Source organism: Haliotis cracherodii, unplaced genomic scaffold (assembly GCF_022045235.1).
Source record: "Haliotis cracherodii isolate W230 unplaced genomic scaffold, xgHalCrac1.p SCAF_11, whole genome shotgun sequence".
NCBI classification, from domain to species: Eukaryota; Metazoa; Mollusca; class Gastropoda; order Lepetellida; family Haliotidae; genus Haliotis; species Haliotis cracherodii.
In genome coordinates this window covers 18203412-18275500 of record NW_027266266.1, presented here as the reverse complement: position 1 = coordinate 18275500, position 72089 = coordinate 18203412, and the positions used below count along the sequence as shown (strand labels likewise).

The window sequence follows — 72089 nt, the reverse complement described above, 5'->3', positions numbered from 1 at the left end:
CATTGAATATATTCTTAGAAATCAATGCCTCGAAATGTCCACTTAAAACTCTTCTGCATCCAAGGAGTCGTCGTGACAGAGAAGTGCCACCGTGACAGTGAAGTGTCATTGAATATATTCTTAGCAATCTTTGCCTCGAAATGTCCTATTAGATCTCTTCTGCAGTGTCTTCGTGACAGAGAAATGTCACTTGGTATATTCTTGGCAATCAATGCCTCGAAATATGCACTTTGATCTCTTCTGCCCCCAGGGTGTCTTCGTGACAGTGAAGTATCATTGAATATATTCTTAGCAATCATTGCCTCGAAGTGTCCTATTAGATCTCTTCTACAGTATCTTCGTGACAGAGAAATGTCACTTGGTATATTCTTGTCGATCAATGCCTTGAGATGTCTTCCTGGATCTTGTGTGCCTCCAGAGTGACTTCGTGGCAGTGTTATATCACTGACTATCTTCGAAATGTCTTCTCAGAAACCTACTGCCTGTAGGGTGTCTTCGTGACAGTAAAGTATCATTGAATATATTTTAGCAATCATTGCCTCGCAATGTCCTCTTAGAAATCGTATGCTCCCAGAGTGTATTCGTGTCAGAAAAGTACCACTTAATACATTCTTTGCAATCAATGCCTCGAGATGTCCTATTAGATCTCTTCTGCAGTGTCTTCGTGACAGAGAAATGTCACTTGGTATATTCTTGGCAATCAATGCCTCGAAATATGCACTTTGATCTCTTCTGCCCCCAGGGTGTCTTCGTGACAGTGAAGTATCATTGAATATATTCGTAGCAATCATTGCCTCGAAATGTCCTATTAGATCTCCTCTACGGTGCTTATTGGAACACCTCAACCCCCAGGGTGTCTTCGTGACAGAGAGGTACTTAATACATTCTTTGCAATTATTGCTTCGAAATGTCCTCTTAGATCTCTTCTGGGCATTCTTCCTCCCAGTGACGTGTCACTGAATATCTTCACAGCAGTCAATGCCTCGAAATGTTCTCTTAGAAATCTTCTGCCTTCAGGATGTCTTCGTGACAGTGAAGTGTCATTGAACATATTCTTAGCAATCATTGCCTCGAAATGCCTCTTGTACGGTGTCTTCGTGGCAGAGAAGTGTCATTTGGTATACTCTTGGCGATCAATGCTTCTAAATGTCCTCTTAGAATTCTTCTGCCTCCAAGGTGCCAGAGAAGTGCCACTAAATATATTCTTGGCAATCAATGCCTCGAGTTGTCCTCTTGAAACTTGTATGCCTGTAGCTTTCTAAGTATCAAAACTTTTATAAGTTTATTTATAATCTGAACTTATTGACTCCTTGCTGAAAACGGATGCACATACAGCATCGTCCATATCGAAATCTAAATTTTGAAGCCGAATTCGGAAATAGTGATTTTCGAATTATTTTCTGATATAGGGAGGCGGGGAGAGATATATAGTATATTGATGTGACATAATTGTAGCCAAATAATGGTGTTATTGGTCTATCATTGCAAGAAGGACAATTAAGAATGCCTTTACAAACCTTTTCTGAGAATCTCCCGTTCTCAGAACGGATGGGTGTGTGAGTATATTTTTACGCCGCTTTATTCAATATTAAAGCAATATCACGGTGAACACCCGAAATTTGCTTCATACATTGTACCCATGTCGGGAATCTACCCCGGGTCTTCGGCGTGACGAGCGAACGCTTTCACTACTATGCTATTCGATAGCCTCTCTCAGAACGGATGAAACAAGATACACGTGATGTTTGTGATGTTCCGTAAAATATTAGTAAAAATGAGCAGAACATGTAAATGTAAAAAAACAAATTATCAATTTCATGACATGACTATGATTATGACTGACTGTGATCCTTGAGTGAGGGCAATCAAATTGGCAAAACTCAAACTGAGTGTTTGGTTCTGATAGGACAGTGAAATTGATTATACCTTAGTTGATTGTAATGTTTTGATAGGAAATGATTGTAAATTAACAAGTATAATACTAATATTGACGTTTATCTTTGAAACTAATTCTGGGTATACAATCAACAGAAATTATGGGTACAAAATCATTACATTTCAACTGGATTTCGTGGAGTGATGGGATATATCTCCTGTAGGTTTCCTTTTCACATTTCAAAACAAGAATTTTTTTTTTAAGTCCATGTTTGTGCTACCTTTTAATTGAGAGCTGCAACATGGATTCTTTCGAAATGTAAGAAACACATTCTATTCTCATAAAAAAGGTGCAGTCCAAATGTTGATTTTGATATGTGTATTTTATGAAACAATATTATTTTTTTTATAAGTTTTGAATGGGTTTTTTTAATCCACATTGTGCGACCTTAACTGCTACATGGATTCTCTTCAAATTTAAGGAACTCTTTTTTATATTTATTGGAGAGATGCAGTGCAAAGGTTGATTTTGATATATGTTTGAAATGAAACAATATGAAATTTTCCATGATTTGAACTTAGAATGTTTTCTTTAATTTTATGTTTGAGCTACCTTTTACTTGAGAACTTCTGCATGGATTCCTTCCAAATGGGAGAAACACTTTCTATTCAAATAGAAGACGTGCAGTGCAAATGTTGCTTTTGACATGTGTATTTTATGAAACAATATGATTTTTTACATGTTTTAACTGAGAATGTTTTTGTTTTTTTAATTCAACATTGTGCGACCTTTCACTTAAGAACTACTTCGTGGATTCTTTCTATACAAATAGAGTGGTGTAGTGCAAAAGTTGTTTTTGATATGTGTATTTTATGAAACAATATGATTTTGTACATGTTTTGAACAAAGAATTTATTGAACTTCAATGAGTCGAAGTTACCCTTGTTAATTTTAGTGTTAAAGGTTTTCTGCCAATATATGATCCAAGAGCATTATGGTATTACGGTCATGGCACCTTCCCAGTTTTAGCCGTTTTGAACAGTTTAATGACTAGGACGGGTGGAGGTAGCACTGCTGAGACTTTTTTGAGATATCAAATTATAATTTTGGGGAAGGCAACTGTTTTTATATGAAAAATATGTCCCTTACCTTATTATTTTATTATATTTGTGTCATTGTTTTACTCAGTTACCACGGCAAAAGGAGTGACCATGGATAAGGTTGAAGATCATCCCTGTGATCAGTTCGTCTGATGCTTCATTTGAGGACTGAAAAGGCTCCTCAACCACTCAGTCCAAGTTCTGATTTGTCATTTAACAAATAAATAAAGGTCACCTAAATCAGAATTCAATTGCCATTTTGTTGCTGTCATCATATTTTTTAATGGATCAAGGCAACGGATTATAGGACAACCGATGCATGGACTATTTTGCCTGTTTCAGTGTTGCTCTCAATGCTGAATGTATTGGGTAAGGCAAAGGAATATTAAATGTTTCAATATGTGCTGGGCTTATTGTCAAATAGTTTTTAATTTACAAACTCGTGGGAAAATCATATATCTTTTAATAGCGTTGAAACATTTGTGAACAATTTGCACATAGTCTTGAAAACTGTTTTGGAAAGTAAATATTATATCACGAAATTGAGCAAAGGTTGATTTTGATATGTGTATTGTATGTAACAATATGATTTTTTACATGTTTTGAACTTAGAATGTGTTTTTAATTCAACATTGTGCGACCTTTAACTTGAGATAGTAACTGGAGAGATGTAGTGCAATGGTTGATTTTGATCTGTTTATTCTATGAAACAATATGAAATTTGTCAATGTTTTGAACATAGAAGGTTTTGGGGGTTTTATTCTATGTTTGTGATACCTTTTACTTGAGAGCTGCTACATGCAATCTTTCCAAATGTGAGATAAACTTTCTAAACTAATAGCAGTGGTGCAGTGCAAATGTTGATTTTGATCTGTACATTTTATGAAACAATATGATTTTTACATGTTTTGAACTGAGAATGTTTTTGTTCAATTCAACATTGTTCGACCTCTAACTTAAGAACTACTCCATGGATTCTTTCCAAATTGAAGGAACACTTTTTATGCAAATAGGAGTAGTGCAGTGCAAAGTTTGATTTTGATGTGCAATTTATGAAACAATATGATTTTGTACATGTTTTTAACTTTGACTGTTTTTTTGTTTTATTTAATTGACATTGCGCGACCTTTAATTTGAGATATTGATTGGAGAGATGTAGTGCAAAGGTTGATTTTGATATGTTTATTTATGAAACAATATGATTTTTTGCATATTTTGAACATAGAAGGTTTTCGAGTTTTATATTCTATGTTTGTGCTACATTTCACTTGAGAGTTGCTTCATGAATTCTTTCCAAATGTGAGAAACACTTTCTATACTAATAGAAGAGGTGCAGTGCAAATGTGGATTTTGATTAAATAAAAATCGAAACAATTAATATTTGTTTCATGTTTTGAACTTTGAAATACATGGATAATTTTCCAATTCAGAGTAGTTTCTATGCAGATAGGTGAAGTGCAGTGCAAAGTTTGATTTTGATATGTGTACTTTCTGAGAAAATTATGCTTTTTATGTTTTGAACTTTGAAATATGAATGAGTCGAGGTTACCCTTGTTCATTTCGGTGCTTAAAGTTTTTTTCTGCCTACGTATGATCCAAGAGCATCGTGATATTTCTGTCCATGCCACCTTCCAAGTTTTAGCAGTTTTGAACAGTTTAATGACTTGGGCGGGTGGGTGGGGTAGCACTGCTGAGACATTTCAGACATCAAATTATTATTTGAGGGAAGGCAACTATTTTTATGTCAAAAATATGTCCCTTACCTTGTAATTTTATTGTATTTGTGTCATTGTTTTACTCAGTTACCAAGGCAAAATATGTGTCATGTATCCTGTGATCTGTGTCGTGTAATGTTTTGGTGATATGTGATGTGATTATTTGTATATGCGTGATTTGCCATGTGACATATGTGTCATGTATGCTGTGATATGTGTCATGGAATATTTTTGGTATCTTTTATTTTTGATATGCAATGTAATTTCTTTTTATATGTGTGATGTGTTATGTACCATATGTGTCATGTATCCAGTGATCTGTGTCATGGAATGTTTTTGTTTGTGATATTTGATGTGATTATTTGTATATGCGTCATTTGCAATGTGACATATGTGTCATGTATCCTGTGATATGTGTCATGGAAAACTGTTTGTTGTTTTTTTATATGCAATGCGATTAATTTTATATGTGTGATGCGTGGTGTGCCATGAACCATGTGTGTCATGTATCCTGTGATCTGTATCATGTAATGTTTTTGTTTGTGATATGCGGTGTGATTGATTTTAAATGTGTGATGTGCAATGTACCATATGTGTCATGTGTCCAGTGATCTGTGTCATGTTATGTATTTTCGTGATATGTGATTAATTGTACATTTATGATGTGCCATGTGCCGTATGTGTCATGTATCCCGTGATCTGTGTCTGTATTTCTTTTTGTGATATGTGATTAATTGTATATTTGTGATGTGCCCTGTGACATATGTGTCATGTATCCTGTGATATGTGTCATGGAATGTTGTTGTGTTTTTTTATGCGATGTGATTAATTTTACATGTGTGATGTGTCATGTACCATGTACCATATGTATCATGTATCCAGTGATCTGTGTGTCATGTAAGGTTTTTGTTGGGTGATATATGATGTGATTATCTGTATATGCATGATGTGCCATGTGACATATGCGATTAATCCGTTATGTTCCCTGCAGTAATATGAACAAAAATCTTCAAAAATAGAAAATTAGATGTTTCTTATTCAATTATACCCCCAATTTAAAAGGGCGGGTTTATAAAATCATACCAAGGATATCCGTCTGTCCTTCCTTCCAAAGTAATTTTTTTCTGTGAGTGCAGTGCAAAGTTTTATTAAGGATGTGTATATTTTCAGACAAAAATATTATACTTTACATGTTTTTAACTTCGAATATTTCTTTTTATTTCAACTCTTTCATGGTTTGAGTTCAAAGTGAATTCAACTTGCAGAATGAAGTGCTTATTACCTGATGTCTTGACTTGATTGGTACAAACATTTCAGGTTGACTGGGCGGTAATGAGGAATAAAACATGCGTAATCTTACGGTGGGCCAACGTTGGCTATCAATATTGGCCCAACGTTATTTTGATCGGCGATCGTACGTTGGGCCAATGTTGGTGCAATGTTTGATTTTGATATGTATATTTTCTGACAAAAATATGACTCTTTACTTGTTTTCAACTTCGAATATTTCTTTATATATCAATTCTTTTCACGACAAGAGTTCAAAGTGAATACAGCTTGCAGAAAGTAGTGCTTGTTACCTGATATTTTAACCAGATTGGTACAAACATTTCTGGCTGCCAGGGAAATATTGAGGAATAAAACAGGCGTTATCTAACGTTGGCTATCAACATTGGGCCAACGTTATTTTGATCGACGGTCCTACGTTGGGCCAACGTTGGTGCCAAGTTTGATTTTGATGTGTATATTTTCGGAATAAATATGATTCTTTACATGTTTTTAACCTCGAATATTTCTTTTTATTTCAACTCTTTTGATGGTCAGAGTTCAAAGTGAATTCACCTTGCAGAATGAAGTGCTTGTTACCTGATGTGTTAACTAGATTGGTACAAACATTTCAGGCTGCCTGTGAGGTATTGAGGAATAAAACAGGCGTCATCTTACGGTGGGCCAACGTTATTTTGATCGACGATCCTACGTTGGGCCAACGTTGGTGCCAAGTTTATTTTGATGTGTATATTTTCGGAATAAATATGATTTTTTACATGTTTTTAACCTCGAATATTTCCTTTTATTTCAACTCTTTTGATGGTCAGAGTTCAAAATGAATTCATCTTGCAGAATAAAGTGCTTGTTATCTGATGAGTTAACTAGATTGGTACAAATATTTCAGGCTGGGAGGTATTGAGGAATAATACAGGCGTCATCTTACGGTGGGCCAACGTTTGCTTTCAACATTGGGCCAACGTTATTTTGATCGACGATCCTACGTTGGGCCAATGTTAGTTCCAAGTTTGACTTTGATATGCATATTTTCTGAAAAAATATGACTCTTTACATGTTTTTAACATCGAATATTTCTTTTTTTTTCAACTCCTTCATGGCCAGAGTTCAAAGTGAATTCAGCTTGCAGAATGAAGTGCTTGTTACCTGATGTCTTAATTAGATTGGTACAAACATTTCAGGCTGCCTGGGAGGTATTGAGGAATAAAATAGGCGTAATCTAACGTTGGGCCAACGTTGGCTATCAACATTGGGCCAACGTTGGTGCCAAGTTTGATTATGATGTGTCTATTTTCTGACAAACATATGATTCTTAACATGTTTTTAACTTCGAATATTTCTTTTTATTTCCACTCTTTCATGGCCAGAGTTCAAAGTGAATTCATCTTGCAGAATGAAGTGCTTGTTACCCGATGTCTTAATTAAATTGGTACAAACATTTCAGGCTGCCTGGGAGGTATTGAGGAATAAAACAGGCGTCATCTTACGGTTGACCAACGTTGGCTATCAACATTGGGCCAACGTTATTTTGATCACGATCCTATGTTGGGCCAGCGTTGGTGCCAAGTTTGATTTTGATGTGTATATTTTCGGAATAAATATGATTCTTTACATGTTTTTAACCTCGAATATTTCTTTTTATTTCAACTCTTTTGATGGTCAGAGTTCAAAGTGAATTCACCTTGCAGAATGAAGTGCTTGTTACCTGATGTGTTAACTAGATTGGTACAAACATTTCAGGCTGCCTGTGAGGTATTGAGGAATAAAACAGGCGTCATCTTACGGTGGGCCAACGTTATTTTGATCGACGATCCTACGTTGGGCCAACGTTGGTGCCAAGTTTATTTTGATGTGTATATTTTCGGAATAAATATGATTTTTTACATGTTTTTAACCTCGAATATTTCCTTTTATTTCAACTCTTTTGATGGTCAGAGTTCAAAATGAATTCATCTTGCAGAATAAAGTGCTTGTTATCTGATGAGTTAACTAGATTGGTACAAATATTTCAGGCTGGGAGGTATTGAGGAATAATACAGGCGTCATCTTACGGTGGGCCAACGTTTGCTTTCAACATTGGGCCAACGTTATTTTGATCGACGATCCTACGTTGGGCCAATGTTAGTTCCAAGTTTGACTTTGATATGCATATTTTCTGAAAAAATATGACTCTTTACATGTTTTTAACATCGAATATTTCTTTTTTTTTCAACTCCTTCATGGCCAGAGTTCAAAGTGAATTCAGCTTGCAGAATGAAGTGCTTGTTACCTGATGTCTTAATTAGATTGGTACAAACATTTCAGGCTGCCTGGGAGGTATTGAGGAATAAAACATGCGTAATCTAACGTTGGCCAACGTTGGCTATCAACATTGGGCCAACGTTGGTGCCAAGTTTGATTATGATGTGTCTATTTTCTGACAAACATATGATTCTTAACATGTTTTTAACTTCGAATATTTCTGTTTATTTCCACTCTTTCATGGCCAGAGTTCAAAGTGAATTCATCTTGCAGAATGAAGTGCTTGTTACCCGATGTCTTAATTAAATTGGTACAAACATTTCAGGCTGCCTGGGAGGTATTGAGGAATAAAACAGGCGTCATCTTACGGTTGGCCAACGTTGGCTATCAACATTGGGCCAACGTTATTTTGATCACGATCCTATGTTGGGCCAGCGTTGGTGCTAAGTTTGATTTTGATGTGTATATTTTCGGAATAAATATGATTCTTTACATGTTTTTAACTTCGAATATTTCTTTTTATTTCATCTCTTTTGAATTCATCTTGCAGAATGAAGTGCTTGTTACCTGATGTGTTAACTAGATTGGTACAAACATTTCAGGCTGCCTGGGAGGTATTGAGGAATAAAACAGGCGTCATCTTACGGTGGGCCAACGTTATATTGATCGACGATCCTACGTTGGGCCAACGTTGGTGCCAAGTTTATTTTGATGTGTATATTTTCGGAATAAATATGATTCTTTACATGTTTTTAACCTCGAATATTTCCTTTTATTTCAACTCTTTTGATGGTCAAAGTTCAAAATGAATTCATCTTGCAGAATGAAGTGCTTGTTATCTGATGAGTTAACTAGATTGGTACAAATATTTCAGGCTGGGAGGTATTGAGGAATAATACAGGCGTCATCTTACGGTGGGCCAACGTTTGCTTTCAACGTTGGGCCAACGTTATTTTGATCGACGATCCTACGTTGGGCCAATGTTAGTGCCAAGTTTGACTTTGATATGCATATTTTCTGAAAAATTATGACTCTTTACATGTTTTTAACTTCGAATATTTCTTTTATTTTCAACTCCTTCATGGCCAGAGTTCAAAGTGAATTCATCTTGCAGAATGAAGTGCTTGTTACCTGATGTCTTAATTAGATTGGTACAAACATTTCAGGCTGCCTGTAAGGTATTAAGGAATAAAATAGGCGTAATCTAACGTTGGGCAAACGTTGGCTATCAACATTGGGCCAACGTTATTTTGATCGACGGTCCTACGTTGGGCCAACGTTGGTGCAAAGTTTGATTATGATGTGACTATTTTCGGAAAACATATGATTCTTTACATGTTTTTAACTTCGAATATTTCTTTTTATTTCAACTCTTTCATGGCCAGAGTTTAAAGTGAATTCATCTTGCAGAATGAAGTGCTTGTTACCTGATATTTAAACCAGATTGGTACAAACATTTCAAGCTGCCTGGGATGTATTGGGGATTAAAAAGGGCGTAATCTAACGTTGGGCCAAATGCTGTCTATCAACGTTGGGCCAACGTCTGACTTCTTTTTGGGATGTGTCATGTACCCTGTGATCTGCGTCGTGCAATATTTTTTTTAATATATGATGTGATTAATTGCTCATTTGTGATGTGTGGTGTGATTATTTGTATATGCGTGATTTGCCATGTGACATATGCGTGATTTGCCATGTGACATATGTGTCATGTATGCTGTGATATGTGTCATGGAATATTTTTGGTATCTTTTATTTTTTATATGCAATGTGATTTCTTTTTAATGTGTGATGTGTTATGTACCATTTGTGTCATGTATCCAGTGATCTGTGTCATGGAATGGTTTTGTTTGTGATATGTGATGTGATTATTTGTATATGCGTCATTTGCAATGTGATATATGTGTCATGTATCCTGTGATATGTGTCATGGAAAACTGTTTTTTTTTATATGCAATGTGATTAATTTTATATGTGTGATGTGTGTTTTGTTTTCCATGAACCATGTGTGTCATGTATCCTGTGATCTGTGTCATGTAATGTTTTTGTTTGTGATATGTGATGTGATTATTTGTATATGCGTCATTTGCAATGTGACATATGTGTCATGTATCCTGTGATATGTGTCATGGAAAACTGTTTGTTGTTTTTTTATATGCAATGTGATTAATTTTATATGTGTGATGTGTGTTTTGTTTTCCATGAACCATGTGTGTCATGTATCCAGTGATCTGTGTAATGTAATGTTTTTGTTTGTGATATGCGGTGTGATTGATTTTAAATGTGTGATGTGCAATGTACCATATGTGCCATGTGTCCAGTGATCTGTGTCATGTTACGTATTTTCGTGATATATGATTAACTGTACATTTATGATGTGCCATATGCCGTATGTGTCATGTATCCCGTGATCTGTGTCTGTATTTCTTTTTGTGATATGTGATTAATTGTATATTTGTGATGTGCCCTGTGACATATGTGTCATGTATCCGGTGATATGTGTCATGGAATGTTGTTGTGTTTTTTTATGCGATGTGATTAATTTTACATGTGTGATGTGTCATGTACCATGTACCATATGTATCATGTATCCAGTGATCTGTGTGTCATGTAAGGTTTTTGTTGGGTGATATATGATGTGATTATCTGTATATGCATGATATGCCATGTGACATATGCGATTAATCCGTTATGTTCCCTGCAGTAATATGAACAAAAATCTTCAAAAATAGAAAATTAGATGTTTCTTATTCAATTATACCCCCAATTTAAAAGGGCGGGTTTATAAAGTCATACCAAGGATATCCGTCTGTCCTTCCTTCCAAAGTAATTTTTTTCTGTGAGGGCAAAGTTTGATTATTGATGTGTATATTTTCAGAACAATATTATACTTTACATGTTTTTAACTTCGAATATTTCTGTTTATTTCAACTCTTTCATGGTTTAAGTTCAAAGTGAATTCAACTTGCAGTATGAAGTGCTTATTACCTGATGTCTTGACTTGATTGGTACAAACATTTCAGGTTGACTGGGCGGTAATGAGGAATAAAACATGCGTAATCTTACGGTGGGCCAACGTTAGCTATCAACATTGGGCCAACGTTATAATGATCGACGATCCTACGTTGGGCCAAGGTTAGTGCCAAGTTTGATTTTGATATGTATATTTTCTGACAAAAATATGATTCTTAACATGTTTTTAACATCGAATATTTCTTTTTATTTCAACTCTTTCATGGTCAGAGTTCAAAGTGAATTCAGCTTGCAGAATGAAGTGCTTGTTACCTGATGTCTTAATTGGAATGGTACAAACATGTCAGGCTGCCTGGAAGGTATTGAGGAATAAAAAAGGCGTAATCTAACGTTGGACAAACGTTGGCTATCAACGTTGGGCCAACGTTATTTTGATCGGTGGTCCTACGTTGGCCCAACGTCGTTGCAAAGTTTGATTTTGATTTGTCTATTTTTGGAAACATATGATTCTTTACATGTTTTTAACGTTGAATATTTCTTTTTATTTCAACTCTTTCATGGCCAGAGTTCAAAGTGAATTCATCTTGCAGAATGATGTGCTTTTTACCTGATGTCTTAATTAGATTGGTACAAACATTTTAGGCTGCCTGGGAGGTATTGAGGAATGAAACAGGCGTCTTCTCACGGTGGGCCAACGTTGGCTATCAACATTGGGCCAACGTTATATTGATCGACGATCCTACGTTGGGCCAAGGTTAGTGCCAAGTTTGATTTTGATGTGACTATCTTCTGACAAAAATATGATTCTTTACATGTTTTTAACTTCGAAAATTTCTTTTTATTTCAACTCTTTCATGGCCAGAGTTCAAAGTGAATTCATCTTGCAGAATGAAGTGCTTGTTACCTGATGTCTTAATTAGATTGGTACAAACATTTCAGGCTGCCTGGGAGGTATTGAGGAATAAAACGTTGGCTATCAACATTGGGTCAACGTTATTTTGATCGACGATCCTACGTTGGGCCAACGTCGGTGCAAAGTTTGATTTTGATGTGTATATTTTCTGAAAAACATATGATTCTTTACGTGTTTACAATTTCGAATATTTCTTTTTATTTCAACTCTTTCATGGTCAGAGTTCAAAGTGAATTCAGCTTGCAGAATGAAGTGCTTGTTACCTGATGTCTTAATTGGAATGGTACAAACATTTCAGGCTGCCTAGGAGGTATTGAGGAATAAAATAGGCGTAATCTAACGTTGGGCAAACGTTGGCTATCAACGTTGGGCCAACGTTATTTTGATCGACGGTCCTACGTTGGGCCAACGTTGGTGCAAAGTTTGATTATGATGTGTCTATTTTCGGAAAACATATGATTCTTTACATGTTTTTAACTTCGAATATTTCCTTTCATTTCAACTCTTTCATGGCCAGAGTTCAATGTGAATTCAGCTTGCAGAATGAAGTGCTTGTTACCTGATGTGTTAACTAGATTGGTACAAACATTTCAGGCTGCCTAGGAGGTATTGAGGAATAAAACAGGCGTAATCTTACCGGGGGCCAACGTTGGCTATCAATATTTGCCAAACGTTATTTTGATCGGCGATCGTACGTTGGGCCAATGTTGGTGCAATGTTGGTGCAATGTTTGATTTTGATATGTATATTTTCTGAAAAAAATATGACTCTTTACTTGTTTTTAACTTCGAATATTTCTTTTTATATCAATTCTTCCACGGCTAGAGTTCAAAGCGAATTCATTTTGCAGAAAGTAGTGCTTGTTAACTGAAATTTTAACCAGACTGGTACAAAAATTTCTGGCTGCCAGGGAAGTATTGAGGAATAAAACAGGCGTAAACGTTGGGCCCGGTGATCTGTGTCATGGAATGTTGTTTGTGATATATGATAGGAGTAAGTGTATATGTGTGATATGCCATATGCGTCATGTATCCTGTGATATATGTCATGTAATGTTGTTGTTTTTTGTGAGATGTTATGTGTGTAACTGTACATATGTGATGTGTTATATATATCATGCATCATGTGATCTGCCATGCAGTGTTGTTTGTGATATGTCATGTGAGTCATTGTATATGTATGATGTGGCATGTGCCATATCTGTCATGTATCCTGTGATATGCGTCATGTGTTGGTGTTTGTTATGTGAGTAATTGTACATGTGTGTTGTGTCATGTGCCATATGTGTCATGTATCCTGTGATCTGTAGCATGCAATGTTTTTTTGTTGTAATATGTGATGTGATCAGTTGATATTTGTGATGTGCCATATATGTCATGTATGCGTGCCATATGCGTCATATCATATGTGCTATATTTCATTTCATATATCATTTTTGTCATTTTATATGTGAGATGAGATATGTGTAATGCGATGGTATATGCAATGTGTCCTGTGTCTTGCGATATATATCAGGAGATTTGTTTCATGTGACGTTTGTCATGTGACGTTTATATGTGTCCTGTGTCGTGCGTCATGTATTAAGTAAGGTGCCATATATATCATGTATCGTGTGATATGTGTTCTGTAATGTGTTATGTGATTTGAGATTAATTTTATATGTGTGATGTGTCTTGTGTCATGTGATATGCGATATGTTTATGATATGTATCATTTTACCTGTGATTTGTGTCATGTATTCTGTGTTATGAGCCACGAAAAGTTTTTTCGTAATATGTGGCGTCCGGTATTTGTCATGTGGCATATGATGTGTGTAGTGTCATTCCTGTTTTGGCATGTGCCATGTCATAGGTGATATATACGTCTCATGTGTCGTGTGTCGTATCATGTGAAATGTGATTTGTGTGATGTATCATGTGTTGCGTCACGCGAAATATATCATGGTACACATTGAATGTTATGTAATGAGTGAGTGAGTATTGTTTTACGCAGCTTTTAGCATTATGCCAGCAATATCACGGCGGGAGACACCGGAAATGGGCTTCACACATTGTGTCCATGTGGGGAATCGAACCCGGGTCTGAAGCCTGTCGAGCGAACGCTTTAACCACAAGGATACTCCGTCGCCCCTTATGCTATATGTGTCATGTGATATTTGATATTTGATATTTGTCATTCCTCGTGGATACATGTGTTATGAGATATATGTCGTGCATCATGTGATATGTCATAAATGTGATATGTGTTATGAGATATGTGACGTGCATCATGTGATATGTGTCGTACGTAGTGTCAGTTGATATGTTATATGTGATGGGTGATGTGTGATGTGATATGTGTGATGTGTTTCATGTGTCATGAGATATGTGTCGTGCATCATGTGATATGGGTCGTACGTAGTGTGTCAGTTGATATGTTATATGTGATGTGTGATATAATATGTGTGATGTGTGTCATGTGTCATGTGTCAAGGGAAATGTGTGATATGCGGCATGTGGCAAGAGAGTAGAGTAAGGTAACATGTTTTTTAAAGTATCATCTTAACATCTAATATAAAAAAGTATACAAGATGAAATGCATAAACAATTTAGCCGTTCCATACGGAACTACGAAATAGAATTTTGTATAAAATATAATCAAAGTAAAATTACGCTCAAGTAAAAATACAGAAACAATGTTACTGAATAGGCTTACTCAGTATTCGCATGATAGAGTAACCCTGAAACATCGCTACAAACATTAAAGTTGCTTTCCATAACCGTTTTATGTCCCATGTTCCTACAACTTCTAAATGGCTAACAAAGAGTACTCTGCAATTAAATGAGCATTAGACCGGTGTATACAATGTAGTAATATGATGTTTGAAAGAGAAATACTGGCTTGACAGTCAACTCATCTCAGTCCAATGCTATGCAACAAACGGACACCGAGTTATGTTCGGGGTAGTGAGTTTAATGTGTCGACCATATCCGACACTACTCGCGAAAACACCATAGATTATGTCATAGAGTTCACAGAGTAATAGTTCATTACTTCCCGTTCACGAGGTCACGGCAAGACCTTTTTGTCTCCGGCATTAAGACTTTAAATTACGTATAAATTACTCTGGCGTTATATGACAGCTTCTTTTATCAGTAAACATTCAATATTTGTAGAGACATCGTATTTAGAAACTGCAGACATGTTGCATTGCGGCGCATGCGCATATTGTAAAGTGCATCTGGTGTTGCGGTAATGTCCGAACTCCCTACCCTTATTCTGGTAAAGTGACACACCAATCAATCACTAACAGGTGAGGTGACCCTCCTCACACAAGTATCCCACCCCTACCCTCATTGTTTTTACCAATCACCACATCTGACTGATCATAAATATCCAACGGTAGTGCGCAGGTTTTATAACACGGTTGTTTTACAGCATGTATTTTTTTTGTAAAATCACTGTGTCTAATATATTATATTTAATAAAAGCATAACTTACGTTTGGTGATATTTGTATTTACACGGTTGTGTTTCTTCAAAACAAAGAAATGATTTTTGAGTGAAGGAACACGAGCTGGTTCATGGGACAAATGTTTTCATGACGCTAAACATTGAATCATATTAGACATCGGTTGAGTTATATGTCTTGACTGCAAAAATATCAGTCTTGTGCAAAGGAAAATTGGTCACCACGTGGTTTTTCGACAGCATATTGATGCGCTTTTCATACCTTAGAATGTCTCCGTGGAAACAACACGATCAACTGTGTTAAACCGGCCACAATGCTTAGAGTTTCTGAACTACAGATCTTTAAAGAATGAAAATTTGACGTGGTATAGATAAGGGTAAAAAAATCTTTACCTCGTTGTTTGTCCATTGAACTGTCTCCATGTGGGTCGGGCGGGGGGCGGGCTTGCTATTGCAGAGTGCTTGTTTCTTTTTCCAGTATGTGGGAGGGGGTTGTGTTTGTAAAAAAGTCATATAGGCAATATACACCAGGCGCACATTTCTCAATCACCGACTTCCTTGAATGCTCTCTGTGAACACGTTTTGATGGACGTCCATTTGGCGGGTTCACGTCGACTATTCTTGTCTAGTCTTCCTCTCTTCGTTCCGTTTTCTTTATCATCAGTGTATGTTGCAAAAAGTTCATTTTCAAAATAAATTCCATCACGTTGTCCAAGCCGTCTGTGTATTGCTTTGAAAATGTCAATGCGTGTATCCTCCACACTTTGGATATCGTAGGCCATCTTCCTTGCTGTGAGAACTTGTCAGTGCTTCAATGACCCTGCTGGGGCTGCCCATTGTTTGTTGATTGCCTGGACGCTGGGTCAGTCAGCCGTGACAGTACTTGTGTAAATTCGCCTTCACATTTGTATATATTTAGGCGCATGCGCATCCTGCTATGATCTACACTAACACCCAATGTGAATATGTACCAATATACATGTTGCACTCAATGTGTTAAATCTGATTCATCTAGGCAATTTCTAAAATGTCTAAACATTTTAGTCATTTTACAAATTAAGTGACAAATCTGTTCATTGTCCATTGACACGCTGACTGATTTTACACATTGTCTGAAAAATAATGTTCTGTGTTGACAACCGGGCTGTGCACATGTAGCACTTTATATAGCCACGATGTATACTGGCATCCTGGGTGTACATGTACCACCGTATAAAGCTCCGTTGTAAATTGATATCATGGATGTACATGTAACACTTTACATAGCTATGATGTATACTGACATCCTGGGTGTACATGTGTCATTAATATATAGCTACATTGTATACTAACATCCAGGGTGTACATGTGTCACTATATATAGCTACGTTGTGTACTCCCATCCTGGGTGTACATGTGTCACTATAAACAGCTACATTATATACTCTAACATCCTGTGTGTTCATGTGTCACTATATATAGCTACATTGTATAATGACATCCTGGGTGTACATATGTCACTATAAACAGCTACATTATATACTAACATTCTGGGTGTGCATGCGTCACTACATATAGCTACGTTGTATACTGACATCCTCTGTGTACATGTGTCACTTCATATACCTACGTTGTATACTAACATCCTGGGTGTACATATGTCACTATAAACAGCTACATTATATACTCTAACATCCTGGGTGTGCATGTGTCACTATATATAGCTACATTGTATAATGACATCCTGGGTGTACATACGTCACTATAAACAGCTACATTATATACTCTAACATCCTGGGTGTGCATGTGTCACTATATATAGCTACATTGTATAATGACATCCTGAGTGTACATACGTCACTATAAACAGCTACATTATATACTCTAACATCCTGGGTGTGCATGCGTCACTATATATAGCTACATTGTATAATGACATCCTGGGTGTACATATGTCACTATAAACAGCTACATTATATACTCTAACATCCTGGGTGTGCATGTGTCACTATATATAGGTACATTGTATAATGACATCCTGGGTGTACATATGTCACTATAAACAGCTACATTATATACTCTAACATCCTGGGTGTGCATGTGTCACTATATATAGCTACATTGTATAATGACATCCTGGGTGTACATATGTCACTATAAACAACTACATTATATACTCTAACATCCTGGGTGTGCATGTGTCACTATATATAGCTACATTGTATAATGACATCCTGGGTGTACATGTGTCACTTTATATAGCTACATTATATACTAACATCCTGGTGTTGCAGGTGTCACGAGGTAAACCTATTCCATATACTGACATACTTGGCGTGCACGTGTCACTACATATAGCTACGTTGCATACTGACATCATCTATGTACATGTGTCACTTCATATACCTACGTTGTATACTAACATCCTGGGTGTACATGTGTCACTATAAACAGCTAGAATATATGCTCTAACATCCTGGACGTGCATGTGTCACTACATATAGCTACGTTGTATACTGACACCCTGGGTGTACATGTGTCACTATATATAGCTACGTTGTGAACTCCCATCCTGGGTGTACATATGTCACTATAAACAGCTACATTATATACTCTAACATCCTGGGTGTGCAGGTGTCTCTATGTATAGCTACATTATATACTAACATCCTGGTGGTGCAGGTGTCACCAGGTAAACCTATTTCATATACTGACATACTTGGCGTGCACGTGTCACTATATATAGCTACGTTGTAAACTGACATCCTGTGTGTACATGTGTCACTTTATATACCTACGTTGTATACAAACATCCCGTGTGTACATGTGTCACTTTATATACCTACGTTGTATACAAACATCCCGTGTGTACATGTGTCACTTTATATACCTACGTTGTATACAAACATATCGTGTGTACATGTGGTACTTTATATACATACGTTGTATAATGCCAACCTGGGTCTACGTGTGTCACTATATATAGCTAAGTTGCATACTGACATCCTGTGTGTACATGTGTCACTTTATATACCTACGTTGTATACAAACATCCTGGGTGTACATGTGTCACTTTATATACCAACGTTGTATACAAACATCCTGTGTGTACATGTGTCACTTTATATACCTACGTTGTATAATGCCAACCTGGGTCTACATGTGTCACTATATATAGCTACGTTGCATACTGACATCCTGTGTGTACGTGTGTCACTTTATATAGCTGCATTCTATATTGAAATCCTGTGTGTAAATGTATCACTATATGTAGCTACGTTGTATACTGACATCCTTGGAGTACATGTGTCACTATGTATAACTACGTTGTATACTGACATCCTGGGTGTACGTGTGTCACTTTATATAGCTGCATTCTATATTGAAATCCTGTGTGTAAATGTGTCACTATATGTAGCTACGTTGTATACTGACATCTTTGATGTACATGTTTCACTGTACATAGCTGTACATGTGTCATTATGTATAACTACGTTATACAGCAACATCCTGTGTGTACATGTGTCACCTTATATAGATGCATTGTATATTGAAATCCTGTGCGTACATGTGTCACTATATATAGCTACGTTGTATACTGACATACTGCGTGTACATGTGTCACTATACATACCTATGTTGTATAATTACATCATGGGTGTACATTTATCACTATATATATCTACGATGTATACTGATATCCTGTGTGTACATATACTACTACATACAGCTACGTTCTTACTGACTTCCTGGGTGTACATGTGTCACTATGTATAGCTATGTTGTATACTGACATCCTGTGTGTACGTGTGTCACTATATATAGATACGTTGTATACTGACATTCTGGGTGTACCTGTGCCACTATATATAGCTCCGTTGTATACTGACATCCTGGGTGTACATGTGTCACTATATATAGCTGCGTTGCACAGTGACATCCTGTGTGCACATGTGTCACTATATATAGCTGCGTTGCACAGTGACATCCTGTGTGTACATGTGTCACTTTATATAGCCTTATAGTGTATTGAATTCCTGGGTTTACATGTGTCACTATATACAGCTACGTTGTATATTCACATCCTGTGTGCACATGTGTCACTATTTATATCTACGTTGCACACTGACATCCTGTGTACACATGTGTCACTATATATAGCAACGTGGTATACTGACATCCTGTGTGTATATCTCTCACTATATATAGTTTCGTTCAATACTGACATCCTGGGTCTACATGTGTCACTTTATATAGCTACGTTGTATATTGAAATCTTGTATGTACATGTGTCACTATGTATAACTACGTTGTATACTGACATCTTGGGTGCACATGCATCACTATATATATCTTCAATATATTCTGACATCCCGTGTGTACATGTGTCACTTTATATACCTACGTTGTATAATGCCACCCTGGGTCTACATGTGTCCCTATATATATAGCTACGTTGCATACTGACATCCTGTGTGTACATGTGTCACTTTATATACCTACGTTCAAAACTGACATCTTGTGTGCACATGCATCACTATATATATCTTCAATATATTCTGACATCCTGGGTGTACAAGTGTCACAATGTATAACTACGTTATATACTGACATCTTGTGTGAACATGTGTCACTATATACAGCTTTGTTGTATACTGACATCCTGTGTATACAAACGTACATGTACCACTAAATATAGCTACCTTGTATACTGAAATCCCCTATGTACCAATATATATAGCTATGTTGTATACTGACATCCTGGGTACACGTGTCACTATATTTAACTACGTTGTATACTGACATCCTTGGTACACGTGTCACTATATATAGCTACGTTGTATACTGACATCCGGGGTGTACACGTGTCACTATATTTAGCTACGTTGGATACTGACATCCTGGGTGTACATGTGTCACTTTTTATACCTACGTTGCATACTGACACCTTGGGTGTACATGTGTCACTATATATAGCTACGTTGTATACTAACATCCTGTGTATACAAACGTACATGTACCACTACATATAGCTACGTTGTATACTAACATCCTGTGTGTACATGCACCACTATATTGAGATATGTTGCATCCTGACATTCTGGGTGTACATGCATTAATGAATATAGGTACGTTGTATACTAACATCCTTGGTGTACATGTGTCACTATATAGAGGTACGTTGTATACTGACATCCAGGGTGTACATGTGTCACTATATATAGCTACGTTGTATACTGACATCCTGGATGTACATGTGTCACTATATATAGCTACGTTGTATACTTACATCCTAGGTGTACATGTGTCACTATATATAGCTACGTTGTATACTGACATCCTAGGTGTACATGTGTCACTATATATAGCTACGTTGTATACTGACATCCAGGGTGTACATGTGTCACTATATATAGCTACGTTGTATACTGACATCCTGGATGTACATGTGTCACTATATATAGCTACGTTGTATACTTACATCCTAGGTGTACATGTGTCACTATATATAGCTACGTTGTATACTGACATCCTGGGTGTACATGTGTCACTATATATAGCTACGTTGTATACTGACATCCTGGGTGTACATGTGTCACTATATATAGCTACGTTGTATACTGACATCCTGGGTGTACATGTGTCACTATGTATCGCTACGTTGTATACTGACATCCTGGGTGTACATGTGTCACTATATATAGCTACGTTGTATACTGACATCCTGGATGTACATGTGTCACTATGTATAGCTACGTTGTATACTGACATCCTGGGTGTACATGTGTCACTATATATAGCTACGTTGTATACTGACATCCTGGGTGTACATGTGTCACTATATATAGCTACGTTGTATACTGACATCCTGGGTGTACATGTGTCACTATATATAGCTACGTTGTAAACTGACATCCTGGGTGTACATGTATCACTATATATAGCTACGTTGTATACTGACATCTTGGGTGTGCATATGTCACTATTTACAGCTACGTTGTATACTGACATTCTGGGTGTGCATGCATTTCCATATATAACTACGTTGTATACTAACAACCTGGGTGTGCACGTATCACTGTGTATAGCTACATGTAGGTTAAGAAGAGATGTTTCCAATGTGTACCACTTCACGTCAAAACTAACAATCAGTCAAGTGTTACCACAGAGAGTCTTTATTCTTATCACGATATGCTGCACGTGATTTCCAAACTTTACACAAATGATGCATCTGGAGTCATGGATCTATGACATCACATGTAATGCGTTCTTGAGCGTCAGTTCACACAACATACCAGTATGCTCGTTTGTGCATCAACCCAAACTAATCTCTTTTGAATATGAGTAATTCTTCATATATTATGTGTATGGTATTTCTTTTGTCTGTGAGTATATGTACTAACAACAGATTACTTTGGGATTCAGGCAGAATAGATCTTCAGCAACCCATGCTTGCTGTAGAAGGCAACTAACGGATCGAATAATCTGGCTCGCTGACTTGGTCCAGACTCGATTATTTACAGACCGTTCATATAGCTTGAATGTTGCTGAGTGTGGCGTTAAACAACAAACAAACAAACTTCGGGTTTTTTTCCTGTTTTTTTTTAACAAGGTGTGTCAGCCTGATGTGGGAAGATAACTGGAAATGATGCAGGTCTCAGACATTTACCACTTTGTTGGAACCCAAGGTGGCATGGGTATGCCGCTGCCATCCAAGGATCTTCATTGGACGAATCTGGGATTCGAACCCAATGCAGCTATAGCGGGACAAGGACGTGACTTGGCTCTGTGGATGCATAACACTACATGCCAGTAAGTTGGATTTGGCTCTGCTTGAACTGGTTCTGTTTCAGTTATCATAAGGTATCAGTTTAATTTTGAAGGAAGGTAAGCGATGCAGACTTTTATCATTTAGGGATCTTATTTCGAACCCACGACATGCGAATCCTGGCACGGCTATAGGAGGCAACTCTGCACAATGAATTGCAGCATTGAGACGAGTTGGGTTTAATGCTGCTTTGAACAGTATTCCAGTTATATTACGCATGTCAGCCATACACTGGGAGGAAAGCCCGAAGTGATGTTGGACCTCCATTAATTTTTCCATTAATTAATTTTGACTAGAGTGGCGAGGGTAAGATTCTAGCCCCTATTGAATCAGGTTTGTTTTATAACCATCAACCAACAGCTAACATGATTGGAGGGCAGTTTTAACAAGCTTTCATTTGATACCCATCAAGCAAGGGTTCAAATTCTAGGCTGTGCAAGAACATGCACTTTTTGTATTGACACTCTGACCTTGACCGTTAACAGTCTTTGATCAAGAATCATGCTATCCAATAATACCAGCCAAAAACTTGGTCAATTCTAGCACTGAAATGGAAGGTATCGCTTGGGATTATTGGAACTATCATGGGTCTATTCCATGGATCTCATTATTGCTCTGTGTTAAGTGACAGCACCTACCCACATATAGACAGACATACAGTCAAGTCCCGTTGATACGACATTGTTGGTTGCATATGATTATGTCGGATTAACAAGTATGTCGGATAAACGAAATTAGGTAGTATAAACGTTCGTGATCGAAAATTGGACAACTACACGATAGATAACGATACGAACACGTAGGAAAAGGAAAAAATAATTATTTATGTTGTTGCGTTACATTGTCAGCCGAATATGTTTTCTAATCATGCAACAACTAAAGTTTAAAGTGTATATAGGTAGGTGCTGTCAATACCATAGTGACATTAGACCATGGCTATATATGGGCAGGTGATGTCATTGCCACAGAATATTGGGATTGCTGAAGGTTATACATGTATAGTCTTGGAAGGAGTAGGTCCCCTGTGTTTGTGGCAAGATATGACTTTAAAGAGAGCCAAGTGATTGACTGTTAAGGTAGTTAAATCTTTAGTGAAATGTGACTTTTAATTGACTTTGTAATGTGATGCGATTGATTTGAGATGACAGTTTAAATGTACTTTTATTTCATTGTTACCACAACAAACATGCAGGTATATCATCACCATGTTTTGTAAAGTAGTTTCAAAAGGATGCAATATATTGTCAAATACTTACTGTGGGGAGTTGATGATATCAAATGTTTATTTACACCTGCTGCAAATGTAATAGCAATGTGATGGCAGGATGGTCTAGCGGCTTTGGGTCTGGGAATTTTTTCACAAAATTAATTTGTCCCAGGATATATACTGGAAAGATAATTTTACCTTCTGGCTCTTAATTTTTTTTATTTTGAATGGTAAACATGACTTCACAAAACATACTGCTCGACACAGAAAAATAATTCAGTAACCAAACAAATCTGTATGAAACAAAACCCCTCTCCTTCTAGGAATATAAGTCTGTCACTATGCATGGGCGGATACAGAGATGCGCACCCCCCCCTTTCAACCCCCTAATAGCATTTGGAGAGAAGAAGCCAATCAACAGAAAGGTACAGAAGCTCACTTTTGTTAGGGAAGTAACATGGGGTGGAGAGAATGTGCACCTCCAGCCTAGTTGTAGGGGTGACTATTGGGTCTGGAAATCACTATTGCGACAGCTATTGATATTGAAAGAAACTATTGCGATAACTATTCATACTGCAAGCAATCAATAGTTTTCAGTGTATCATTTTAGAGTGAGTCAGTGTGTTGGGTTTAACGCCGCTTTAACAGTATTGCAGTTATATCGCAGCGTGTCAGATTAATGTGGGAGGAAAGCCCGAAGTGATGCAGGTCTCTGACGTTTACCACGTCGGTGAAACCCACGAGCACGTGTATGGTGCTGACAAATCAAGAAACATAATCGGGGCGAAGCGGTATTTGAACCCACAATCATAGGTTTCTGGCGTGTCCAAGGGACGCAACTCTGCACGGCGAATAGCGGCGCCTTAGACGACTGGGCCACTCGTGCTCCTGTATCATTTTAGATGGATTTAAGAGTTGAACTGAACCTTGGAACTGAAGTTTCCTTTGAATGTGAAAACAATAAACAACAAATAAAAAGTAAAGTTTGAGATATGACTGATTTGTTTTTTCTTTACCCTAAAAAAATAAGAAAAAGAAACTTCCACATTAACATTTGTAAATTACTACCACTCATGATCAAAAGAAAAACAAATTTGAACAGCAGTGCATGTATTTTATTGATATGGTAAATACAATCGAAACTATTGATATTCCTAACTTAAATTGATACTATTGATCGTAAAATGTTTATGTACGACAGATATATTTTTCCATAATTTAATTGCCCATAATTAAGGGTGCATAGAACACATGAGTGCGTATTATACGCGAATAAATAAGTCTTGTGTGCATTGATCAAATGGAAGGGGTGCTAATTGGGATTGTTCACTTGCCAATATATTAGCCAATATTGCCTTGGCGCTTATTAGAGCGGGGCGCTTATTACGTCGAATACTGTAATACCACTAGAGGTTCATAAGACATATTGAGTTGTTTCAGGGTCAAAATTGAGAACCAGGGTCTGGCACTGACAGCACTCATGTCTATCAACAAGGTAAATGAAAGAATGTTATTTAAAACAGCATTCAGTGTTCCTAGTGTATCAAAGCCTCAAGTACATAATCTAGTCCAGATCAGACAAAAACAGAGGTTGACATTATGAGCACCATCCCATACCATCAAGTACAATGACACACAATCAACAATGTCACCAAGCCTGACCAACCAATTCACACGAGTAGATTCTTATGAGCGATAGTGTGTGGAGGACCAATGGGACAAAAACTGGCCTGTTGGCAGACTTGAGTAAGCAAGATTCAACTCAGGTTCAAAACAGATTAATGTATCTAGGGTTGGGGCAAGCTTAATTCCAGATTACCATAATTTCAGGATGTGGGAGATCCACAGTTATTTTTATATACATTTTATATACATTTTTATATACATTCAAGCAAAGAAGGATATATTTTGTCAACAGTGGCACCAAAGTATTTCTGAATCCCTTTATCTTAGCAAGTACAGCAAAGTAAAATCATTGTTACAAACTGAAGGATATTTAACTTGTTTAAATAATAAAAGTTTAATCAGAGCTTATTGTAAACTAAGACGGTCCAAAGACGGTGATATTGTAAACCCTATTTGTACAAACTGTTCATCCGGAGAAGTAGAGGATGAATACCATGTCTTACTTATATGTGAAACGTATTCCCATTTAAGGTATAAATTTCTCCCCATGTTGCAAAGTATTTTTAAGGACTGTCAGTTAATGATAAATCTGCTAAACTCTGAAAATCCGGATATGATCCATGCTGTTTCTGTTTCTTAAAACATGTCTGTATAATGAGGAATGTGTAACTTGATTTAAATTCTAATCATGTCCATCACGTGACAAATGTTAATATCCAATCTGCATTGTACTATGGGCCTTGATGCCTAAATTACTGAATAAACTGTCTGTCACAATTGATGCGGGTATTTGACATTTATTTGACAGGCAGCCACATTCCATTGATGCTATTATAATCTGTAAGAGAGCACAGAAGAAGGTGTATAGCAGTGATGTCATGATTAAGACAGTAGTTGCACAATACACATTAATTAGTCAACAGAATAATACAATCTCATTAAAATCAAATTTTTGTACTCGCTACCGCTAAACAAAGATCTGAGGTCATCCCATTAGGGGTCACGTCAGAACGACCTTTCATCCAAACAATCAGAGCGTCGCTTACTAGATGATGAAAGTGACAGTCTGAATCTGTTTTCTAATCATGCAGCCACGAAATATTTAACATGATGTATTCCGAATGACAGTTACAGGTTTTATGATTATATCCATACAATCAATGCTATCTATAAGCCATTCCAGAGTGATCTTCTTATCAGTTTTAATTTTTTTAATCGAGAATACGTCAAAATATGTTTCGAAGCGTAGTCGCCAGTTTGAAACTAGTGTCGTAAAAGCTCGAGAAAGCTGCCTTCTGATTGGCTTATGTAGATTTCTTGCCAGTCATTTCATTGTTTGGTCAAAATTTGTGAAAGGTCCCTCTGACGTGACCCGTAATGGGATATCCCCTGATCTCTGATTTTAAAGAGATTGCAGAATGATATATATGATATGCTGTTAGGGCGCATCCTTACCCTACCATGCCAACAACTCGAGTTGTAAAGGATAATCATGACTATAACATATAACATTGGAAGCAATTGAAAAAGAACTACAAACTCTTTAACAGTTATAAAATCTTTATGAATTAAAATTTAACAATTTGGTCAAGTTAGGCTACACTTACCTTATGTTCTTGTTTTCATATAGCCATTTATCATCAATAAAAATATTTGTAAAAATTGATAATACTCATGTATAATCATAACATACTAGGGCTGGGACAAGTCCAAATTTACTACCCAGGTACCCACCCCCCTATTACCCGACCCTACCCGGGCACCCACTGTAGGTCTCAGGAGATGTCTCAAAATGTCCGAATGGGAACGTTTTTAGTATAGTCCTGGCAAAACGTATTAAGATACATGTATTAAACAATCTGGTCATTCAAACACTGAAGTTGAATTAAGTTATATCTCTATTCAATCATATGAAAAATCAGAAGGAATGGGTGCATAGTCAGAAAGAAATGGGAACATTAGTGACTTGTAGTGTAACCATAGAGTTCTATATAATTTTGGTCATTAAACAATATGTCACATGAGTAACCACGGGTCCGGGTGGTCCTGTGGGTACCCGGGTCCTACTCAGTACCCACCCGACCTGGGCACCCGAGTTACCCGTTCCAGCCCTATACAATACAGTCAAATACAGTTACAAACAATAGAGTTATAGATACAATGCAGTAATAAATTACTTTTTTAGAAATCTGTCTTTATTCTTTTATGTTTTCCCTCCCGCCTTCTGGTAGACTGGGAATAAAAGTCTGTGAAAGAAGTCGTCAAATTGGTCAGGCCAATCAGTTGGTTGGTTGGTTGGTTGGTTTGTTGTTTAACGCCACACTCAGCAATATTCCAGCTATATGGCAGCGGTCTGTAAATAATCGAGTCTGGACCAGACAATCCAGTGATTAATATCATGAGCATAGATCCACGCAAATGGGATCGATGACATGCATCAACCAAGTCAGCGAGCCTGACCACCTGATCCCTTGAGTCGCCTTTTACGACAAGCAGAGTCACCTTTTAGGGCAAGCATGGGTTGCTGAAGACCTATCCTACCCAGGAATCTTCACAGGTCTAGGCCAATCAGTAACATCACATGATCACATTCCTTGTACCGGGTAAGTGAATCTCTATGAAGCTGTGCACACGTCAACCACAGGCTCCTCTCTGGTAAAACCATCCCCAAAGCCCACTGCCCCCACCAAATCTGGTTCATCATCACACATTGGACATCTCTGGTTCCGAACCCACGAGGACCGCATCCAAATGATCAAGTTATACCTTTCCCCATCCTCGATAGGCATTGCTCCATGAAGGTGCTGCCCCCTATGAAGAAGTCCAAACAGAGGCTCATGGTCGTACCGTCTATATGTCTCTGTACGTCTCTCCGTTCTCATATCACCAAAATACAGAGACCCTCCATCAAACACTTTCCCAAGAGCAACATTCAATGTAATTTCTGCGTTGTCATAGTGATAGCTGAGGTCAAGGTCATCGCCTAGTTTGTAGGTCACAATGAAGGCCTTGTGTGAGTCAAGGTCGTTACCGCCCCAGTCTGGGAAGAGGATGGATGTGATTGGGGTCAGGTAGTTTTCTCTCAAGGGATTGATGAAGTCCTCGTCAAAACCCAACTCATTCAGTAAAATCTGAAAGTGACAAGCATGGTCTTCATCTTATCCAGTGGAATACATGTTCATCATGTTCATTTAGTTATGATGAATATCCTGGACCCGTTAATCATCGTTTTGACCCTGATTAGACTGGAAAGGAGCTAAAAATAGCCGTCCAATCAATTACTCTGTGCTAAGTTAGCGATATGGGAGATTGAGAAGGTCACTTCTGCAAACAAAGCTGTGGAGTGCCAAGGGTACTTGTCATAAAAGAGTGAGTGAGTGAATTGGGTTTAACGCCGCTTTTAACAGTATTCCAGTTATATCGTGGCGAGTCAGCTTAATTTACCACATCGGTGAAACCCACGAGCACGGGTATGGTGCTGACAAACCTAGAAACATAATCGGGGCAAACCGGGATTCGAACCCACAATCAGAGGTTTCTGGCATGCCCAAGGGATGCAAGTCTGCACAGCGAAATCACGGCGCCTTAGACGACTGGGCCACCTGTGCCCCTTTTCATAAAAGAATTAAGAGATATAATACCCTGGATAATCGCAGATGAAGATGGGAAAAAAATATTATTGTCGAACAATTAAAATGGGAACCGGAGATTCTGAGATTATCATAAGTACTCAATAAACTCAATAAGTCCATGTTTTATGCATACATTTTTACATGTCAGTTCACAAATATTTTTTCTTCAAATAAATGTATCAGAGGAATTTGCCATTTACCCCATATTTGTTCATGGTGTTTGGCCGACCTTTAGGACAGTCACTGTTCTCAAAGTGTTCCAGTTCCTCCAAGAACAGATCACAGAAGCTCTGTTGGAACACTTGGAACATGTACATCCGATTCCCTGGAACATACAGACAATAACAGAACATGTACCTCAGTGTTCCTAGAATATACAGACAATAACAGAACATGTACCACAGTGTTCCTGGAACATACAGACAATAACAGAACATGTACATCTGATTCCCTGGAACATACAGACAATAACAGAACATGCACCACAGTGTTCCTGGAACATACAGACAATAACAGAACATGTACCTCAGTGTTCCTGGAACATACAGACAATAACAGAACATGGACCTCAGTGTTCCTAGAACATACAGACAATAACAGGACATGCACCACAGTGTTCCTGGAACATACAGACAATAACAGAACATGTACCTCAGTGTTCCTAGAACATACAGACAATAACAGAACATGTACCTCAGTGTTCCTAGAACACACAGACAATAACAGAACATGTACCTCAGTGTTCATAGAACATTCAGACAATAACAGAACATGTACCATAGTGTTCCTGGCACATTCAGACAATTACAGAAAATATGCCACGGTGTTTCCGGAATATACAGACAATAACATAACATATACCTTTGTGTTCCTGGAACATACAGACAATAACAGAACATGTACATCTGATTCCCTGGAACATACAGACAATACCAGAACATGTACCACAGTGTTCCTGGAAGATAAAGACAATAATAGGACATGTACCTCAGTGTTCCTGGAACATTCAGACAATAACAGGACATGTACCGAAGTGTTCCTGGAAGATACAGATAATAACAGAACACATACCTGAGTGTTCCTGGAACATTCAGATGATACCAAACCATGAATCCCAATGTTCCTGGAAGAACAGACAATAACATTACATGTACCCCAATATTCATGGAACATTCAGACAATAACTGGACATGTACCGAAGTGTTCCTGGAACATTCAGACAATAACAGAATATGAACCACAGTGTTCCTGGAACATACAGACAATAACAGAATATGAACTACAGTGTTCCTTGAACATACAGACAATAACAGAACATATGCCACAGTGTTCCTGGAACATTCAGACAATAACAGAACATGTACCTCAGTGTTCCTAGAACATACAGACAATACCAGAACATGGACCTCAGTGTTTCTGGAACATTCAGACAATAACAGAACATATGCCACAGTGTTCCTGGAACATACAGACAATACCAGAATATGAACAACAGTGTTCCTGGAACATACAGACAATAACAGAACATATGCCACAGTGTTCCCGGAACATACAGACAATAACAGAACATATGCCACAGTGTTCCTGGAACATACAGACAATAACAGAACATATGCCACAGTGTTCCTAGAACATACAGACAATACTAGAACATGTACCACAATGTTCCTGGAACATACAGACAATACAAGAATATGCACAATGATGTTCCCATCTCACCAGGGACCTGTTCAACAATGTGATCTTCGTGTTAAGATGATCATAGCCCCAACAGTTTACCATATGCTTACAATAGGGAGGCACGGGTGGCCTAATCTTCTCAGGTGCCGCGATTCATTATGCAGAGTTGCGTCCCTTGGGCACGCCAGAAACCTATGATTGTGGGTTCGAATCCCAGTTCGCTCCAATTATGTTTCTAGGATTGTCAGTACCATACCCGTGCTCGTGGGTTTCACCGAAGTGGTAAACGTCTGAGACCTGCATCACTTGGGGCTTTCCTCCCACATTAAGCTGACACGCTGTGATATAACTGGAATACCGTTAAAAAGCGGCGTTAAACCCAACTCACTCACTACAATAGTCATAATGCTAAGATCTCTTGGAGGAACGGGACCCAGGACCTTGGGAACAGAAATAAGAAGGGCAACTCACCATCCTGAGTGTGCAGCCTCTTCCTAACAACATCTGCTGTGACACCCTTACTCTTGCACAGCCCCACAAGATCCAGGAACTCTGGCGCCAGGTACTCTTCCTGTGGTAACCAAGGCAACTCCTCGTTAAATACCCAACATTTGGATGCAGAGTCATGAGTGAGTTTGTATGTCAGTGCAAACCTGGGGCAGGGGGGCTTGATGCTGCATTTGGCAATATTCCAGCCAAGAATGGACTTCACATGCTGTACCCATGTAGGATACTAGCTCTCTTCACTGAAGCCATGATATAGCTTGAATACTGCAATATTCCAGCCACAGCATAATCTCATTAAAATCAGGTTTAAGTTCTCGTTGCCGCTAAACAAAGCGGACATCTCATTACGGGTCACGTCAGAACGACCTTTCGCGAACTTTGACCGACCACTGAAATGACTATCATGAAGTCGACATCAGCCAATTAGAAAGCAGCTTTCTCAAGCTTTACCATTTACAGCATTTTTTTCAACCTGGCGACTTCCATTTCAGACTACGCTTGAAAAATATGTTGACACAGTTCTCTATTAATTTTCAAAACTGAACAAACGAACATTCCAGAATGTTTAATATATGGTTGAGATTGTATGGCAGTGCTTCCCACGTACTGTGCAACACCTCCTCTGTTCAAATGTTTATCCCATGGAAGCGAGAGATAGACAATAAGGGCCGTAACTGTCATTCAGAATACCCCATGTTAACGTTTTCAAGGTTGCATGAATAGACAAAACATTCCGAATGTCACTTTCATGATCAGGTAAGCGACGCTTTGATTGGTCAGATGAAAGGTTGTTCTGACGTGACCCGTAATCGGCTGTCCTCAGATCTTTGTTTAGCAATAGCGAGAACTAAGATCTGATTTTAAAGAGATTGGCCATAGGACTGCAGAGGACACCAAAAATGAGCTTCACACATTGTCCTCATGTGGGAAATTGAATTCATATCTGTGGTGCTATGATTCTCTAACATACACTGACACATCACTCAACAACCAGCAAGCAAACCTTCAGTTTGTATATATCTGCATGAAGAGGTCGGTATGTTGCAGATATCACTGTCCGTCTTGCCAGCGAGGCTCCTCCCAGGCCTCTCCTCCTGTCAATCTCCTCTTGGATCTGAAACATGGAGTAAGGTTTATATTTCCAAAACTTGCATTAATACCCTAAACTACCCCAAGGAAATTTCTCTCCATTGTGTGATGCTAGATACAACCTCATTAAAATCAGATCAGAGTGCAAGCGCTGTACAAAGACGTGAGGACATTACAGGTCATGTCAGAACAACAACTAGCGAACTTTGACCGACCAATGAAATGGCTAACAAGAAATTGACATTAGCCAATCAGAAAGCAGTTTTCCCAAACTTTATGTCACTGTGTAACAAATGTTATATTTGGGATAAGACTTTCTTAGTAAAGTACAGATTCGCGTACTGTTTGGGGTTGAGTCCTGTCGGGGGGTTCGAACCCACACTTGCCCTCCAGCCACCATCAGGATTTTGGTAAAAATGGTAAGCTTATACCGTCCAGTGACTGACTGGTTATCTGGCGGGAATCGGCCTGTAATCTCCCGATACCCGGACAGTGCCCGTCCGATGTAAACCAAATCATGCGGTGCCTGGATGAATCCCTCTGTTTCCTGCTTGCTTTAAAAGGAGCCCGCTCAGTGCCCGGCCGATCATAGTTCATGTTGGCCGTCAAAATTGCTGCAAATGCTGTATCGCATTTCAGTTGATTTTGTAAATTCGGGGAGTCTGATCCTTTACCAATGGGGGTGTGGACCACCAGTCGCTGCAAGAAAATAACTCTGGAGTTATTTTCTTCTGATGTGTCCACCGGGGTCTTCCCGATGTCAAAAACATGGCCAATGCTCACAGATGATCGTCCGGCGCCCCTTCGGATATCTCTCAATTTTGCCAATTTTCAGCCTTTTTGGGCATTGTAAACTAATCTTTCCCGGCATTGGTGGATATGTGACTGAGGTATAAGTTCAGAAACTCTGGATAAGAATGACTGCCAAGCAACCTGTGCTTGTTGCATGAGGTGACCTACTTAATCAGCCACTAATTGGGGGGTCCCTTCTCACAGACACGTTACCTCCTCTGTTTATGAATCGGATTGTCAGGCCCAGTGATTTGGTTTATTGTGTGTAGTTGTACCCCAACGACATGGACTATTGCTCACATTATCAATCACTGGATTGTCTTGGTTATTCATACACCATCATATAGCTAGAATATAAGTGGGTGAAGCATTAAACAACAACAAAAAAACATCTTACAAATCTGGTACTTATTTTAATGGGGGGCGGTCGGGTAGCCTTGTGGTTAAAGCGTTCACGCCAAAGACCCGAGATCGATTCCCCACATGGGTCCAATGTGTGAAGCCCATTTCTGGTATCCCCCGCTGTGATATTGCTGGAATATTACTAAAAGCGGCGTAAAACCAACTCACTCACCCATTTTAATGCAAATAGGAGTATGCACATACTGTAAGCCATGCAGGCAGTGTACAAACAAACTTGACAATCTAGTCGCTCAGACTGACACACCACATCAGTTTGTTAAACTTTCTACATCAATACCTGTGTGACGACATCCTCAAGCTGCTGCTCAGTGTCGCAACCTTTGTCTCTCAGAACCTAAAAAACACCCAATTTATTTATTATTAATTATTCACTTTAAGTGGTGTTTAGAAGTTGGCATGATGAACAAGGGAGATAGTTCTTGTGACACTTGTAACGTCGTTATTATAGTAAATGTGACGTATCAGTGTAGATACCATCTTCCCGAGGCAAGAGAGTTAACTGCCTTTAAAAGTCCAGTTTCCTGTAACCTTAGGTTCCGGGTACTTTACCCTTCTACCTATGGTCACTTCTACTTATCAACTACTCCTTGGTTCTAGGGATGATGTAGCTTTCTTTCAAAATCACAAGTCAGATGGTTTGCTCCAGTCCTTTTTATTTATGATGGAGTTAATCATAAATACACACACATGGTCCTCAGATATATTCTTGTTGTTGCCTGATATAAATACAACACATACCTAGATGATGGTTGAAGAGCCTGATGGTTTTTCTGATGAACGTTAACTCTACTTCTTTTCTGACTCGGGATCCCCAAACCACAGTGAACCGTTCTGTTCAGCTGTATGCTCCCGACTCCTCGCAGCACTCTCGGACAACTCACTAAATACTATTCATGATAATTTTTGCTCCTCCCACCGAAATAGTATTTGACGTCATGTGAAATGAGTCCTAACGCTCACCTCCATATGAACCCCAATTTCCGTTCCAATCAGTTTTTCTATCAAGCCCTTCTTAACCAAACCTTCAGCTAATTTCCTAACTCATTGGTCAACCGATATACTCATAATAACATACTCATAATTCAACCTCTTTATGACAAAAACCCAACACTGGAAGGCGCCTAAAAGATACTTAATCATGTTAATCAGACCTTCCAATCAAGCAGTAGTAGTGAGAAATATTTGATCATTTCAAGACTGACAGTTTGTTCCATCCATTCATTTCCCCTCTGATACTTATATTGCAAGACTGGATTCTACTAATTTCATTGTACTAATGAAAAGTAAACTCTATCACTTAAGAGAAGCAAAACCAATAATCACTTGCCCCAGGAGTGTTGTCCTGACCCTGTACGGTCACTTCTCTCATATGCATCCATATTTTACCCAAAAGCTTCATTTAGTAAACTATATTTTAAGTAAATATTAAAAACCCCTTTTTCCAAAATACCCTGGTTATATTCCACCCTTGCCGAACTTGGCTGGAATTACTGGGCTCAATCGTAGCGCAACCAGTGGCTATTACCAGTTATGTCCCTTCTAAGCCTCTCCTATGGACTAATCAGATTCCACCTCTCGTATCACTTGCGTTTGCTTCACACAAAATGGTGGGACCCAGTCAGGATGATCTGATCGATAATCAAGATCTATATGGTGATAAAACGGGTCTTACATCACGAAATGCATCAAATCACATGAGCACCTTGACTAAAAACATGAAAAGATTTGGAAAATATCTGCTGACAACGAGTTGGCAGTGCACATGTTTTACAAATCCTGCAATTGACCGAAATCTGCACGACAGTTTACGAACCGGATTTCGATTTCGGTACACAATTTTGATTGGACTATGCATAGACTCGTTAGTCCAGCCAAAATGTAACTCTATAATACCAGCCTAGTTCGGCAAGGGTGGAAACTGGACTTTTATAGTCAGTTAACTCTCTTGCCTCGGGAAGATGTGTAGATACTGACACCATTATCAAGAAAGCAATGGACAGAAATATGAAGTAGGAAGGTTATACATATATGGATAAGAGATGTTAATACAAGGCTGAATGATGATAGATTGCACCAATGGACAACATAGACCTCTCAATACCAATCCCAGGACACATCAACTCTTTAAGGTAAGATTCTGACCCTGGCATACCCATTGCGCAGCGTGTGTAGACCCACATACAACAGAACTTCATTGAGTTGTGTGACAAAGGTACGATTTTAGGAGATTTGTCTTAATAATGAATTAGGAGATAAAGATACTGTGTTTTCAATGTAGAGCTAGGTTATCTGTTGATTTAACCGCGCTAAATTGAATTTGGAACCGAACGCGCAGCGTGAGGTTTCAAATGTTAAATTTGTTCCAGTTCAGCAAAAACTCCCTGATCCAACAACCCATCAAACTCAGCAAGTAGTTCATTCATGGCTGCACAATTGTAATACATGAGGTGTCTCTTTCATTGTGGAGGTAATGTAGGGCCCATGTTAACCATTGCCTGTAATTCACCACTGGTGCCATCGTATTTCGATACGGATGGGTTAAACACGTGCTCAAACTCCTCGTGAAGTGCAATCAACTTTCAGTGCAATTCCGATCCAAGGATGCTGTTAGGATCCAGTGATATACCCTGAGAGAATGGTTTGACAAGGTTGGCTAAATCTTTGGCGCACTTGTAACACTTTCATGACTGACATAGGAATGTTTTAGTGCAATACCCAAGATACTAAAAATTGAAATGTGTAAAACTAAAGTGATGTATATGATCACGTGGAATGTGCTTTTAAGACAATGGCGATGACCGGTACCGTAAGTCAAGGGAAAAGTTCTATTTCAACTGTTTTGATTCCCTATTGTAGCGTTATGACAGAAATCAAATGAATCTTATTCCATGGACAGAAATAAGTGCATTTGCACAGAGTTTCCCCACAAAAAAAGGTTATTGTAACAGTCAACTTTGTACACGGAATATGTCAGGGTCAAGAGCTAGATCGAGTTTGAATCGATAATTACTGAATCTGGTAGGCATGACATTACTTAAAACAGACCTTTTCAAACTGAGAAATGAACTGTTTCTTGTTTTCATATTGAATGTGGATACCAAATTGTTTCAGAAAAATATTTTTCGTGTAGAAACACCGACAAGAGTAAAACGTCTTCATGAAGTCGCTCTCAAAAACAAATTAGAGTTACCTCCTCTTCCTGGTTGATCAAAAGTAATAATTTGTAAACGAAACTAACTTTGTGTGTGTAAATTGCGTTCCAAAGTTATGTTTCAAAATGTTTTGTCTAAGATAACAAATGTACTTATATTGTTAGGTAAATAGATATTTGACAACAAATTTGTATTTTATTACGTTATTTCACATATCCGTGAGAAAGAGTAAAACAGATTTCGGTTGCATTTCAATACACAACTTTGTTAAACAAAATGTCAGCTTCCAAGGAAGGCACGGATTTCTGGGATAAACCGTTGCCAAAAGATATATGGCTGGTATGTTCACGTTACAAGATTTATTTTTAAATATTGCGTTTACTGCGACCCTGTCGCCTGTCATCGTTGTCATGTTTGGAAATTTGGTGAAAGAAGTCCGACATGACCTACCAGTACCCCCGGCTCCGTTAATCACTAGTAGCCTGCAACCTCGGGGTATCGCGGTACTTGTCATTTACGCTAAACGGAACAAAATGCACTCACTAACCTTTATGTTTATTCGTGTTCTCTGTATCAGATATCATTTATTTTATCAAACAATGCATATTTTACTGATAAAAGTTCATTATTTACATTAGTAGCTCCGAGTAAAAGCCGGGCCTCGCGCTCTGTTTGACAAGGGAGAGAACTCCATCGTATCGCGGTACAGAGAAAAGTTGTGTATGGAGGTCCGAATTGGACAAAAAGAGGACATAATTCTACCAACCACTTGGTATGATCATGCCAGACATCAGTGATTGTCCAGACAAGTGCAAAGACAGCACAAGTTAAATTCTAAATGTGTTATCAGCAATAGGTATTCAATGCACTTTTACCGAAAAGTAAGAGAAAAATATTTTTATCAGTCAACAACAAAATATCAGAAATTATATTTTAAGATTGTTTAAAAAAAATTGGATGACAATAATTTGTCACAAAATGGAAAAATGTTAAAAGTCAAAAATAAATATATAAAAAGCACTCCTAGTATGCCTAAAGTATGTATTTATCTTTTGGTTACTAGTGAAGAATGTATTTCTAAGTTTGGCATTATGGCCCTTATGATCTCCCAATAGATTCTGGGCACAGAGCGGGAAAAAATGTGCGGACTACGTAACTTCCGTTACCTCATTAGTCGCCATGAATATGCAGATGATCTAGTTCAGGTCGATAGAGAAAGTTTACTTGGGGAACTGCGGGTTATATCGTTGGCCATTGATAGATGGGGGTAAGGCAATATTACAACAGATGCCAGAAATATATATTGACGGATTAATAACTCCTTACTTATAGCAGACGGAACATTCCGAGGAAATTGAAATTGTTTACGAAGTGAGCACTTCCTGGTTACCGATTTGCATTTATAGACAGCCGCTAAGAGGCGTGTCCCGCGTGAACTATCAGAAATCACAAATGCCGCGATACGATGAATGCCGCGGTACCATGGGGTCCGAGTATATAGTAGTAAAACCTTCTGATTATCTGCATTAATGCGTAAGAGCCATGTGTGAGGACATCATATGCTATGGTATGAAATATATATTCTTCAGCTGCGGTTACCGTATCACCTTAATCCTACAGCGCACCTTGTCAGACTTGGCTAGTTTATAATTGTATAGTGTTTTACTAGTGCTGTGCTTAATATGATTGATTGAGTATGGTTTTACGCCGCTTTTAGCAATATTCCAGCAATATCACGGCAAGGGGACACCCGAAATGGGCTTCAAACATTGTACCCATGTCGGGAATCGAACCCGGGTCGTCGGCGTGACGAGCGAACGCTTCAACCACAAGGCTACCCGACCGCCCCGTGCATAATATGAATTATGATGTTGACCGATTGTGTCACCCTTTCATACACAAATCATGCTAATCAACAACAAAAAACACTGTCAGTTTTGCTGCAGCCTTTTTATTGTATATATCCTCTGTTATGATATCCGATTTCTCATTCTTCGATCCTTCAATAGGTGTTGCTTTGCACAGTGCTGAACACAAGTTAAACCAGTCGAGATAATAGTCCATAATTAGCAAATTTTGAATCCTCGGAAAAAAATGTGATCCATATTTCAATACTTTCAAACTTGGAGTGTTGTTTCCCTTTAAGGGATGATCAGTATCAGTATTCAGTATCAGCTGAAGGGGTCATTGTCAGCACGGGTACAATCGATATGTTGTTAGCCTAAATCGAAATACAGAAGGTACCTGGTACCCTAAACGACAGATGAGTCCATATTCCTCAAACTGAAACCGGTTCATGTAGTTCAAGTTCGCCTGATCACAAGTGCATGCAACATAATCCTGTATATTGCGAAATATTAGAGTAATATACGTACCCTCAATAAGTATGCTCATTTTTTAATTTGCATGCCGGAATGTATCTCATACAACAGTGTAACCATGGTAACATTTACAATTCCTTTCTAGAAAAGGAAATACAGCGAGAAAAATATATAATGTGTACTGCCATGTTGAATTTTACCACGGTTTGGCATCCAAGACGTGTTGTGTACATAAACATTCAAGGAACTGGTTTAGTGAATTGCGCAATGTGGCCTGCTGCAGAATGGACGCATCCTAGGGTAACTTTCTGTATTTTGATTTGGTTAGGCAGGGTTAGAAACTAACAGTTTTTGTCCACTAGTCCTTATAATGGTAACATATAGCAAAACCCTTAAAAAGGGCAAATTTCTACTAGTCCTTATGATGCCTTTACCATTGGGCAGTTTGGCAAGGACTATGGGACTAGTGCCAATTTCTAACGCTGGTTAGGGTACATTTCTGTATAACGACACGTATCTGGGGTACATATCTGTAGTACCCTGCCAACAGCAACCTATTCAGCAGTAGTGAGATGAAGAAAACAGGAATGGATGAGGGGTAACTACAACTACTATATTCTCTTGTTTCTTTTTAGTATTACCTATTTTCAACCCCCTAAACTGTGAAAGCATGTATGTCATTTCCCTCAAAACATACTTGTTGCTTAATATATCATTTTGTATCTACATTTATCGTTTAGATAGAAGGGGTAGGTTGATTAGATCTTATGCTAATGTCTATTTTTCCACAATAAGATTTACAGATTTGCACTAACCTGTTTATTATGATTATTTCAGATATTTTCAATTTGTTTTTCAGCTGAGACCTTGTGAACTCTACAAAGAAGAATATTCCGACTGCGAAAGTAAGTCAGTATAGCCTCGGTCACTAGTCCGCAACTGCTAAATTGTGCTGCTGACAAGTACAAATCCAGAGATGGTAGTGTCATTGATCAATGGCATTTGAAGACTATAACCTGAACCAGTTCTCAATACTTCAATTTTGCTACAAATTGGAACTGAGTTACCTGATAGAAAAAGGAAACATAGTTTCTGCTGCACTGACCACGCTGGGTATGCGCTTATCAGGTTATCATGTGACTAGACTTTTCTCTTATTTGTACATGTTGTAAACAAACACACTTATTCAGACATTAGGACAGAAATTGAAATAAGGTTTACACTAGTCCTCTGGACTAGTCTCTAAAAAACTAATTTCTAAGTCTGGTTTGATCATGTGATTTTAGATATCATGCTCATCATGCTGGTAGCAATGGTTTGTGATTTGGCTTGTATGGTCTTCATCTTATAAAAGTATTCGCCTCAGCAAGTACACACAATCTTATTAAATACCGTATTCGACGTAATAAGCGCCCAGAGCACTCTCAAAATTAGAAATAGGGGGCTCTTATTAGATTATTATTTTGGTGAAAAAAAAGTTGAAAGATAAATTTTGTGGATTATGCTGACAGCCTGAAATGTTTATGTACAACACATATATTTTTCTAGAATTTAATTGCCCATAATTAATGGTGCATATAACACACGAGTGTGTATTATACGAGATTAAATAAGTCTTGTGAACATTGATCAATCGGAAGGGGTGCTAATTGCGATTGTTCACTAGCCAATATATTAGCAAATACCGTCGTGGGCACTTATTAGATCGGGGCGCTTATTACGTCGAATACGTTTTGTTAAAATCAGATCTTTAACTCTGATGCAGTACATGTCACCATGAATGTCTGACAGACCCTCCATCAGGTCCATAGGAGGTCATGTCAGGTGAACTTTCTAATCAGCCAGTCAGTGCTGAGGTTTCTTATTTTGCACCACAAGTTAGCAAAACATTCTGAGCAGCATATCTTATTTCTGTATCTTGAAAACGAACTGAAACAACCAGATTCAAATGTAAATATTAAAGGCCATGCCAATATTTTTATGTCATTATTTTATACATCCTGTTGTTTCTGAGCAGCTTTACAGCTACTCAAAACAGGGAGTACCATCTTTATTATTCTCCATTCAGAACTGCCCATTCGTTTGTTTTTGAGATACAGAAATCTGATAACCTGGTCCGAGTGCTTTGCTCAATAATACTGAGAATTTTGAAGTCTCCACCCTGTTTGCTGATAAAAAAGTGCACCAGGGCCCACTTGCACAAAACAATTTTTGCGCTAAGACTATTGTAAGCCTATGTTTAAGTATGGGAGTTAAGATCATCTTAGCGCTAAGATCGCTTTGTACAAGTGGCCCCTGAAGCGTCCTCCTAAGGAGTCCTCAGACCTTCACACACAGAGCTATTGTATCAGGGTAAACACAGTAAAAGATTTGGATTGTTATGAGATTGATATCCCAGAAGAGTGTTGTGTCAATCTCTGTGTGTGTATTGCAGGTCTAGGGGGACGATTCCACCAGTACTACATACACGGCAAGAAGCAGGACTGTCAAAGATGGAAGCAGGACTATGAGAACTGTATGGCGTTTCGCCGGGCTCCATCGGAAGAAGTTGTGGTGAGGGCTGTTGTTGTTGGTCACTCATGGGGATTCCGGGTCAGAGTTGATCCCCAAGAACCCATGATTGTTGTAAGAGGTGTCCCGGGTGATCAGGCCTGGTGACTTTTTTATTGTTTGTCATTGTATCCCAATAATGTTGATTGTTGCTCATAATATCAATCACTGGCTTGTCCCATCCAGACTCAGTTATTTACAGGCTGACTTCATATGGCTGGAATTCCACTCATTGGTGTCAAATAGCAAACACAGACAAACAATATTTTTGCTTTAAGGCAACTCCAAATGGTAGGATATGAAACCTAAAGGCATGATGGCATGCAGAAAAACAGAGCTGATCATCATGCTTATTACAGCTGGGACGAGTCCAAATTTACTACCCAGCTACCCCCAACCACCCCACCCCCACCCCTATTACCTGACCCTACCTGTGGGTACCCAGGTCCTACTTAGTACCCATCCACCCCAGGTACCCAAGTTACCCATCCCAGCCCTAATGCTTATGACAGTAGGTCGCAATGAATTAAATATTTTCGATTTTCAACCATGATGTGAGGCAGGAGGCATTTTATATTTTTCATTTTTATTCACTTTAACATTTAACATCAATAGAGGTTATCACGCGAGTGTGTTTGGGGATGGTAAATATCCTGTATTAGGAGTAAACACTTTGTATTTAGCGTGTTTATTCCTAATACAGGATATTTACCATCCCCAATCACACAAGTGGGAAAACCTCTTTATCATATGATCTCATTCTTTAATTCTGTGCGTTAAATCGCTTTCCCTCTCTCACAAACGTTACTGAAACATTGCGAGTTTTCCTGGAATGTGCGCATTAATATATATTACGTCACAGGGTAAGTGATGTGTCAGTCGGACAGTGACAGTAGCCAATATAGTTCCAACAGAAATCTGTTTCTTATAAAGTAGTGAAGGAACATATACGCAAAACAACAGTTGTTTAATTTCTTTTCGCGGCAATCCATCGGTCTGTCCGCTAGAGTAACTGCCCTTTGTCAAAGGGAAGCTACTCTAACCCTAGTCTATGAGACGTCACAGCCACGTTCAGACGTTGTTGACACTCTGTCTGTCCTGTTATAACGTTAAGAAGTGTAGTCAGATATACACACAGCGACAAAACAAAACAAGGTAACAATTCACACATATTTTGGCCAAATCCAAATATTTTAATTTGTGGAGGAGGTTTCAAGCCGCAGAGATCTACAAGCACAGATATGGCTACAGATCCTGCTTGGCTAGGCCTCGTGCCCTCGCAATATTGCTTCAAAATTTATATCTCCAAAGTTGCCAAAACTTGTAAAATGCCTTAGTTACTCACTCACTCACCCTAACCCTGTGGGTAATAAAGTAGAATATGAGCTGGAATGTTTCAGGAGAAAGTCGAGAGAGGATGAAAATATCATAAATTACTTGGAATGGCCATATGACGGCATTATCTCCTCTGAGGTCCACATGATGTATGTGATCGTATTTAACGAACAAACAATTTATCCAAAAGACCTATAATCATATTTTTATGTGTCAGATATGTTCTAAATTAAGGAAAGACTTGGGTCCTATAGTACCCTGAGGTTTGTTCCATGAGTACCTGATCTGTCAAACCCTGCTTTATAAGGACCCCATGACTTTCCTGCTTAACTTTGAATGGCGCTCAGCTTATCTTGGTCAGTCAGTGCCATGAGTACTGGTCCCTGGAACTACATTCCCAAGAGTCTGCAGAGATGAGAATCTTTCGTGAATTTCTGCGAATTTTAGGGACCACAGATTTCTTAAAATCTCATGGCTTTCCCCTAAACACCCCAAAATTATGGACCACACTCTATTGCAAAGAAGTTTCAGCTGAAAAGGAAAATATCCATTCTCATCCATGGGTCTGTAACCATGTTAGCAGAAACTAAATTTTACAGTTAATTTCAGTATGATTTGCGATTGTGTCTATCTGCTAATTTGTTTTATGTTTTTGAAATGGTAGTATTTTTTAATTTGTCAAGGCTGAAATACAAACAAAATAACATGATGGCTTCTAGTAATCTTTTTAGTGCCAGTTGTGTTGAATGTCAATAGCTAAAATTGCTTGCCTGACTCCTAAGCTTGTGCTCATGACTGTCAACTCTGTGTTGATTCTGGGTTAGAATAGGTCCCCAGCAACCTAAGATGCTGGTAGGAAGCAAGCCGGCCAAGCTATGTGACTTAGTTGACTACCGGATAGTGTGGATCATTGCTCAGAATATCAATCACTGGATTGTCTGGTCAAGATTAGATTATTTATAGGCCATGATCATATAGCTGGAATATTGCTGAGTACAGTATTGAACAAACAAACAAACAAACAAACATGATTCTCAGGTATTCAGTGGGTCTTGAAGTTCTGGGTAGGGGGAGACTAGTCTTAGGACTGTATCATATTTTTCAGGAGCCCTATAATAAACCAGTTCCTAAGTGTCTGTCCATCATGATGCACTGTTGGTGGAATATGAGACTGCTATAAAGGTAACACTGTTTTTCAGGGCATTATTATTTGCAGAAGCCTGAGGTATTCCATTAACTGCCCGACGAAGGAGGGCAGTTGAAAAGACCGAGGGCTCCTGCAAATGATAAGGCCCTGAAAAATAGCGTTACTGTTATTATAGCTAAAATGGATAGAATTTGTTATCAAATAAAAAGAAACAACAATATCGGTTTTGAAACATTTACTGCAATCAACATGAATGTCACTGACCCACTTTTACAAATATGGAAACGTTATAGATCAAACCAGATGATGTCACTATTAAACGTGACGTCACCTATCCCTATCCTGTGACGTCACCTAACTACGGGCGTGATAATGGTCCATCATCAGGCAATCTGAGGGCATTATCATGTTACAGTGGCCCGCTCATTTCTGATAACATGCTGGCGGTTTAGTGATAATTCTATCCATCTTAGCTATAATGCCTCATAAGACACCAATGTAATAGTATTCTCTCTCTCTCTCTCTCTCTCTCTCTCTCTCTCTCTCTCTCTCTCTCTCTCTCTCTCTCTCTCTCTCTCACACACACACACGAGTGACTTATACTTGTATATAGATAGACCCATGTAAATCTCTGGTTTGATTCATTCTCTATTTTCAGGAGAAGATTCTGCAGCATGAGCGCGAGAGGCGTGAGGAGAGACTGTCGGATGCCCGTGGCAATGATGTGTGGGAATACAGGAAGGAGGCGCCGCAGGATTGGAACTCTCCAGTCATCAGGACTCCACAGCCTGGCCAGACCACCATTCTAGGGAAAATACAAGAAACAAAGACGTCACAAGGAACATTATCACAAGCTGAGAAACAGAGCATGTGTGTTGTGTCCTGACGGAAATGCTTGAGCAGAAATTAGTCAGTTACCATTGCAGCCCTCCCAGTTATGGTAACCATGGCAACCCTCACAGTAATGGTTACCATGGCAACTGAGGCAGATAGTTACCATTTCAACATGAAGATTGTTGTCATGACTACAGCTGACTATGAAAGCTCATACAGGTAACCATAGCAAATGATGGTGGAGATGGAACCATAACCATGGTAACCAAGATAAACAATATTACATCATATGTTTCTTGATGGATGTGAGTGAAGATGTAGCACGTGATTAGGATGTGTGTGTTGTGTGGCCTTAACCCAGGAAAATATTCAATAAAACATATGTATTATCACGGATTATCTTTTCTCTCTTACATTCTACCGCTTCCTTGCACCCGTGAAGATTCCGGGGTACAATAGGTCTTCAGCAACCCATGCTTGCCGTGAAAGGTGACTATGCTGGTCGTAAAAGGCGACTAACGGGATCTGGTGGTCGGGGTCGCTGACTTGGTTAATGCATGTCATCGATTATTTACAGACTGCCATCATATAGCTGGAATATTGCTGAGCGAGGCAACAACCAACCAACCAATCCTTGGTCTAGTGGATAGAGCATCTGCTTGGAGAGCAGAAAGTCGGTAGTTCGATCCAAGGCCACATCATACCAAAGTTGGTTAAAATATGGTATTTGTTGTTACCCTGCCTTGTGCTCGGCATTAAGGGGATAAAATGGCTCCGAGTCCGTATACAGTGTCTGAGTGGGGTATCCATGTTAAATTGTTATCTAAGTGGGGTAGCATATAAAACCAGCACTAGTCAGGCTAGTACAGCAGCCACCCACCCACCCATGAACCCCGCACGCACAGGTGCATGCGCATCGCTATATAGGTGCAATTATCTCTGATATCAAAACCCATTTCAGGTCATATCGCCTCTCTAACATTCTCTGCATATCCCAATTCACAATTCCCTTGAGGGTTACTTCGTACTCGCCTCTTATTGGAGGCTGGTACCTAGCAGAGATCCCGTGTCTGATGGGTTGTACACTGCTTCATCCCCGTCCCTTAGTGGAGACAGGCGCTTATCAGAGATCTATCACTTATTAGAAGCAATACAGTATCCAGGTCACAGAATAAGCTGAGTGAGTTCTGATCCTGGTAAGTTGTCTCCCTTGGTTGGCTTCATTAGGCATGGACCCGTGAAGATTCCGGGTGAGAACAGGTCTTCAGCAACCCATGCTTGCCGTAAAAGGCGACTCATAATGCTTGTAGATCCCAATTGCGTGGATCTATGCTCATGATATCCATCACTGGATTGTCTGGTCCAGACTCGATTATTTACAGACCGCCGTCATATAGCTGGAATATTGCTGAGTGCGACGTTAAACAACAAACCAACCAACCAACCATTAGGCATGCGTTGTTAACCAAGTATGATACATTTCGATTGGTTGAGGTGTAGAGAGCGAGTGTGGGAAGGGGGAGAATATCCTCCCTCATGTGAACACACCCTTGAAGTACAGTCTCCTAATTACTTAGTGCTAAATAACCAAAACACCTTTGATGACTGCAAGAGGTACACGATGGTGACCATGTTTATTTCATCTGATGATGTTGAGTGCAGATACAGTCAAGAGTCTGGGCTGTGCATATTTAGTGTATTTGAGCTGAAAAATAAAGTTTTACGAATAAATAGAAACAAAGATTAATGTAATGTAATTCTTTTTCCTGAAGAGGTGACGATGAAACAAAACTATCAATAAACGCAACCAGTCGCTATTACATCCAATTGTAACCATCTCCCTACATCTACCCACAACCACAACCTCCGTCAAGCACAACCTCCCAATCTACCTACATCTACCCACTACCAAAGTCTCCCCATCTACCCACTACCAAAGTCTCCCCATCTACCAACATCAACCCACAACCCAAACCTCCCCATCTTCCTTCATCTACCCACTACCACAACCTTCCCATCTTCCTTCATCTACCCACTACCACAACCTTCCCATCTTCCTTCATCTACCCACTACCACAACCCCCTCCAACAACCTACATCTACCCACTACCACAACCTCCTCCAACATCCTACATCTACCCACTACCACAACCTCTTCCAACATCCTACATCTACCCACTACCACAACCTCCTCCAACAGCCTACATCTACAACCTACATCTACCCACTACCACAACCTCCTCCAACATCCTACATCTACCCACTACCACAACCTCTTCCAACATCCTACATCTACCCACTACCACAACCTCCTCCAACATCCTACATCTACCCACTACCACAACCTCCTCCAACATCCTACATCTACCCACGACCACAACCTCTTCCAACATCCTACATCTACCCACTACCACAACCTCCTCCAACATCCTACATCTACCCACTACCACAACCTCCTCCAACATCCTACATCTACCAACTACCACAACCTCCTCCTACATCCTACATCTGCCCACTACCACAACCCCCTCCAACAGCCTACATCTACCCACTACCACAACCTCCTCCTACATCCTACATCTGCCCACTACCACAACCCCCTCCAACAGCCTACATCTACCCACTACCACAACCTCCTCCAACAACCTACATCTACCCACTACCACAACCCCCTCCAACAGCCTACATCTACCCACTACCACAACCCCCTCCAACAGCCTACATCTGCCCACTACCACAACCCCCTCCAACAGCCTACATCTACCCACTTCTACATCCTCCTCCAACAGCCTACATCTACCCACTTCTACAACCTTCTCCAACATCCTACATCTACCCGCAACCACAACCTATTCCAACATCCTACATCTACCAACTACCAAAACCTCATCCAACATCCTACATCTACCCAATACCACTACCTCCTCCAACATCCTACATCTACCCACGACCACAACCTCCTCCAACATCCTACATCTACCCACTTCTACAACCTCCTCCAACATCCTACATCTACCCACTACCACAACCTCCTCCAACATCCTACATCTACCCACTACCACAACCTCCTACAACATCCTACATCTACCCACGACCACAACCTCCTCCAACAGCCTACATCTACCCACTACCACAACCTCCTCCAACAGCCTACATCTACAACCTACATCTACCCACAACCACAACCTCCTCCAACAACCTACATCTACCCACTACCACAACCTCCTCCAACATCCTACATCTACCCACTACCACAACCTCCTCCAACATCCTACATCTACCCACGACCACAACCTCCTCCAACATCCTACATCTACCCACTACCACAACCTCCTCCAACATCCTATATCTACCCACTACCACAACCTCCTCCAACATCCTACATCTACCCACTACCACAACCTCCTCCAACATCCTACATCTACCCACGACCACAACCTCCTCCAACATCCTACATCTACCCACGACCACAACCTCCTCCAACATCCTACATCTACCCACTACCACAACCTCCTCCAACATCCTACATCTGCCCACTACCACAACCTCCTCCAACAGCCTACATCTACCCACTTCTACAACCTCCTCCAACAGCCTACATCTACCCACAACCACAACCTATTCCAACATCCTACATCTACCAACTATCACAACCTCATCCAACATCGTACATCTACCCACTACCACAACCTATTCCAACATCCTACATCTACCAACTACCAAAACCTCATCCAACATCCTACATCTACCCAATACCACTACCTCCTCCAACATCCTACATCTACCCACGACCACAACCTCCTCCAACATCCTACATCTACCCACTACCACAACCTCCTCCAACATCCTACATCTACCCACGACCACAACCTCCTCCAACATCCTACATCTACCCACTACCACAACCTCCTTAAACATCCTACATCTACCCACGACCACAACCTCCTCCAACATCCTACATCTACCCACTACCACAACCTCCTCCAACAGCCTACATCTACCCACTACCACAACCTCCTCCAACATCCTACATCTACCCACTACCACAACCTCCTCCAACATCCTACATCTACCCACTACCACAACCTCCTCCAACATCCTACATCTACCCACGACCACAACCTCCTCCAACATCCTACATCTACCCACGACCACAACCTCCTCCAACATCCTACATTTGCCCACTACAACAACCTCCTCCAACAGCCTACATCTACCCACTTCTACAACCTCCTCCAACAGCCTACATCTACCCACAACCACAACCTATTCCAACATCCTACATCTACCAACTATCACAACCTCATCCAACATCGTACATCTACCCACTACCACAACCTCATCCAACGTCCTACATCTACCCACTACCACAACCTCCTCCAACATCCTACATCTACCCACTACCACAACCTCCTCCAAAATCTTACATCTACCCACGACCACAACCTCCTCCATCATCCTACATCTACCCACGACCACAACCTCCTCCAACATCCTACATTTGCCCACTACAACAACCTCCTCCAACAGCCTACATCTACCCACTTCTACAACCTCCTCCAACAGCCTACATCTACCCACAACCACAACCTATTCCAACATCCTACATCTACCCACTACCACAACCTCCTCCAACATCCTACATCTACCCACTACCACAACCTCCTCCGACATCTTACATCTACCCACTACCACAACCTCCTCTAACAGCCTACATCTACCCACTACCACAACCTCCTCTAACAGCCTACATCTACCCACTTCTACAACCTTCTCCAACATCCTACATCTACCCACAACCACAACCTATTCCAACATCCTACATCTACCAACTACCACAACCTCATCCAACATCGTACATCTACCCACTACCACAACCTCCTCCAACGTCCAACATCTACATCCTACATCGACCATTGCTGTTTCATCAGAAAATGTGACAGCCAGTACGGGCAATTTAGAGAAAAGTGCCTTGTTGGAAGTATTCGAGAAGGAATTATCCACATTGGCGTTCATTGTAACATTTAAGGGAGGTTCCACCTGGATTATACTTACGAAGTTCTCCTGGGCACTGGCTGCAACATGGTTTTGGCCCACACAAAATACAGTAGTAGCAAGGACGGGACCTTCCTGGCCTCATTGCTGTTATAGGAGGAAGAAGATGGTAGAACTAGAACCTTATATTGTCTGCAAAAATCCTGTGCATACGTTAAAAAAAGAAATTGCCATGGATTTTTCAGAATTTATGCATGATCATTATTGTATATGTACGAACACTTTGTCATGATGACCCTGAAAATACACGTGCATCCCGCTTATTACAGACATAACATGCCTTTAGTATGAAATCCGTCACACTTCCACAGTATAGAGGGACAAAGTCAATTTCAACAAATTATTAATAATTAAGGTGTTTTTCACTGTGAAAAACAACCTGTTGACGGCCAAACCTCGTAAATGTCATGTCACACCTATCTGGAAAAGAGCTGTTATGTGCAACTGGAATGCATTAAACCGTACATACGCAAAACGTTGTTCCTAGGCGTTTTGGTGTTCACCGTAATACCATGCAATCACTCTGGTGTCGGCACCAACAGACCGGCAACACTAGGGACCGATCACTTTCTGGACGTCCACGAGCACAGCAAAAAAAGTGTAGGTTTCCGTCTTCCGGAAACCTTCCGGAAACCTTCCGGATACCTTCCCATTTTAGATCCGGCCCGGAAACCTTCCGGAAACCTTCCAGATACCTTCAGCAACCTTCAAATTTCTTGGTATTTTCAAGATAATTTTTTATGTGTTTCACACTAAGGTGAACAAAATGCACCCCTCAAATTTTGACAACCTACACTTGTTTTGCTGTAGAGTATAGCCATGTTGGCAAGATAATCCTATCTGTCTGGTTAACCTGTTTAACCGGTTTCAGATTGTAACCTTGGCAGCCCGCAACATCCATGGCATACAGCCGATTAGTGCAAGGACTGTGAGCAGTCGGTTATGAAAGCATGACATTCGACCACAACGTCCAGCTGTACGTCATCGAACTGCACGCCCTGGGTGGTCAAGACATCTTAGGTTAAGGTTACAGGACTGGAGTGAGTGAGTTGGGTTTAACGCCGCTTTTAACAGTATTCCAGTTATATCACGGCGTGTCAGCTTAATGTGGGAGGAAAGCCCGAAGTGATGCAGGTCTTAGACGTTTACCACTTCGGTGAAACCCACGAGCACGGGTAAGCTGCTGACAAACCTAGAAACATAATCGGGGTGAACCGGGATTCGAACCCACAATCATAGGATTTTGGCGTGCCCAAGGGACGCAACTCTGCATAGCGAATCGCGGCGCCTTAGACGACTGGGCCACCCGTGCCCCCGGACTGGAGGTGAGTCGGGGCGGTCGGGTAGCCTAGTGGTTAAAGCGGTTGCTTGTCACGCCGAAGACCCGGGTTCGATTCCCGACATGGACAACGTGTGAAGCCCATTTCTGGTGTCCCCCGCCGTGATATTGCTGGAATATTGCTAAAAGCGGCGTAAAACCAAACTCACTCGCTCACAGATGAGTCCAGGTTTCATCTTGACATCAGGGATGGCTGGTGTTGTTCAACGTACTGCATTCGGTAGTGCGAGTCTGACGGTGTGGGGAGGCATCACTACATATCACAGGGGCCCTCTTGTCGTAACCGATAGCAATTTAAGGGTACCATGACAGGGTTACTGGTCCTCACCTCCCGTTGACGTCACATCACTTTACAGAAGGACAGTGCACAACAATGTGCAACATGTATTCAACACTGGCACAACACTGATCCAACACTGACACTGGTTTAAGAGTGGTCCGATATTGGTTCAATAGTTTTCCAACACTAGAGCGACACAATCTAAACATTGGTAAAACAATTGTAAAACACTGATCCAACACAGTAAATAAAGAAGTTGTTATCCATAAATGTGTCTTCTTTGTCATCCGTCAACTTCTAAGTAATGATTATCAAACAATTCATGTCATACTGGCTCAAAACTTGAGCCAATTGGAGACTGATCAGTTTTAACAGCGACATGCCTTCCCAGCGGATGGTGTTAAAAGTGCCCAGTAAATCTGATTTCTGCCAATAATTGTTTTTCATTGTATAATAACACTTTTGTTTTGTGGTTAAACCAAAACTGTCATATAAAACCAACCCTTTCTTTCACAACTGGATCTGATCTCCCCCATTTCTTTGTCTGTGGCAAGACCACCTCCGTGGTCTAGTGATAGAGCGTCCGCCCGGAGAGCAAAAGGTCCGGGATTGGATCCCCGGCCGCGTCATACCAAAAGACGTTAACGGATTGTATTTGTTGTTACCCTAGCTGGCGCTCGGCATTAAGGGGATAAAACAAGGACTGGTCGGCTCGAAGTCAGTATACTGTGTCTGAGTGGGGTATTAATGTTAAACTGCGGCATGGTATCTCAGTGGGTAAGCACTATAAATCGGCATCAGTCCGGACTAGTACAAGCAGCGACACACACATACACACACACACACACACACAGACACATACACACACACACACACACACACACACACACACACACACACACACACACACACACACACACACACACACACACACACACACACACACGTGCATGCACGTCGCTATCAGTGCACTAATCTTGGACGCGACGTTAATTGGACCCAATTTCATCTCACCTCACCAATATGCCGAGTTTGCATCCAGCTTAAATAATGGAGATTACCAACAATCGTATCAAGACAGGAGTAACAGGAAATCGTCTTTTTGTGACATCATTTAGACCGCGATAATCTATACACCAACGTATGTGTTGACATTCTTGCGTATAACCACAGGGGTGCCGCCCACTCTGACACAGACGGTGGAATAACGCTAGCACATAAGAGCATTTTAAGATGTGTCTCTTCCCCCGAATCCAAGTGGTGCCCTCTTCAAACAACTGGTTTTACATTTAGGGCTGGAACAGGTAACTCGGGTACTCTGGTCGGGTGGGTATTGAGTAGGACCCGGGTACCCACAAGACTACCCGGACACGTGGTTAGTCACGTGATATATTGTTTCATGACAAAATGTCACTATATAACTACATGGTTACACGACAATTTTAAGTCTCTAATGTTCGCATTTCTTCATGACTATGAACACGTTCCTTCTGACTTATATATGTTTGAACAAAGCTAAAACTTCAGTCAACGTCAGTGTATGCATGACCACATCGTTTTATGCTTGTATCTAAATACATTCTGCCAGGACTACTGTCAAATTATTCCCAATCGGACATTTTGTACCTCTCTTGACACCAACAGCGGGTACCCGGGTAGGGTCGGGTATTCGGGGTGTGGGTACCCGGGTAGTAAATTTTGACCCAGCCCTATTTACATTTCTGGGCCCACTTGCACTTAGCGCTACGACTACCGTAAGCCTATGTTAAAGTATGGGAGTTACGATAATCTTAGCGCTAAGATCTCTTTGTGCAAGTGGGCCCTGGTATCGGTGGAATACCCAAGGGCAGTAAAGTTCCCCAAATCCAAGCCACCTTCTGCAAATACACCTTGATAGTCTGTGAGTAATTGTACCAGCTCCTGTACGTCATCGCCTTGATGTTATTCAGATGAGCGTCAGATAAACTGCCAGGTAATCTGGGATGTTGGGTAGGCTACCACATATATACGTATATAGATACATACACTCCAAAATAAATTCATATTCATAATAAAATAAATACATAGGACTTAGGAAGACCTAACCTGATTGGAATTCAGCCATCTTCCCGAGGCAAGAGAGTTAACTGACTTTAAAAGTCCAGTTTCCACCCTTGCCCAACCAGGCTGGAATTCCTGGGCTCGATTGTAGCGCCACCAGTGGCTATTACGAGTTATGTCCCTTCTATGCCTCTCCTATGGACCAACCACATTCCACCTCTCGTATCACTTGCATTTGCTTCAAACAAAACAGCGGCGGCCAGTCAAGACAATCTGATCGATAACCAAGGTCTATATTGTGATAAAACGGGTCTACATCGCGAAATACATCAAATCACGGGAGCACCTTGATTAAAAACATGAAAAGATTTGGAAAATATTTGTTGACAACGAGTTGGCGGTGTACATGCTTTGCAAATCCTGCAATCGACCGAAATCTGCACGATGGTTTACGAACCGGATTTCGATTTCGTTGCGCGATTTCGATTGGATTATGCATAGACTCGTTAGTCCAACCTAGTTCGACAAGGGTGGAAACTAGACTTTTATAGTCAGTTAACTCACTTTTCCTCGGGAAGATGAATTCAACATGCGATTACAGCCTCAGAGCAAATGAATCTTTGGTAGAGGAGGGATGCTTTTTGTGATAAGATTAATTCAAAATTAACAGAAACAATCTTTGTTCTGTAGTCGTGTTATTTGTGTTGAAAACATATCACCAAACCAAACCAAATCACCAATACACCAAATACCAATGTTTAGTCTGCTACCAAAATAGGAGTGACCGTCCCACAGCAAGTGTATTAAATGGAGGAAAATAGATTCCTACCAGTACGTCGAATACACTTACGTTCATCTGGATGGGCTCGTGGTATTCCTCCTGAAAACAATGAACATTAAAGATGATATACACTTGGGGGAGGGGGTGTTATGCAAAGATTTCTATTGGATATGGAAAGGGTTTTATCGCTTTCTTTATATATTTTCCACCCCTGGTCAATCCTGGCTGAAAATCCCTTTCCATAAATGAAAATGACAGAGACAAAGAAGTTCTGATATGATTAAGCTTGCAATAACGAGTCAGGTGAAGCCCTGGTAGAGACAATGGATCCAAGTTTGAAGTTTAGACGACATGTTGCAGCTATTGGTCCTTCAGTGGTCCGGAACATGTCTGCTGGGGTGTATCAACTACCATTTGATTTGAAAACAGAACAAACCGCATTTCCCAGTTCACAGAATCACAAAACTATTTAATATATTAGTCAAAATATTGGACATGGATTTAGAGACATTTTGATGTGATATCTAACCATATATTTTGGGAATTCCTATTCAAAGAATTGACTAGGCTCCTTTGGTAAACAAAACGCACTTCCGACTTTCAAACAAATTTTGCTTCTAATTAAAGTCGTTTGACTGGAAAATGTCGTGACTCTGAAAACTTCTAGTGAGTTTCAAAACGTATACAAACTGTTGGTCTACGTGATTTTCAAAGATGTTTAAATGAAACCTTGGGGCACGGGTGGCCCAGTCGTCTAAGGCGCCGCGATTCGCTGTGCAGAGTTGCGTCACTTGGGCACGCCAGAAACCTATGATTGTGGGTCCGAATCCCGGTTCGCCCCGATTATGTTTCTAGGTTTATCAGCACCATACCGGTACTCGTGGGTTTCATCGAAGTGGTAAACGTCTGAGACCTGCATCACTTCGGGCTTTCCTCCCACATTAAACTGACACACCGCGATAAACCCAACTCACTCACTCACTAATAAGTGGAAATATCTTGACGGTACTGAAATCCGCCACCCTCCTCAAGGGGATTACCCTTAGAGTAGACGTGGAAATATTTCACCGTGTTGGAAATACTTTTCATCGCGGTGTAAATAGTTTTCCCCACGGTGGAAATATTATCACCGCAGTGGAAATACTTTTCTGTATTTTCATTTTAGTTTTTGACCTTCTCGTTTTTGTTTTGGACATTTCCATTTTAGTTTTTGCCAATTTCGCTTCACATTTCAGCGATTCATTACCTACTTGAACGTACATTTTCCATGTTTTCGGTTGCTTTTATACATGATTTATCACATATTTTGTAAGACAACTTGTGTTAATTTGTTAATAAGTGAAATATCAAAATATTGAAAAACAGACTCCGTGTCCCTTATGGGCCACCGACTATTCCAATGTATTCCAATAGTCTGTAACGGTGTCCATAATACAGTGGTTAAATAGTTTCACCGGATTCCAGGTGAGAATCGATCCCCGGCAAACCGTGCTGGTCGTAAAGGCGAGTTAGTGGAATCTGACAGGCTCGGTGAATTGTCTGGTTGTGTCATCGTACCCCGACAGCGTGGATCGTTGCTCGTAATATCAATCACTGGGTTGTCTGACCTGACTCGATTATTCACAGGGCGCCCGTCAACAGTAATTACACCGGATACTTATAAAATGAGCGTCTCGAAGAAAGGTGAAATGTCATCGCCGAATCAATTTAAGTCTGGATTAATTAACTGTATTTTTTTGTATTTTAATAGCAAAAGATAAACTTAGTTGGGATAGAGTTAAACCACATAGTCTTTAAATAATTAAAAACCTGTGAAGATCCAGGCTAGTCACCCCATGCTTGCTGTAAAAGGCGACTATGCTTGTCATAAGAGGTGACTAACGGGATCGGGTGGTCAGGCTCGCTGAGTTGGTTGATGCCTGTCATCGATCCCAATTGCGTGGATCGATGCTCATGATGTCAATCACTGGATTGTCTGGTCTTGACTCATTTATTTACAGACCACCGTCATATAGCTGGCATATTGCTGAGTGTGGCGTTAAACAAACAAACAAATAAATGATTAAAACAAGGAATGATGGAGGTCGCCGATCTTCAAATAGGGTTGCCTCTTGCCATTTTGAGATTTTTCAAAAATGGAAACAGACATAACATATAAAAGCTTGAAATACCGGGACATAGTTATACCCTGAACTCATGTTCTTCATTTACAATAGTCTGTTTCGTTCGTGAATGTTTGTTTACCTAAGTACCAAAAGAGGCGTTGATTGTTTTGGTTTTGTATTATGCCCCCCCCCCCCCCCCCTCCACCCTCCACCCACCCAATGGCTTTTTGGATGAATGACGATGTTTGTTAGTTGGGCACGTAAGCACGGATTAATTCAGGAAAATGACTATTGAGATTTATAGAGGTCTTAAAGAATTAGTCGATGTTTACAGAACTGTTCAAATACTTTAAACACCGCTATGAACGAATGTTTGAGACTTTTTCGACAGCTTGATGACAGTTGTCAGTCAGTGTTGCAAACATTCACAATTTATACCCCTCCCGCGTCATCACACGTAAACATCTACACGTACCAGGACACTTAGCGCGTTCATGTTTACTCAGGATCCGACAACTGAAGATGATAACTCACAGATTAATCCGAATAAAAAAAAAGTTCTTTCTCACCGCCCGAACCTAAATTAGTTGTTTACAAAAATCAAAATCCGTTGAATGCTAACACCTCTTTTGCTAAAAATATATTCCATATTCATAGAAATATCAAGCTACATTTATGGAAACCGTATGTTATATTTAAAGAGTAAATAAATAGCCGGGCAAAAGAAAGTATACACCCATGTAGACAACAATCCATTACAATAAGATTCCTAGGTCTTCGACAGTTTGTGTTTAGGTTTCAAATGGATATGATCAAGTGTGGATGTTTGTAAATGACGTGACACTTTGCTGGCAACAAAATGTATCATTTGCAATCGAAAATGAGGTTTCACGAAACCAGGTGCTTTCGTCAATTCCGATGTGTATTTCCGCATATATGTGTATTTCCGTGTATACTGTATAATAGGAGATATTGCTGACATTGTGGGTGAACACTATTTGCCTCTGAGGATCAACAATGTTGCACGTAGTCAATTGATAAAAAGGCATGTACTGTGTGCGATGAGGTCAGAATACAATATTGCAGACATTTTCGAAAGTCACCCGAAATCTGGCCTGAAATCTGTGTAAAATGACTTTATGCTTCTGCAGCATGATCCCAGCATGAATAAGGGTATTAAATTAGCTCATAGTGTTCGTCAATGCAAAAGGGGTCCATAAATCAACAGTAATATGCCATGTTTATGGGCACAACAGACCCGGAGAGAAAGGGCTATTGGTATGCTGTAGTTTGGCGCCACACCACGCCGTTGCCAGACACGTGCAACAATCAACAAGTTGCTGTCACGGTACCGACAGACAGGGCAGACAGTGCAAGCTGCTGTCACGATACCGACAGACATGGCAGACAGTGCAAGCTGCTGTCACGATACCGGCAGACAGGGCAGACAGTGCAAGCTGCTGTCACGACACCGACAGACAGGGCAGACAGTGCAGGCTGCTGTCACGATACCGACAGACAGGGCAGACAGTGCAAGCTGCTGTCACGATACCGGCAGACAGGGCAGACAGTGCAAGCTGCTGTCACGATACCGACAGACAGGGCAGACAATGCAAGCTGCTGTCACGATACCGACAGACAGGGCAGACAGTGCAAGCTGCTGTCACGACACCGACAGACAGGGCAGACAGTGCAAGCTGCTGTCGCGACACCGACAGACAGTGCAAGCTGCTGTCACGATACCGACAGACAGGGCAGACAGTGCAAGCTGCTGTCACGATACCGACAGACAGGGCAGACAGTGCAAGCTGCTGTCACGATACCGGTAGACAGTGCAAGCCACTGTCAAGACACCGACAGACAGGGCAGACAAGGCAAGCTGCTGTCACGATACCGACAGAAAGGGCAGACAAGGCAAGCTGCTGTCACGATACCGACAGACAGGGCAGACAAGGCAAGCTGCTGTCACGATACCGGTAGACAGTGCAAGCCACTGTCAAGACACCGACAGACAGGGCAGACAAGGCAAGCTGCTGTCACGATACTGACAGAAAGGGCAGACAAGGCAAGCTGCTGTCACGATACCGACAGACAGGGCAGACAAGGCAAGCTGCTGTCACGATACCGGTAGACAGTGCAGACAGTGCAAGCTGCTGTCACGATACCGACAGACAGGGCAGACAAGGCAAGCTGCTGTCACGATACCGGCAGACAGTGCAAGCTGCTGTCACGACACCGACAGACAGGGCAGACAGTGCAAGCTGCTGTCACGATACTGACAGACAGGGCAGATAGTGCAAGCTGCTGTCACGATACCGACAGACAAGGCAGACAGTGCAAGCCACTGTCACGACACCGACAGACAGGGCAGACAAGGCAAGCTGCTGTCACGATACCGACAGACAGGGCAGACAGTGCAAGCTGCTGTCACGATACCGACAGACAGGGCAGACAGTGCAAGCTGCTGTCACGATACCGACAGACAGGGCAGACAGTGCAAGCTGCTGTCACGACACCGACAGACAGGGCAGACAAGGCAAGCTGCTGTCACGATACCGACAGACAGGGAAGACAGTGGACAAAACCAGGACAGACAGATCACGTGGCAAGACACTCAACGAAGACCACTATTCGTGTATTCTTTATTTGAGGAACCTCAGGATGTAATCAGCTTCAACTTTCCCAGGACATAATATAATTGTCAGCCGCTTTGTCATCACTTTGTTCAGACGACACCATTGTATTCAGGCCTATAAAAAATTCTGGGGCAGCACACGAAGACAGCAACGTCTCAGGTTAGGCGTACGGTACAACGATAGATGAATGGGAATGTGCTTTATGAGAAGAGCAGGTTCGCGATCTTCAGAGCTGATAGTAGCGCCGGGTGTGTGTGGACAGGAGTCGGTACCACTTGGAGGTGCGGGTGTCAGCCTAATGATTTTGGGTAAGGATTTGCGAGGGTGCGAAAGCTAATCACACAGCAAAACGCTACATGGACGAGGTTTTGCGACCATTTGTGCTTCCCTTCCTACAACAGAGCCCACGCATCTCATTTCAATTTGAGAACGCATTTCCGTCCCTTTCTGCGGCTAAGAAATGGGGCCATTACACAGGAGGGCGACCTGTGTGCCTCCAGTGTGCGACCATAAAATTTGCCAGGTCGTCGGTGGAGGCTCAAAGGAGGCATAATGGTTGCCTAGGTCGTTCCAAGGTGGTACACGGGAGGTTCAGACATCGCCACGGACGCCATGGTTGCCGTGAAGTTTTGAACATGTTCAAAACAGTCGCACAAAGGTCGCCGAGGAGATTGATTGCTCAAAGGTGGCTCAAAGGAGGCATTGTCGGTGTTGCAGAATGAAGGGACAGTGGTCGCCAATGGTCGTCAGGTAGCAGATGCGTTCTGCTGAAATATTTTCCCGTCAATCTGGGCGATACTTTTGCCCCCCTTGTGCCTCCTTTGGGCGACCAACAGCGTGCATTGAACGATGACTGTGGCGACCGCCGTGCCTCATTTCGGCGAGCACGACAACCCTTGAGACACCATGGCAATGCTTCTGCCTCTTTTCTGCCTCCTTTGGGCTACCTGTAGTACCTCCTCAGCCTGCCTATAAATAGAGGGCCTGTATCTGCAGTGTTTCATTGTGATTGCAGACGTTGAACAACTCGAGCAGTTACTGCTGAACAACTGCTGGAGGAGTTACATAGAAACAAGATGTTCTGGTTTTTAGGTTTTAGGGGCTTTAAGGTCAAAGTTTGCATTGGCCAGTTCGCCAAGTGAACACATCAGGGACCAACTTGACCGTCTGATTAGAACACGACCTAACAGTAAACAGACGTGAAAATGGAATGACACCTAATACGGAAGAGAGTCTGATGAACACTGCAAGACGTCGTGTGAGGGCGTGGCTTGAAGTCAATGTGATAAACGCGCGACATCGGCTGTGTCTAAATCAACTTCTTTACAGCCATTCGTGACCACCTCGTGTTATTCCGTGACAAGCCGAATTACTTCTTGCAGGTTACGGAAAGAGGCGAGTGGTGACGAATGCTTTACAGCGTGACTTTAATATCCACCATATTGTATTATACTGCGAGTCCAAAATACACCCCCAGTCCTTTTGGCCTCGTGGGTCCTGTGTTTTTACTGTCAGTGGATTTAAATTCTGGATCGTTGTTGTCTATTTGATTATGTCACAATGAGAGAGTGAGTGAGTTGGGTTTAACGCCGCTTTTAACAGTATTCCAGTTATATCGCTGCGTGTCAGCTTAACGTGGGAGGAAAGACCAAAGTGATGCAGGTCTCAGACGTTTACCACTTCGGTGAAACCCACGAGCACGGGTATGGTGCTGACAAACCTAGAAACATAATCGGGTTTCGAACCCACAATCATAGGTTTCTGGCATGCCCAAGGGACACAACTCTGCACAGCGAATCGCGGCGCCTTAGACGACTGGGCTACCCGTGCCCCCTTATGTCATAACGACAGTGTACAGTTTATATATATTTTTTTGTCAAGCCGTTCATGTAGTTTGGCATAGCTTTTTTACTTGTCAGTCTCCGTTAACATTTTTAGGTACCTTCATTTTCATTGGGTGCATTTGTTTTTTTGACACGTGATTTTCTGTTTTCTGGTGTGATTGATAATTTCTGGTCACGACGAAAACATTTCAATATATCTTTTGGGAATGTAAAATTTCCCGTTGTATTTATTTTTTGTTTATTGCTACATAAATGTATATTAGAAGATGTAAATTCTAAAGAACAATTTGTGGACATTTAAGGCGATATTTTTGAAAAGTTATAAAATCGACAACTGCACAATATTGTAAAATATAGGTAAATTTTGAATATGTTTTATACATAAGTCCAATTCGATTAGGTTTTGGAAAAAATAGAATTATACAGGTCTTGACAGAAGCATCATATCATATAGGAATTACAAAGAAAATTTAATAAAATTTCAATAGTGAGGAGAAAATGTCATTCTTTTGAACTGTTCATTTCATGTCGCTCTTCAAATTAATTCAGTTGTCAAAAGCTTGTGAAAGTGAACAACTTGTTATGCGTCGTTGATTAGCCTTTACCTACCTGCTATAGGAACAATGCAGGCGAGCAGCAGCATCAACAACGTAGCGGTCTTCATCTTGTTTTGGGTCTCATCGACGATCTTACTGATTATTTATCACTGAGGAATCGTCCGGGTCGATTCGTCATAAGCGCTAAGTGTTTTATTGATGATAATGTCGCATAACAACTTAGTTTAATAATTCAGTGACAGATGTGTATTTCCTGATTTATTACCAGTCAACCAGTCCTAGCTTCAGAGCCATTTGGCTCAATTTTATTTTATTTCATGCAGCTGTTACTCATTTTAAATACTCACTTTCACACTTAGGCCATCCATACTTGTGTTTCAGGTAACCAGACCGACCAATTGTTGTACTTATGACCCAGTCGTCATCAAATCCACATTTTACAAGTTGTAAAGGAATTGGATATTTCCACGTGTTATCTTTATTGTCTAAGATGTAGCTATTTTGATGCCGATCTGCATTAAACATTGTTAATACAAAATATTAAATAAAAATACAACCTGCTACCGATCTAATCTGTCGGGGCCATAATTACTGTGGCCCATAAGGGACATGGCGTCTGTTTTTCCATATTTTAATATTTCACTTACTTTTATCGTTACCTTTTGCAAATTAACACGTTTTGTCTTACAAATATGTGATAAATCATGTGTAAAGAAGATATTGAATCGCTGAAAAGTGAAACGAAAATGTCAAAAACTAAAATGAAAATGTCAAAAAACAAAAACGAAAATGTCAAAAACTAAAATGAAAATACAGAAAACTATTTACACCGCGGTGATAATATTTCTACCGCGGTGATAATATTTACACCGCGGTGATAATATTTCTACCGCGGTGTTAATATTTCTACCGCGGTGATAATATTTCTACCGCGGTGATAATATTTACACCGCGGTGAAAACTATTTACACCGCGGTGGAAATAGTTTTCTGTATTTTCATTTTAGTTTTTGACATTTTTGCTTTTGTTTTTGACATTTTCGTTTTGGTTTTTGACATTTCCATTTTAGTTTTTGACATTTTCGCTTCACATTTTCAGCGACTCAATAGCTACTTGAAAGTACATTTTCCATGTTTTCAGTTTATACATGATTTTTCACATATTTGTATGACAAATCGTGTTCCATGTCCCTTATGGGCCACCGTACATAATACCTGAACCATAAAATTGCTTTCTGTTGGCCTGAAACATAAAACTATATAAATTTGAAATGCACTTTAACATGTGAAATTTTATCACTGTTGTTGTGCCGAGAATTACGAAATTTCGTTTGAAATATATGCATAAAAGGTATCAAAACAATCTACAACATGTTGCAACTATTCCAAACAACAAATTAATGTTTCTCCTATCACGCCATAGTGCGAGCTGACTCGTCAAATCCTGCTCCATTGTGTAGCAGCACAGAACAGATCCAACATGTGCGGGACCAGAGACTGTTACAAGGACGGGCATTAAACAGGAGGTGTCATCGAAAGTAATTAAATATCAGCATGATTATCATGATTAGGTTCTACTGTCTTCATCAGCTGGTCTACATATTGTTTTTATCAAAATCATTGGTCGCTGGTCAAAATAAATTATTGAATAAACGGACTATTGTTTTGGTTTTAAGAATATAGGTACTGTACGATGAGAAGAAGTGAAATGTCAAATTCACTATTTCCCTATTGGTGAATATTTGTGAAGTGTTCGAGGAAAAGGGATTTATAGTGTTTATATGGGAACAAAACTACAAACTGTTTGGAGTGCCAGTGAAGCTATGAATAGTATTTGAACAAAATTTAAATATATACAAGTCATTGAGCACTTGTTCATGTTTGTCCCAGTCGGGCATCGAACCAATTTGTGATTTATTTCACTTCCATGATTATCAGACAGCTTTAATCATGCGAATAAAAGAACCTTGGAACTGGAATTTTTATGTTTTTTCACTTTCCTGAATTTAATGGTGGCCTGTAATAGTGAGTAAGTGAGTTTGGGTTTGCGCCGCTTTTAGCAATATCCCAGCAAATATATATTCCAGGCAGGGGACACCAGAAATGGGTTTCACACATTGTACCCATGTCGGGAATCGAACCCGGGTCTTCGACGTGACGAGCGAACGCTTTAACCACTAGGCTACCCGACCGCCCCGGTAACCAGTAATAAGATTACAATAATGAACATAAAAAAACTTCCAGATAGTAAACACATTGCCCAGATGTCACACTCACAACCATTTTGCTGACCTGTATATCATGTATACATTCACAGTTGGCTTACTTCTACGAATTCCAAGCTGTGGATTCCAGCTTCTAGAGCCACAATCCACAATCAGAAAATGAAATAAAAATTGCAAATATTTATTTTATTGCCAAACTCTTCTCTCTTTGATGGACAACAAAATTTCAATTTACAACTACAAAATGTAATGTAATGATTAACTTCTTGAATAACGATTCATTCAATACATTTAATGTCGTCTCTGGACTCTGCAAACCCCTTTCGAAGAGAAAGAATCAGTCTTGAATGTAAAGACAGATACATGAGATAAATGATCAATACTGTAACAATATTTAACATCGTGCTTTTTAAACAGTCCTGCAAGCATTTTTTTTCAACTAAAGGAACCGACTATAGCGACTTCATGCCAAAGATAATGCACACATATTGAACGACACATCTGATTTTTATTTATTTGCACGCTGACGTACGTACGGTGGCCCATACCCGCCCTGGTGAGATCATTTTTCACTGTATGCCTCTATATTTTATCTGGCAGCCTCCAAACACTTTTCTGGCGGTCGCCAGATACTTCCACTGATGAGATCATTTTTCACTGTATGCCTCTATATTTTGCCAGAATTACTTCCAGATCAGTGCCCTGGCAATCAATTCTTTATTCATGTACATGTGTAGGCCAGCGGCCCATGGTACAATATTTGGTCCATCATTAACATTTATAGGCTTAGTGTTTGGAGTCTATCATTCATAGCATAGTGTATAAAAGTTGCAACATTTCTAATAACAGTTTCTTTGTTTACCGCCATAAGCATATTGAATTTAGCAAATAGGATGTACAAAATACTTCTGTGGTAAATACTGAAGACAAAGTTCATCATAAGCGTTAGAAATTAATAAAAAATGATATTCATTCTCGACATATCTTTGGCAATCGTCAGGTTGGAGATTGTATCCGGAAGATTGAGCTTTGATTCTAAAGTAGGTATCACCTGCTTCATGAGCCATTAGCAGAGAATTAGATCTCACCATTGGAAGTAATATAGAGGCATACAGTGAAAAATGATCTCTCCAGTGGCGGGTATGGGCCATCGTACGCAATCTTAAGACTGTAAGCCATACAACATAAAATGTGTCCTTGTTGTCGCACGCCGCCGATAATATATGAGTTTGTGATATATCTTGCGTAAATCTTCAACATATTGTTTATTTTAATCTTGAGCGCCAGCCCATGTCACCTCTGTCAGTAATATTTGGAAACTTACCGATAAACATGGTAATGCCTATAACTAACGCCTAAAGAAACCTTTATATTTTGGTTTCAGCCAGCATGTTTACCGTATTTCTTCTAAACAACATGAACAATTCTAAAAGCAGCGTCTGTCATGATATTCCACTTTTTTAAGCGTGGGCTGATATTTTGACGTTTTTGCTCAGCATTAAGGGGATAAAACAAGGATTGGTCGGCTCGCAATTAGTATCTGAGAGGGGTGTCTTTGTTACACTGCGGTGTGGTATCTCAGTTGACTAGCACTAACAAAACAGCATTAGTCCGGGCTTATCCAAGCACACACACGTGCATGCATGTCGCTGTATACGTTCAATAATCTTGAATATGGAGTTAAAACCCATTTCACCTCACCTTGCCTCGCTTACATTCTCTGCATATCTTACACATTCATATCCCCTTTGATATCCACTTGATAAAATGTTGTTCTTTAATCTGTTACTTTGTGAACCCAGTTGAATTACTTTAAACGATAACAATAGTTCAATGTTTGAGAACTACTGGTTGGAATCCATATTGCAACTAGTTTAACGTTTGAGAACTGATGTCACCACTACCGGTTGGAATCCATATTGCAACGAGTTCAATAATTGAGAACTGATGTCATCCACAACTGGCAGGAATCCATTTTGCAACTAGTTTAACGTTTGAGAACTGATGTCATCCACTACTGGCAGGAATCCATATTGCAACTAGTTCAATGTTTGAGAACTGATGTCACCCACTGCTGGCAGGAATCCATATTGCAACTAGTTCAACGTTTGAGAACTGATGTCAGCCACTACTGGCAGGAATTCATATTGCAACTAGTTCAACGTTTGAGAACTGATGTCATCCACTGCTGGCATGAATCCATATTGCAACTAGTTCAACGCTTGAGAACTGATGTCATCCACTACTGGCAGGAATCCATATTGCAACTAGTTCAACGTTTGAGAACTGATGTCAGCCACTACTGGCAGGAATCCATATTGCAACTAGTTCAACGTTTGAGAACTGATGTCATCCACTACTGGCATGAATCGATATTGATACTGGTTTCGAGTACATGACTGCCACATGGCCAACAGTTGTCATGTACCTAACAGTTCAAAATTTGTGATTTCAAGTTTACATGATATTTCTCTTTTCCATTGGACGAGAGGTCGGTCACATGATACGTGTATTTATTACCTACGAGGGCAAACAAATCATATGTGTCTTAGGGTCATATCACGTCACGAGACAACAGTGTTTTGTTTCCTTCATCCGGACGGCATTGTTGACGTCATTCGAATCTTATTATGACGTGTGGTCGGAATGACGACGTCGCACTAGAAACGACATCATAGCTGAAGACTGTTGACGTCATTCGACAAATTGTGGCTCCTCTGCTGTTGCGACTTGCTGTCCTTATAGTAAACACTAAAATTCTAAAAACACTAAAAACACTAAATGTCTCTGTATGTAGACATCTTCTTTGGTAATAAATATAACATTATATTCGCGTTCATGTCATACTATGTTTACGACACTGGTGCCTAAATTCCGGTATTTTCCTCGCTTTACCTCGGGATATACCGGAAGTTAGACACTCGCGTCGTAAACATAGTATGACATGAACACTCATTTAACATCCTCTATGAACGACACATTTTGACGTTCATACGTTTTTCACGAGACTGTATTCTTGAAATGACGTAAACACTGACGGACTACTTCCACATTCCTGGGGAAACCCATGGGAATTCCTTAGTTCGAAAAAATACAAAAGGGTTGTTTCTCACTTTAGACCTTTTAATCTTGAACTTAGCCTTTTAGCATACATTGGGGTATGTCATTGAGTTTGACTGCATGCTTGTTCAAGGATAACCCTAAACAAAACGATGAAAAGCACATCCAAACTATCGTAACATCGACTCGATCCGTGACTAGACTACAGTGACAGTCTTCGGCAATCTATAAATTTACCTTAGTATTTATGAGACACATCTTTACAATGATGACTAATGAGGACTAACACCTGTAATAGCCACAGGCTCATCAACAACTTCGGAAATCCTTGCATCACGTTTATCGTGTCGGCCATGTTGACGTCTTGTATTTGATGTAAATGTATTACGACGCGCTGTCATTGTGACAGACATACTGAGGTATGAACGTACGTTCATACAGTTTGACCCTCACTCTATGAAGGTTCATACTCCAATGAACACACCCAAAGTGAAAGATAATTCTTAAATGTACGCTTAATTTCTGGTTAGCACAGAACAACATGTCTTTGTGCGAAGGGTCTGTCGTCACATTGTTTATAGAGAATTAATGCAGAATCACTACTCAGTTGCTGCGAGAGGTATCACCGTATTTCCTCTAATAAGCGCCATTCTTTGAACAAGTTTCCCAACCAGGTCTGTAATTAAGACCCTGTGATTGCCTCATTTGTTTTTTTACAACACAAGTAAATAAGTATGAAAATATTTTTTTAAACATTCCTTACTGTAAAATATTACACTAAACATATTATTCGGCAACAATTATGAGAGGAAGGCACCCCTGTTCTAGACTGGTTTACCTGCCTTAGAGCGTTTGCGCTCCTCGCCTGCAGCCGCTGGGAGGCCATGTGCAGGATATCAGCCTAACTCTATCCGACCTATTTCCGTGAAGCGGGTCTGTCTGTCGAGAGGGACGGAGACATGCCTTCAATATATCACTATGCGGATACGTTGACCCATTACCGTGGCGCGTGTGTGACTGTCGAGAGGGACGGGGACAGACCTAAAGTATATCGCTATGCGGGAAACGTTTACCCAGTTTCCGTGTAGCGAGATATGAGCACTTTTGGACAGTATGAATAATTGACGTGTCACGCCACAGGAGTAAATATATTACAATTTGGGAGGTAAATCTTATAGAGAAGTATAACAAACGCGCTCACAACGTTGGGGGTTTCAAGTTAAACAGTATCTGCATGTCTCCACAGATTTACTTCTTAATAAAATAACATTACAACAATGAAGCTATTACTTTGAAAAGATAACTTATGAAAAAATATTAGAACTTTACCGCTGTAGATATACCACTATGATCGTGTCAACTTAATACCCCATTCCTTGAAAATAATTATAACAAATGTTTCAGGACGTCATTGTTTTGAAAACATGTTACTGGTTTTGTTTTCATACTTTTTTTCTACTTTTATATTACATTTTATGTAACCTCGGCGCCTAATATTTCAGCTGTGGTGCTAAAAATGACGGAACCCCTCGTTTCTAAGCTTCCAGGGAGAAGTAGTATAATCTAACATTAGGGACTTTGTGTTTATTTTGTTGTGCGCTGCTTCGGACTCGCATCTTATTGGAGACATGCACTTATTAGATTCACGGTGCTTATTAGAGACAATACGCTGTGTATGGGACGGAATAAGCCGCGTGGGCCCCATTGAATTCGGGTCCTGCAAGGTTGTCTCCTTTGGTCGGCTGCATAGGGCGTGTTTGGTGTTATAGAGAGGCGGGGGAGGGGAGAATGTCCTCCCTTATGTGAACACACCCCTACAGTACATCCCAATAAATGGAGCTCACGCATTCACTCAGAGGTAAATAAATAAAACGCCTTTCATGATTGCAAGAGGTACACGATATGGACCATGTTTATTTCTTCTTCTGATGTTGAGTACAGATACAGCCAAACCCCAAGGGAGTGAATGTTTAGTGTACGTTTCTTGCAAGATCTCGATCTGAAAACAATATATTTTTTTACAAATGTAAAGAAGTAAACATAAATGGAAAGTTATTCTTATATGTAAAGAAGTGGTTACTATGCAACATAGATATCAATACAAAAACACCAATTCCCTTTTACATCAAATCCAACCCATCATCTACCACATCCTCCTCGCCAACCTACATCCACCAACTGCCACAGTCTCCCCATCTACCCACTACCACAACCTCCCCATCTACCCACTCCAACACCCTCCCCATTTACCCACATCTACAAACTACCACAAACATCCTTAATCTACCCACTACCACAGTCTCCCCATCTATCCACTACCACAACCTCCCCATCTACCCACTCCAACACCCTCCCCATTTACCCACATCTACCCACTACCACAACCTCCCCATCTATCCACTCCAACACCCTCCCCATTTACCCACATCTACCCAATACCACAACCTCCCCATCTATCGACATCTACACACTCCTCCCCATCTATCGACATCTACCCACTTCCTCCCCATCTATCGACATCTACCCACTTCCTCCCCATCTATCGACATTTACCCACTTCCACAAACTCCCCATCTATCGACATCTACCCACTTCCTCCCCATCTATCGACATCTACCCACTACCACAAACATACTTCATCTACCCACTACCACAGCCAATCCCCATCTATCGACATCTACCCACTTCCTCCCCATCTATCAACATCTACCCACTTCCTCCTCATCTATCGACATCTACCCACTTCCTCCCCATTCATCGACATCTACCCATTTCTCCCCATCTATCGACATCTACCCACTTCCTCCCCATCTATCGACATCTACCCACTACCACAAACATACTTCATCTACCCACTACCACAGCCAATCCAGATCTATCGACATCTACCCACTTCCTCCCCATCTATCAACATCTACCCACTTCCTCCCCATCTATCGACATCTACCCATTTCCTCCCCATCTATCGACATCTACCCACTCCTCCCCATCTATCGACATCTACACACTCCTCCCCATCTATCTACATTTACCCACTTCCTCCCCATCTATCGACATCTACCCACTCCTCCCCATCTATCGACATCAACCCACTTCCTCCCCATCTATCGACATCAACCCACTTCCTCCCCATCTATCGACATCTACCCACTTCCTCCCTATCTATCTACATTTACCCACTTCCTCCCCATCTATCGACATCTACCCACTTCCTCCCCATCTATCGGCATCTACCCACTACCACAGCCAATCCCCATCTATCAACATTTACCCACTTCCTCCCCATCTATCAACATCTACCCACTTCCTCCCCATCTATCGACATCTACCCACTACCACAGCCAATCCCCATCTATCAACATCTACCCACTTCCTCCCCATCTATCAACATCTACCCACTTCCTCCCCATCTATCGACATCTACCCACTTCCTCCCCATCTATCGACATCTACCCACTACCACAGCCAATCCCCATCTATCAACATCTACCCACTTCCTCCCCATCTATCAACATCTACCACCTTCCTCCCCATCTATCAACATCTACCCACTCCTCCCCATCTATCGACATCTACCCACTTCCTCCCAATCTATCGACATCTACCCACTTCCTCCCCATCTATCGATATCTACCCACTTCCACAACCTCCCAATCTATCGACATCTACCCACTTCCTCCCCATCTATCGATATCTACCCACTTCCACAACCTCCAAATTTCTCGACGCCTACCCACTTCCACAAACATCCTTAATCTACCCACTACCACAGCCAATCCCCATCTATCGACATCTACCCACTTCCTCCCCATCTATCGACATCTACCCACTACCACAGCCAATCCCCATCTATCAACATCTACCCACTTCCTCCCCATCTATCAACATCTACCCACTTCCTCCCCATCTATCGACATCTACCCACTACCACAGCCAATCCCCATCTATCGACATCTACCCACTTCCTCCCCATCTATCGATATCTACCCACTCCTCCCCATCTATCGACATCTACCCACTACCACCCCATCTATCGACATCTACCCACTTCCTCCCCATCTATCTACATCTACCCACTTCCTCCCCATCTATCGACATCTACCCACTTCCTCCCCATCTATCGATATCTACCCACTCCTCCCCATCTATCGACATCTACCCACTACCACCCCATCTATCGACATCTACCCACTTCCTCCCCATCTATCTACATCTACCCACTTCCTCCCCATCTATCGACATCTACCCACTTCCTCCCCATCTATCGACATCTACCCACTTCCTCCCCATCTATCTCCATCTACCCACTTCCACAACCACCCCATCTATCTACATCTACCCACTTCCACAACCTCCCAATCTCTCGACATCTACCCACTTCCACAACCTCCCCATCTACCACAAACATACTTCATCTGCCCACTATCACAGCCAATCCCAATCTATCCACATCCACCCACTGCCACAACCTTCTCATATACCCAGTACCACATCCTACCCTAGCCGCCAATAAGGATCTGTTGACCATTGTTGAATGATACATTGTGATAGTCAGCAAAAGTGGATTCTGAAAAGATACAGGCAATACCAACATAGGCGCTCACTGTAATATTTAAGATAGGTACCAGCTGGATGACACTTACGGTGTCTCCTTGAGCATGGACAGCATGGTTTGTGCCCACACGCAAAACATCTGACGCACCCACCGTTCGGCCGATACCAGAATGACCTCTGCTTCAGGCGAACCTCCCTCGTGTCGGAACTGTTTCTTTCTGTCTCTAATGCCGCTGTAGGTAGAAAAGGGATGAACTAGAACATTGTACTGTGAAATGCTGCCCCAAACGTGTTGGTAAATTTGAAAATGTTCGTATTGAAGGATCTATTCTAACACGCAATTCCCAAACGAGGAGTGGTTACTGAATGCATTCTCTCCATTTAGGAAATTTGTCAGGATGTTTGTCAAAACAGCTTAACACTGCAAATTACGGTTGCCTAGGTGACAAGACAATGTGAATCAAATGTCCTCAAGAGAGAAGACAAAAAACTACAATAAGATACCCGTTTTTGAGTGGATGTTTTGTTGAAATATTGTTGTGTTTTTGTTTATTTTCTGATTAGTGTTACTTTTGTCAGTGGCAGCTAGTTGAAACCTTCGTGAAAGAGGCGTTCCTAAACTGTTAAGTGGTCTGATGACCTATGGCGATCCTCCAACGACAGCCCCATGATCAGAGTGACCTTGAACTTGTAGTTATTTATAGTCTTAACGATTGAAACCAAAGCGCTAGGCATCTTCTTTGAACTCCTTGGTATAGAAAGCTTTGCCGTTCGGAGGTTGTTTACAGTTATCAACGTCCGGGACAAACAACAAGATTCCAGACGCTTCGGGGTCGCAGTTCGTAGAAAGCAGGATGAGCCTACATCAGAGTGAAACGATGGCCTCCTTCTACGAACTGACTTCCGTCATATCTGCTTGCCCTTTGTAAACGGGATACCTATAGGAAAACACGTGTTTTC

At 40.4% G+C, this 72089-nt stretch overlaps 2 protein-coding genes and 1 long non-coding RNA gene across 3 annotated transcripts; 1 reads left to right on the top strand and 2 right to left on the bottom strand.

The window, feature by feature from the left end:
- Positions 1–27446: 27446 nt before the first annotated feature.
- On the bottom strand, positions 27447–36474 carry LOC139455503 (2-oxoglutarate and iron-dependent oxygenase domain-containing protein 2-like). Its single transcript, XM_071237051.1, has 6 exons — positions 36361–36474; positions 33593–33649; positions 32015–32125; positions 30976–31075; positions 29025–29149; positions 27447–28323 (listed from the first exon to the last, which is right to left on the bottom strand). Exons 1-6 carry the CDS (start codon positions 36472–36474, stop codon positions 27808–27810), a joined length of 1023 nt encoding a protein of 340 aa, XP_071093152.1. The 3' UTR covers positions 27447–27807.
- Positions 36475–36743: 269 nt separating this feature from the next.
- Positions 36744–45027, top strand: LOC139455502 (synaptic plasticity regulator PANTS-like). The gene is made up of 4 exons (XM_071237050.1): positions 36744–36806; positions 39648–39693; positions 41223–41341; positions 44479–45027. The coding sequence occupies exons 1-4, from the start codon at positions 36744–36746 to the stop codon at positions 44704–44706; spliced, it is 456 nt and encodes a 151-aa protein (XP_071093151.1). The 3' UTR covers positions 44707–45027.
- A 1246-nt stretch (positions 45028–46273) lies between these two features.
- On the bottom strand, positions 46274–61409 carry LOC139455501 (uncharacterized). Its single transcript, XR_011652483.1, has 4 exons — positions 61344–61409; positions 54219–54248; positions 49710–49796; positions 46274–46359 (listed from the first exon to the last, which is right to left on the bottom strand). It is a non-coding gene; the product is annotated as an uncharacterized lncRNA (long non-coding RNA).
- Positions 61410–72089: the final 10680 nt, after the last annotated feature.

Coding starts and splice junctions, on each gene's coding strand:
- LOC139455503 (XM_071237051.1), bottom strand. CDS start 36,474: ATGAAGACGTTTTACTCTTGTCGGTGTTTCTACACGAAAAATATTTTT. Junction 33,650..36,360: donor TCATTTCTCAGTTTGAAAAG/GTCTGTTTTAAG, acceptor GGTGTTTTTTAG/GTTCTGAGAGACAAAGGTTG. Junction 31,076..32,014: donor CAGATATATACAAACTGAAG/GTTTGCTTGCTG, acceptor TGGTTACCACAG/GAAGAGTACCTGGCGCCAGA.
- LOC139455502 (XM_071237050.1), top strand. CDS start 36,744: ATGTCAGCTTCCAAGGAAGGCACGGATTTCTGGGATAAACCGTTGCCA. Junction 36,807..39,647: donor TGCCAAAAGATATATGGCTG/GTATGTTCACGT, acceptor TTTGTTTTTCAG/CTGAGACCTTGTGAACTCTA. Junction 41,342..44,478: donor CTCCATCGGAAGAAGTTGTG/GTGAGGGCTGTT, acceptor CTCTATTTTCAG/GAGAAGATTCTGCAGCATGA.